We start from the raw sequence: 72,089 nt of genomic DNA, 5'->3' as shown, positions 1-72,089 counted from the left end.
TATGGATTGTCTTGTCAATGATAACACCTCTGCGTCACCGTGTTCTATGGATTATCTTGTCAATGTTAACACCTCCGCGTCACCGTGTTCTATGGATTGTCTTGTCAATGTTAACACCTCTGCGTCCCCGTGTTCTATGGATTGTCGTGTCAATGTTAACACCTCCGCGTCCCCGTGTTCTATGGATTGTCGTGTCAATGTTAACACCTCCGCGTCCCCTTGTTCTATGGATTGTCGTGTCAATGTTAACACCTCTGCGTCACCGTGTTCTATGGATTATCTTGTCAATGTTAACACCTCTGCGTCACCGTGTTCTATGGATTGTCGTGTCAATGTTAACACCTCCGCGTCACCGTGTTCTATGGATTGTCGTGTCAATGTTAACACCTCTGCATCACCGTGTTCTATGGATTATCTTGTCAATGTTGACACCTCCGCGTCACCGTGTTCTGTGGATTATTTTGTCAATGTTGACACCTCCGCGTCACCGTGTTCTATGGATTGTCTTGTCAATGTTGACACCTCCGCGTCACCGTGTTCTGTGGATTAGTTTGTCAATGTTGACACCTCCGCGTCACCGTGTTCTATGGATTGTCGTGTCAATGATAACACCTCCTCGTCCCCGTGTTCTATGGATTGTCTTGTCAATGTTAACACCTCCGCGTCACCGTGTTCTATGGGTTGTCGTGTCAATGTTAACACCTCTGCATCACCGTGTTCTATGGATTGTCGTGTCAATGTTAACACCTCCCCGTCACCGTGTTCTATGGATTGTCTTGTCAATGTTAACACCTCCGCGTCACCGTGTTCTATGGATTATCTTGTCAATGTTAACACTTCCCTGTCATGTTCTGTAGATTATCTTCCCAATGCTAACATTTGGATGTCTTCGAGTTCAGGATAAAGGTCTACAGTCTACAAGATTCTCTTGTTTAATTTAATGTATAGACTTCCGTGTCCCTGAGTTTTGAGGATTCCCTTGTCAATTCTAAGAATTCCTTGTTTAGAACATTGCCTTCTCCATCTTGCCTTGTCGGTGTTAAGAAGTCCGTGTTCTATACATCACCTCCTCGATGTTATGAATTCCGTGATCAACAGATTGCCTTCTCGATGTTAAGAATTCCGTGTTCAGAAGATGGCCTTCTTGATGTTAAGAATTTCGTGTTCAGAAGATTGTCTTCTAGATACTAAGAATTCCGTGATAAAAAGACTGTCTTGTCGGTGTTAAGAATTCCGTGTTCCTCAAGGTTTCCTTGTTGATATGAAAACTTCCATGTTCAAAAGATTGCCCACAGTCCACTATAGTTACCAATCCTCATGTCGTTACCAGGGTAGCCCCAAATTGCCTGAAAATGAAGACAAAGATTACAACACACGTCTTAAAAATAAAAAAATAGCGGCTCATGCGTAACATAAATTTTGGGGACTGTTTCCCAGTTTAACAATACAAAGATGTAGTGTGAACCTTTTCAAGTCAATTATCTAAAGGAAATCCCAGGGATGTTGGTAACTTTGTTTAACGGCAAATATACTTTTTGCGGTTTTTGCGATGCGAACTATGGAAGTTGGAGAAATCTAGCTGCATTGAGCCTGCCAGTTTGCAAAATCATGTGACCAAGATGATTTTATCGAATCAGAATAATCTGAGTGCCTTGTCCATTTACATAATTTACTCCTGATACGACACAGAAACTTTTTAGAGAACCTTAGTACGCTCTGACAGATATGCAGTGCTGATAGCATACCTTCTTTAAATTTGTTATGACCATAATTATTAAGGAAAATTATGTTACGGGCAACGACATGGCAACAAATTTAGATTACTCTCAGATTCGCGTTGTTCACAGACAACTGCAGACAGTGCAGTAGAGGCAACGTAAGCAACGTAAAAAGAAACGACCGTAACCGAGAAGAACATGACGAGGGTAATAAATAAATATTTGACAAAAAACAACAAGCATTGAATTTCCTGTCTGGAATTGAAGTAAAATCTGGTTACCTGTAAGTGGAGTACATTAAACTTTCAGTGATTTCTGAAGTAACAGCATAAGGTCTTCCCGTGGAGCCAAAATCCCTACATATAGCCCTTTGAGATGCCGTAGTGATCTAATATGAACTGTGGTCACAGCTGAAGGCAGTCTACAGATAACAGACGGATGACAAAAAGGGACAACAAATCCATCTTTGACTGCTGTTTCTCTTATCTTTGTGAGCGTCCAGTGTACAAAAGGTGCTTAAATCAATGTAATCTCCTACCTCATTTAGGAGGAAATACAACGTCAGCAATATTGACTTATATTTACATCCTTGCATTCATACCTGGGCGAATGAAATGCTTGGATATCACCAGCTCATATGATAGCGGTTCTTTTCGACATTGCAGTCAGTAATCTGCATTGTGTTGCGTATCACTTTTGTTCGCCATGTATTGAACCTGACTTTTCTCTGCCTTCGCTTGCACAGATTTGCTCTTGGCTTTCTCTAAGAATAAACAAAGACAAATTGTGCGGGAGGAGTTACAGTACTGTGTAGCGTTGATAATTTACTGATATATTTCCACTCGGAGCACGTGGAGGCAAGAAACACCCAAATAGTGCACGTTAGCCTTCCCTCAATGGCGTTTCAGTGGTGGTAGAACATTAAACAAGTTTGGATACATACATCACTGCATATCAGCATAGTGATCTTTTTTCACACATTTCACAGAGATTTCGTAGTTAATGGAAGATGGATAGAGATCAATCTCCAACTGAAATAGTTTTAATCAAATAAGGCCTATGAATGACCTAGATAGGAAATTTCGTTGATCATATGTCACTGAAGTTATTCCAGGTACCGGTTATGTATTGACTGTTAGAAGTCAGTGAAGTGATGTACAACATATGCTACCCGGTATCCGTTTTTGAGGCGATAAAAGGATGAGCCAAATGAATTTGATGTGGAAATTGGTATGTAAGTGTTGTAAGTCAAAATATAGCATAATACTCTCTATATACTAGCATAGGCTTATACATGTAATGAATGACAGCACTGGTGATAACAAAAACACATACAGCATTACAATACATCCACCCAATACATAACACCGCCCTGTCACCAGTAGATACAATAGATATACACGCACGGAATCATTTCTCGTCGTCACATCACTGAAACAGTGTTAACTACGACGTAGAAGCGCACATACATATGTATAATTTTTTCTCTGCAGACGAAGCGATCAGTCCACACTCAGCTATTTCTTCTGACGCATTACATCGCTGAGCTGTAACTTTTATCAACTTGAGCACAGATGGCTTGTCCTAGGTTTCAATAATCAGAAGAACCCATTCTTCAGCTAATCTACACAAGAACTACTACACAGTCTCAGTCCACCGTAACAATATCAAAGCTTCAACGGAAAGGAAGTTCTTTTAAAAAGTGTCGAACAATGCCTAGAGTGTTTGTTCTCTCATTGTGACGCGAGTTTCCCCGCACTTTATCTCTCCAAGAAGTTGCCAACCAACACCCTGTCATCAGGTCACAATGCACTACTTTGAACAGCACGGTTGTGTTGATCTCTCCCGCGTTGGCGCTATTGCCTGCATTCTGTGCTGCAACCCCAGAAGCTTTTTCCATTGCCTCCTTCCTCAGTTGTATATGCTTTGATCTACTAGATTCTGCCAATTTCTCCTGATCCAGTCCATAATCAGGTCGATCGATAGTCTTGTACGGTTCTTACAGGACAAAATGTGGCAAAGAGCCAGATCCATCGTTCCGAGCAGAGTTATACGCATGTATCATCTTATTAAGATGGGCAGGCCAGTTGGTCTATGTGAAATTCGGGGAAACCATATACCAAAGTGTATTCCGATGGGTACAAATTATGCCCCCCCCCCCCACCCTCCCTTTTGGCCGACTTATACCTGTTCTCATATGAATACCACTTTATGCAGAAACTATTTGGGAATAATCCTCACCAGGGTCAATCTTACTCATGCACTAAACGGTATATTGATTGCCTGTTAACTTTAAACAACCCATAAATAGCACAGGCTGTGAATGATCTTCTCTGGAGTTATAGTTGTACAAAAACCGAAACGGTTTCCTGTCTTGCAGGCTTTACGACAAGAAGGATAGTTTTAATTTTGGCATTGTAAATCATCCTTACTTGGAAAGCAATATACCTCTAGGGTATTGCATATAATGTGTGCATGTCTGGCCTTGTGGCATTTGTTAGATCCTGCGTGTTGTGTGGCGATTTCAATCAACGTCATAAGTTATTACTGCAAGAACTAATGTGTCAAGGCTATTCCATCAAACGTTTTAACTCTAAGTTTTTTAAATTTTTACAATGAGTATAATTTTCTTGTAAGTATATGTGGACAGAGTGTCCAGTATCTCTAGCGCTTTACTTCATGATTGTGTCTAATTCCGTTAATGTAGGGTGAGGGCAAGTATATTCATCGTATTCCCTTCTATTTTCCTATTTTCGTACTTTATATACTACTTTAGTTCTTTGGTGGTTTGTGTCATACGTTGTTTTGGGAGTTGGTCTTGCAATCATTGACCTGGAACGTCCGTTTTGATTAACGCCTGGTATACGAATGTTTCTTCGCATAGATTCCTTAATATTTCTTATGCGTAACATAATCAGCTTCGCAGATGGTTCTGTCTGCTGTTTATAGCACCCACCGTTACACAACCCACTAGTATAATTAAATACGTACAGCACAGAGATGGTCACACGTAACCGCTGAAGTATAGCCTGCTGTCAGTTTACTTCGGCGGTAAAAGTATCATTGTTGGAGGGGAAAACTGTAAACAAATGGCTTGATCAACTTCCAGAGATAAACCTGACACAAGATCAGGCAAAGAAACACTAACACACTTAAATAAATTCAATACATATAATTGAACAATTTCATATAAACAGTACAACCCATATACAAATACAAATCAATGTAAATATTAACATCATATAAGTTCTTACGGAGATTCCGGCCCAAACACTTTGAATCTCAATGACAAGTCTCAGCTAAGATAAATAGGTAAATTCACAGTTCCTCGTGAACTACTGAAGTGAAGAAAAACACTGACATCCGCAAAGTAATCAGTGGTACACTGACATATGGTATATTTAACCTCTCTGTAAGCCCCATTCTTCCCTTGGAAACTGGTTAGGTAAAGTGCCAAACCTTTGCCGGGCGCTGAGAATCCAATTCCAGGGTCTTGACACAAAGTGGCCTTCAGAGCAACGTCACCACCAGTCAACTTTCGGACGAGGAGTCAATAAGTGTGTGTACATATATGGTATTCTTGTGGCATGGTGAGTCCATGGTGCCAAAGTGTTGCCGCCACTATCATGTAAAAAAAAAAAACATAAAATCCCACCCAATCACAACATACTGACACCGGGCCAATTAGGCCTGTTTTCTTGCTCTAACCTGTAAATGCTGAGCGCCAAACGAGGCAGTACCGAGCAAGGTTTTTTAAAGTCTTTGGTATGACCCCGGCGCCTCCGGACTTAGAAACGTACGCTCTATTCATTAGGCCACCGAAACGGTCTCAAGATATATGTCAGTGAATTGTTGTCACTATAGGCCGGGATACTCACGCCTAACCCACTTCACAGCCACAAGGACCGCTTTACCAGAGTGGTAAAAGTGGTTCTGTTCGGTAAGTGTGAGTGTCCTGGAACTATAAGCTAGGACAGCACCATCCTATCTCACTCAAAGGATTTCAATCGCTTTTGGTAATCCGTCCGATAACAAGACCTCAAACATTTAACTTGGAAGCATAATAATATGGATGTAAGGGCAGATATGCAATTATTCCACATAAGACTTGAAAAATGGAGAGGAAAAATCCAATAGCTAATGCTTCATCAGCTTGATCTGAATGTTGACATGACTGAATAACGTGAGCCAAGCAAGCCCATTGTGATCCGCCTGCAGTCATGTGTCCAGGACAAACGTGAGACGTACCGCAGACTCTTCTCAAACTTAGCACAGTACGCTTTTTGCAAAGAATAATTCCAATAACATGGTCCGTAACACAACAGCAGTTTATACCCATGCCCTCTCTCATCCATAGCTCTACATACTCCTACATCTTTGCTAATACTACGTGATAGAACTAAACGACTTTCTATGTGATTTCCTTGGAGTAGTGCCAGAGTTCTCGCGTCTCTTGCGAAAGTACAAGCCAACACAAATATGCACACTAGAATTTCGGCGGCCTTGAGAAGAGGACGTATTTCACCGGTTACGCATGGCGATTCGTCAGCTGTCACACTGTCGTCGCTGCTCTGCTTTTATTCTCTATGCTGCACCTCTTCAGTTATATCACCTTCATTCTGTCATCCCTGACGAGCTTCTACAGTTTTCATTGGAATTCATTGCCTTTTCCTAGCTTGATGCCATGTGGTACAACAGCATACAAAATTCCAGCTTCATCCGTGCAGTGGTTCTAGAGAAGAAAATTGTTCAAGGTATTCGTCACCTAACAATATGGGGGGAAAAGTAAGTCACACTGTGAAACATTGTTTAAGGTTTTATAGCACTTTTCTTTCTGATTACCCACAAGCAGTTTGACTCAGTCTGGACAAGCAGTTTTACAGGAAATGAGTAATAAGCGAGTGCATTTTTTAATTATCCAAACAAGAGCAATCGTTTAAATCGGAGCCTAATTAGGAGCAAGAAAGTTAGGCTTTCAGCTTGCAAGCGTAATAAAGCGACAGTTCTCTTACCAAACACACAATGACGGGTGTACCAGAGGCCTGTAACAGCCCCTAGTCTCCCGGAATTATGAACGTCAAAATGACAAACTCATCGAGAGCTACGCTACTAAATTATCTTAACCTATCCGGAAACGCCATGAAAAGGCCTGCCATTTTGACCGCCAAACATCCTCTTGAACGTGGAGGCCTAATCAAGCTAAAGCATTGCTGCTGCTGATATCCCTTAACGCGCCATTTCCTTTCTACTGTTGCAACTGTCATTTATTCAACATCATTTATAACAGTAAATCCAACTTGATCATGAACTAACGCTGGCAATCTTTCAACACATTCCGGTGTGCGTGTTGCAGTCAGAAAACAGAATGTCAGTTTCATAAAACTGTAGCTCCAATATTATAAACATTGTGGAAAATTCTTCTTTAGAAAGGCTTTGTGGTGTTGGACGTGATGCTGGAAAGGACCTGTTGGTTGACTAAATGACGCATAAAGGTATTTAGCAACAATACACTCCTATTCCAGAAATATGAAAATTGGTTATCATCTTTTGCGTCACAAGCAAAGAAGCTTGGGGTTGCCCCCATATACGCTTTCTTACAAGTTTCAAGATTTAGCGTCACGTTACGGTTGAGTACGCCATGCCTAATCCCAGCCATTGATGGCAATAAACCATAAAGGTACACGTCGTCAACCCAAAAGAAGGGTGTAAAGTACGCAGCGTGGAACATGGCCTTGATTGCATCAGTGGTCATTAGGACAACGAAACCAGCGCAATATGGAGGGTAAACCTTCAGTCCTCGAAACAGATCGAAGTCATCAATCCGCCATCGAGTCTCCTTCCGCATTATGGGACTACCGTCCAGCACATTGCAAAGGATCTGCCGTTCCTGGGGGGAATATTTGGAGCGGTAATAGCCTACGACTTGAAATATATTGATAAACACATCGTCGTCAATTTTCAACACTAGTTCTGCATGAGAGCAATGAAGGGAGATCCAGTGGAAGGCCATGACACCCTTCAGGGTTAAGTTCTTGTAAGTATCGCTAAATGGCGCTTGAACGATGTCGTGATACTGCTCGTCCTCTTCTTTGACTTTGGCAGTTGTTTTTTGGCTAGTGGTCTCACCCAGGAGGAACGCAATGCGAATAGTATACGTTGATGTGAATAGGTTTATGTTTCCGAATGTGGAACGAATACGATTTCGTCTGTGAAAGTGATGCATTGCGGTGTGCACAATTATCAAGACCGTGACATTGCCTTTGCATATTTGGGGATTCTCCAGAATGTAAGGTGTACTTGCTGTCAGAGGATACGAAGATTGTGTCAAACGTTTCCTCTCGAATATCTCTTGAACACGCTCGTTGTATTTTAATTTTCTTGCAAGGTACGTCTTCGATAGCCGCTTTGAGTCAGTGCGCAGCGTGTATTCCGTGGGAACCTCTTCAGTGTAGACAAGGAAAAACAATATAACTATGCACATCAACCATACTGACAGTAGTAATAGTTGCTGGATCAGTTTCAGGCGTTCACCGGGCTCTTTGGCCTCCATGATCACAGTTAACTTATCGCTAACATTCAGGCGAACGCGCTCCGTTAACACGATTGTCTAGTCAATGGTAACACCTCCGCGTCCCCGTGTTCTATGGATTGTCGTGTCAATGTTAACACCTCTGCGTCACCGTGTTCTATGGATTGTCTTGTCAATGTTAACACCTCCGCGTCACCGTGTTCTATGGATTGTCGTGTCAATGTTAACACCTCTGCGTCACCGTGTTCTATGGGTTATCTTGTCAATGATAACACCTCCGCGTCACTGTGTTCTATGGATTGTCGTGTCAATGGTAACACCTCCGCGTCCCCTTGTTCTATGGATTGTCGTGTCAATGTTAACACCTCTGCATCACCGTGTTCTATGGATTATCTTGTCAATGTTGACACCTCCGCGTCACCGTGTTCTATGGATTGTCTTGTCAATGATAACACCTCTGCGTCACCGTGTTCTATGGATTATCTTGTCAATGTTAACACCTCCGCGTCACCGTGTTCTATGGATTGTCTTGTCAATGTTAACACCTCTGCGTCCCCGTGTTCTATGGATTGTCGTGTCAATGTTAACACCTCCGCGTCCCCGTGTTCTATGGATTGTCGTGTCAATGTTAACACCTCCGCGTCCCCTTGTTCTATGGATTGTCGTGTCAATGTTAACACCTCTGCGTCACCGTGTTCTATGGATTATCTTGTCAATGTTAACACCTCTGCGTCACCGTGTTCTATGGATTGTCGTGTCAATGTTAACACCTCCGCGTCACCGTGTTCTATGGATTGTCGTGTCAATGTTAACACCTCTGCATCACCGTGTTCTATGGATTATCTTGTCAATGTTGACACCTCCGCGTCACCGTGTTCTGTGGATTATTTTGTCAATGTTGACACCTCCGCGTCACCGTGTTCTATGGATTGTCTTGTCAATGTTGACACCTCCGCGTCACCGTGTTCTGTGGATTATTTTGTCAATGTTGACACCTCCGCGTCACCGTGTTCTATGGATTGTCGTGTCAATGATAACACCTCCTCGTCCCCGTGTTCTATGGATTGTCTTGTCAATGTTAACACCTCCGCGTCACCGTGTTCTATGGGTTGTCGTGTCAATGTTAACACCTCTGCATCACCGTGTTCTATGGATTGTCGTGTCAATGTTAACACCTCCCCGTCACCGTGTTCTATGGATTGTCTTGTCAATGTTAACACCTCCGCGTCACCGTGTTCTATGGATTATCTTGTCAATGTTAACACTTCCCTGTCATGTTCTGTAGATTATCTTCCCAATGCTAACATTTGGATGTCTTCGAGTTCAGGATAAAGGTCTACAGTCTACAAGATTCTCTTGTTTAATTTAATGTATAGACTTCCGTGTCCCTGAGTTTTGAGGATTCCCTTGTCAATTCTAAGAATTCCTTGTTTAGAACATTGCCTTCTCCATCTTGCCTTGTCGGTGTTAAGAAGTCCGTGTTCTATACATCACCTCCTCGATGTTATGAATTCCGTGATCAACAGATTGCCTTCTCGATGTTAAGAATTCCGTGTTCAGAAGATGGCCTTCTTGATGTTAAGAATTTCGTGTTCAGAAGATTGTCTTCTAGATACTAAGAATTCCGTGATAAAAAGACTGTCTTGTCGGTGTTAAGAATTCCGTGTTCCTCAAGGTTTCCTTGTTGATATGAAAACTTCCATGTTCAAAAGATTGCCCACAGTCCACTATAGTTACCAATCCTCATGTCGTTACCAGGGTAGCCCCAAATTGCCTGAAAATGAAGACAAAGATTACAACACACGTCTTAAAAATAGAAAAATAGCGGCTCATGCGTAACATAAATTTTGGGGACTGTTTCCCAGTTTAACAATACAAAGATGTAGTGTGAACCTTTTCAAGTCAATTATCTAAAGGAAATCCCAGGGATGTTGGTAACTTTGTTTAACGGCAAATATACTTTTTGCGGTTTTTGCGATGCGAACTATGGAAGTTGGAGAAATCTAGCTGCATTGAGCCTGCCAGTTTGCAAAATCATGTGACCAAGATGATTTTATCCAATCAGAATAATCTGAGTGCCTTGTCCATTTACATAATTTACTCCTGATACGACACAGAAACTTTTTAGAGAACCTTAGTACGCTCTGACAGATATGCAGTGCTGATAGCATACCTTCTTTAAATTTGTTATGACCATAATTATTAAGGAAAATTATGTTACGGGCAACGACATGGCAACAAATTTAGATTACTCTCAGATTCGCGTTCACAGACAACTGCAGACAGTGCAGTAGAGGCAACGTAAGCAACGTAAAAAGAAACGACCGTAACCGAGAAGAACATGACGAGGGTAATAAATAAATATTTGACAAAAAACAACAAGCATTGAATTTCCTGTCTGGAATTGAAGTAAAATCTGGTTACCTGTAAGTGGAGTACATTAAACTTTCAGTGATTTCTGAAGTAACAGCATAAGGTCTTCCCGTGGAGCCAAAATCCCTACATATAGCCCTTTGAGATGCCGTAGTGATCTAATATGAACTGTGGTCACAGCTGAAGGCAGTCTACAGATAACAGACGGATGACAAAAAGGGACAACAAATCCATCTTTGACTGCTGTTTCTCTTATCTTTGTGAGCGTCCAGTGTACAAAAGGTGCTTAAATCAATGTAATCTCCTACCTCATTTAGGAGGAAATACAACGTCAGCAATATTGACTTATATTTACATCCTTGCATTCATACCTGGGCGAATGAAATGCTTGGATATCACCAGCTCATATGATAGCGGTTCTTTTCGACATTGCAGTCAGTAATCTGCATTGTGTTGCGTATCACTTTTGTTCGCCATGTATTGAACCTGACTTTTCTCTGCCTTCGCTTGCACAGATTTGCTCTTGGCTTTCTCTAAGAATAAACAAAGACAAATTGTGCGGGAGGAGTTACAGTACTGTGTAGCGTTGATAATTTACTGATATATTTCCACTCGGAGCACGTGGAGGCAAGAAACACCCAAATAGTGCACGTTAGCCTTCCCTCAATGGCGTTTCAGTGGTGGTAGAACATTAAACAAGTTTGGATACATACATCACTGCATATCAGCATAGTGATCTTTTTTCACACATTTCACAGAGATTTCGTAGTTAATGGAAGATGGATAGAGATCAATCTCCAACTGAAATAGTTTTAATCAAATAAGGCCTATGAATGACCTAGATAGGAAATTTCGTTGATCATATGTCACTGAAGTTATTCCAGGTACCGGTTATGTATTGACTGTTAGAAGTCAGTGAAGTGATGTACAACATATGCTACCCGGCATCCGTTTTTGAGGCGATAAGTTCTTTTAAAAAGTGTCGAACAATGCCTAGAGTGTTTGTTCTCTCATTGTGACGCGAGTTTCCCCGCACTTTATCTCTCCAAGAAGTTGCCAACCAACACCCTGTCATCAGGTCACAATGCACTACTTCGAACAGCACGGTTGTGTTGATCTCTGCCGCGTTGGGGCTGTTGCCTGCATTCTGTGCTGCAACCCCAGAAGCTTTTTCCATTGCCTCCTTCCTCAGTTGTATATGCTTTGATCTACTAGATTCTGCCAATTTCTCCTGATCCAGTCCAAAATCAGGTCGATCGATAGTCTTGTACGGTTCTTACAGGACAAAATGTGGCAAAGAGCCAGATCCATTGTTCCGAGCAGAGTTATATGCAGGCATAGTCTTATCGAGATGTGCAGACCAGTTGGTCTATGTGAAATTCGGGGAAACCATATACCAAAGTGTATATTCCGATGGGTACAAATTATGACCCCCCATTTGGCCGACCTATACCTGTTCTCACCACTATATGCAGAAACTATTTAGTGAGTAGTCCTCACCAGGCTCAATCTGTTTCATTCACTAAACGGTATATTGATGATCTGCTAGTTTTAGGCAATCCATATATAGCACAGTGGATGATATTTACCCACACTCCTATAAACTTCCCAAGGATTTCAATGGTTGTGTCTCCGGTTAACTGGTGTGGAATTCGTCCGATAACAAGAACTCAAGTATTTAGCTCGAAAGCATAATAATATAGATGTCAAGGCAGACATGCAATTATTGCACATAAGACTTGAAAAAAAATGGAGAAGAAAAATCCAGCAGGGAATGCTTCATCGGTTGGATTTGAATTTTGACATGACTGATTAACATGAGCCATGCAGGCCCACTGTAATCCGCCTGATGTTATTTTTCGGGGACAAACGTGCAATATACCAAAGGCCCTTCTCAAACTTAGCACAGTGTGCTGTTTGCAAAGAGTAAAGCAAATTGTAACACGGTCCGTGTTACAACAGCAGTTCATACCCATGCCCTCTTTCACCGATAGTTCTACAGACCTCTACAGCTTCGCTAATACTATGTGATACTACACGACGTTCTATGTGATTTCCTTGAGGTAGTGCCAGAGTTCTCCCAACTTTCACCTTCGGCACTTTTCTCTTGTCTCTTAAAAAAGCACACCAAAAACATGCGCACTACAATTTTGCTTGCCCTGAGAAGAGAACGTATATTATCAGTTACGCGTGACGATTTGCCAGCTGTCACAGAGTCATTGCTGCTGTCATTGTCATCATCTGGTTTTACTCTCTATGCTGTACGTCTTCAGTTATATCACCGTCATTCTTTTCAGATTGCCGTCATCAAAGACCACGCCCCTTCTCACTGCAAACATTTGTTTTATTTATTTATTTGATTGGTGTTTTACGCCGACACTCAAGATATTTCACTTATACGACGGCGGCCACCATTATGGTGGGTGGAAATCGGGCACAGCCCGGGGGAAACCCACGACCATCCGCAGGTTGCTGGTAGACCTTCCCACGTACGGCCGGAGAGGAAGCCAGCATGAGCTGGACTTGAACTCACAGCGACCGCATTGGTGAGAGACTGCTGGGTCATTACGCTGCGCTAGCGCGCTAACCAACTGAGCCACGGAGGCCCCTTCACTGCATACAAAAACAATCACATAAAATGATGAGCAGAAGTTGATCTACCCGATGCTCAATTTTAAATTAGCTAAGGTTTGACGTTATGTCACCTCTGACGAACTTGTACAGTTTTTATTGGAAGTCATTGCTCTTTCTCCGCGTGATGCTATCCGCTATAACTGCAAATTCCAACTTGATCTGTGCAGTGGGTCTGGAGAAGAAGATCGTTCAAGGTTTTTGTCACCTAACAATATGGGGGGAAAAGTATGTCACACCAGAAAAACATTTGTTTGAGGCGGCATAACACTTTTTCTGATTACAAGTAAGCAATTTGTTTCAATCTGGACAAACAGTTTGTAGAAAAATCAGTAATAAGCGAGTGCAGAGAACATTTTAATTAGGCTTTTAGCTTGGAAGCGTAATAAAGCGACAGTTCTCTTACCTAATACACAATAACGGGTGCACCAGAGGCCTGCAACAGCCTCCTGGTCTCCTGGTGTTAAAATGTTAGGGGCAAATCGGTCTCCCCAAAATCATAATCAAGGTTAAACATTTGGGCCAGAACAATTATGACGTATTTAAAATGTTTGGCTTTCTTTGACAAGCAAGTCGCCAAAGAAATTATGCCAAAAATTCTAGAAAAAAAAGAACATAAGCAACGGTAAAGTACAAAATCTGATATCAGCATAGATGATTTTTTCAAACATTTTAAGAAATTTCACAATGAATTTATACAATAATTTAACTCAGCTCAGGCGTATCAGTGACCTAGAGAGAGAAATTCACTTAGTGCATGAAATTGCTCTCAGCAAGGTTGATACTTATTTAAATGAAGATGCTCAACGCCTGATGAGCGCGACGTCTCCTGGAACACGTAGGTAATCAGTCAGGTAATTTACAGCATAATGACATATTTACAGCCAAATGAATTTAATGTGCAAATCATTATGCCAGCAGCACCATGTTTATTCGCCTGACAAAATCATTGCAAACAATCCCATATCCGCTAATATAAGCCTATATACTACAGTAAACAATATAGTGTCACTTGTCTTATAGGCCATACAATGCCTCGATAAAACGACACATGTTTTTTGCTTCCTTGATCCAAACCCATATTTCCATAACTTGAGACTCATGTCACTACATTTGTCTTAAAACTAATACAGCACCATTAAGTCCTACTAGTTTACTACTACCGAATGACACGGGCCTGTAAGAGTTACTAATAACTCAGCGTATGACACAATACGCTCTGCTAGCACAGGCTTATTCATGTAACGAACTATAGCACTATTAATTAAAAAAAATGATGTAACGCATCTCTTTGATATAACATCTATACAATACTGGCATTATTCAAGTTATATAACATAAGCATTTTAGTGTTATCAAGTAGGCATGTGTCTGTTGATTCGGTAATCAATAGATAATTCCCTCGTTGACAGGTCCCATTACATTTGCATTATTTCTGTGACGATTTACCACTGAACGTATTTCCTTCTGACATGTGGCCGGCATTCCTAAATTCAAGGCTTTCATCATTTGAATAAGATTTACCACTAAACATATTTTCTTCGGCATTGTTAAATTCAAGTCTTTCATCAGTGATGATTTTTTCCGTTGTTCCCCACAATTAGCACATGCACTCTTGTGTAATTGCAAATCAAGAGTGGCACATTCATTTCTGAATCACTTCCCTAAACTGACCCTTTAAATTCAACATAACCGTCAAAAGGAGTGCCACTTCTGTTGGCGGAATGAATTGAAAAGTTAATAGAAAAATCTGCACGAAGTATGAAGGGCATAGTCTCCACATTGGTGTAACAACAATAACACCACGTGGAACTCCAGAATTTCTAATTCAAAAAATTGGCAGATGGAAATCAGATGTCTCCCGCATATAGCCTACATTCGTATTAATAGTTTTTAACGTATATACGTATCAATCCAAATTTTTCGTCTCCTTACAGTAGCTTATGTTGCAAAACTGGCTCCGTCTCTTACCTCTGTCAGAATCTGTTTAAAAAAAAATTAAAAATCCAAGAATAAATAAAAACTTTAAAATTAAAGTCACGTACAAGCAAAGCCTCGTGGTGTTCATAGCTTGAACATGGTGGATGAAATGATTGGCATAATGCACTACGAACACTTTGTCAGAACAGGTGACATAATGCACTACGAACACTTTGTCAGAACAGGTGACCTAATGCATTACGAACACTTTGTCTGAACAGGTGACATAATTCATTACGAACACTTTGTCTGAACAGGTGACATAATGCACTACGAACACTTTGTCAGAACAGGTGACATAATGCACTGATCATAACGTATTCAATATTATTTAAAACGTTAAAATATTGGGCATAAATTTGTTCTTATTTTCATCTTTCTCATTTTTCATTTGTAAAACGCTTTCAGTGCTGTCAAAAGGAAACAACATACTCTCCAGACAGTACATCTTATCTGAACCTATATTTGTACAGAGAAAAAAACGGTTCCCTTTCTCGCAGATTGTGCGAAAAGATGGACAGGTTCAATTTTGTAGATGTGGACAGAGCGTTCAGAATCTCTGGCGCACTACTTCGTGATTGTGTCTAATTCCGCTTAATGCGGGTTTGGGGAGGTATATTCATCGCGATCAATAGCCGCGTGGAATATATGAACCGTGGCAATCAAAGCGCAACAGAGATACACATTTTATTATCCACAGCTTATATGATAGCATGGTTCACGATTTGAATACTGACCTCACTCACTCGTCTAGAAGATATGTTGCGTCTTTTCAACATCACTGAAAATTGGTTGACAACTGGTATACGAATGTCTATTCCGTTGCATGGAATTCATCACATTTGTTTAAGGCCTTGCTGAAAAAAAATACGTGTTCACTTGGCCTAATATACGCATGGAAGGACTTAGCAGTAATACATCACTCCTGTTTCAGAATATAACTTTTATATGTTTTGTCAAACTTTTCAAGACTTAGCGTCATCTTCCAGTTGAAGCAAGCCTTCCACTTGTCGTGTGCTTCAAGATGCAGGTACAACGCCGTCTTGTACCATACAATAATCAAGATTCCCTCACCTGGGAATGAGAATTGTTTTCAAAATGTGTTCTTAGTTTGAATTTAAATGACAAATATATTGTGTCTAGTAACAAACCCAGCTTGGTTGAACTGAGGACGAGTTTGCCTTTTATATACATATTCATATCGGAAACCATGGAAACGTTATGTGTGTTAAAGCCATACCCGTATGAGCGCAAGATGTATTCTGTAACCTACAGGATTAGGTTCGCTTATCAGCAAATGGCAATTGGTCACATTTTATACAACATCACTTTATTGTCAACCAATCAGGTAATTAAGTAACGGTCGTTGTATCTTTTAAGGCAGATCTTTTAACTTTGTCTTAAGTCAAAATGTGTCTTTCATAATTCGTGAGGCAAAAGTTAGCCAGCCTTCCGTCTGATCTGTAGGTATATGTTTGGCATATTTGTTTATTTAATAATTTGTGATAGGTTATTCACAATTTTGATATGAATGGCTTAAAAATCTGTTTGGAATGCGAACTTTTACGTCTATAATTGTGCTGTTCTTGTACACTCAGCGCTCAGCAAACAGATTGTTTGATAAGTATATATATGTAAATTTTGTGGAAAACATGTTATGGCCGGTTCTCACGAAGGTCAGGCTTTGCATAGCGCTTAGTACAGACCTGATGCGCTAGGTATAGAAATCTGAACTCTCCATTTACTGCTTTCGCTTGAGAGCTACCAAAGATTGTGTGTCCAAGCATGGGTTCCAATTCCAGGTCGAGCAGTTCAACCCCCGCCGACAACAATCGAACCAGATGATGTGATTGCTGAGGATTTTTTGATGAAGCATTAAATCAATGTTCTAAGCAAAGTGTACATTTAACAACAGGTAAGTCGAGTAAATCAAATTAGGCTTTCTGGACATAAATATGTGAATCTATGTAAGTCAGTGTACTTACTTAAATGTTTCATTTGTTTATAGGTTGTTTAGGGATATTTCACTATCGTATTAAATAAACTCAACTGCTAGTAACTGCCCTTTAGCCTTCTGTTCGTGTTCTACTTTATTATATACCTTCGTGCATGGCAATCCCGTGTTCATCGTGCCCAAAAAGCGGTACGTTCACGATGAAGAGTATACCAGCTAGGTTCATTAAACCTTTTTACAATACCTGATACTGGACAACGACTTCTGTTGGTCAGTGCAGGCTTTTGGTAATTAAAGTGTGTATCTTTAAAACAATATAACCTTGTGTTTGAAAATTCATTGGTTTTCCGAATATCTAGTGTATTGATTTGTACTGTGTTTTAATGACACTAAATGCGTGTCCTTTAACTTAATGTATACATGTGTTCAGACTAATTGAAAAATGTGTTTCCAGAAATGTTGCCAGAATAGAATGTCTGTTACCCTAAATAATAGTCCGTTGTTTTCAGTTTGCCGCTTCAACGTGCAATCTGACAGGAATCAGTGAAATCTTGCGAGAAAACGGCGTGTCTTGATGTGGGTAATTAAGCATTCAAATTTCAAATGTCTATGACAGTGACAAACCATGTGCCGCTGAGCGACAAAATCACCCGACGAGAAAGTGAGGCTCATTTGCATACACTCCTTCGCTGCAACCACAAATCTCGCGCATGCCACGTGTTCAAATCTTTCAGGTCGTAATTCTCATACTCCTTCCAGCGCATATGCCGCTGTCTGTCTGGGACAATGTCCTCTAGTTTTCACACAATAAAACCTTCCAGTAGTCAAAATCTTTACGCCTGGACACCAATCCCTTGTTTTCACAGGCCTAGATATGGCCTCAGACCCCCTATTAATTTATAAGCGACAATTTTAACGTTTAGTGCTGTAGCTCAGTCCCAAACATTCCGTGGCCAGTAAGTTTTGGTACATACCTGGCTCAGCCTGTGAGAAAGAAGCATTTAAAAATCTTGACATAGGTTGACCCTCGAAAAGTAGACCTTTCTATGCCGGAAACTTGAAGGGGTGCCTAGCAACGCCAAGGGAACGTCACTCGCATCATCACCAACTGTCTCTTTGTGTCCTCTTGCCCAAAATTTCAAAATTAATTTTCATTAAGAAAACTTCATTAAGACTGATACCTACCCAAAGCCTAGGCAATTTCCATCATTTTGATACCAAACATGCACCTGTACACCAAAAACGGCAGGCTGGCAGTGAAAAAAAAAAGACTTTACACCCTAAAATATGCAGAAGTACATTCGTCCACCCAGAAAAACGGAAGAGCTAATAGGGAGTCCTGATTCCATACGGTCCGAAAAAAGGAAATTTGTCATTCATGTTGGCCATATTGAATTTTGGTGTTTTAGACGAGACCTCGGAGGCTCCTTAGCTGATTATCCAGTAGGCTCCAAATGGAGCCTCGTGACAAGCAGGTTTCTTTCATCGGCGGAGTGACCGTAATTTCACTAGACTAGCTATTACATCTAGGATAGAACATGCTCTAAAGATTTTGAATTAGGCCTATGGCAACTGCTTTTGTATCACCTTACTTACTGGTTAATAAACGATATCAATCAACCAATAAATCATTTGTAGGCATAGATTATGGCTAAGACCACTTCCTTTGAAAGACTTCAGTCATTACTTTTAAGCCGCTTTCCTCCAAAGTACCACGTTATCAATATTTTGATGAAAACCTTAAGATAGATAATATAGCTATACACATGATTTAGATCTGTCCGCAGGAAAGCACGGGATGTTCTGATGACAAATTCTGGTTTGTTTGGCTGTGGCGTTTCATTTTTCCTTCATAACATTAAAGCTTATAATGTATTGGACACGCCTAATTCTACATGCCCGTAAAATCCAACACTTAACCCCTTGTGATAGTGGTGTGAAGAATGACCACTGGTTTAAGGGTGAAAAAAGGGGTAACTGTGAAAGAAAAATCCAAAAATAATAATGGATCTTTGTAATGATGTAATATTTATTATTTTTTGTTTCTTTCTTACCTTTCCCCCCAACATCCGATGAATAAAGACAGCTGTGTGAACTTCAGAACCCAGCACAAATGAAAACAGCCGTGAATACTATACACTTTTAATTAAATAATGCTAAGTAATTTACATACAAAAGATTACCAGGATCAGTAATTTCACCTGTTATCAAGCAACATACCAGCATTTATGACATGCTGCGAGACACACACACACACAGTGCCTCAGTCTTAAATGGTGAGGACAACAGAACCACTTAACTGGTAATGGATAGGCTTCATCTGCCTTTTCCCGTTACTTCTTTGTTTATAATGATTATAATGATTTGAGTTCTCGATGTCCGTGGACAGTGAAAACAGGAAATGTTCCAGGGGAGGTGTAGGAAGGTAGGGACCCCCAAACCTCGCACAAACCATCGGAGTAAAGCTATAGCGGAAAAGGCAGATCTCCATACAGATCATCGTTGACTGTAGTCTAAAATAAGTGAGGTGCCTTGAAGGATGAAAGCCGGCGATTTTGCTCCAGATGGCTGTTTCCTAAGATCGGTTTTCAAGAACACCTTCACACAAATCAGAGAAGTGGGTAGATTTTGAGGAGGACCTGCAAAAGGTACTTTAGTTAATAAGAATGTCCATTAATTAGTTTTTCAATTCACGTTCAATATCAACATGCTCCTGTGCCGAGGTACACCTAAAATGTGAACAGATACAGAGGCGCAATAAATCTTAATTAACACACTGGTAGCAAGTTTTCCCCTTTCTAAGCCTTGAATTTGATGGGGCACTAGTAAACCAAAGAATATACATATATTATTAAGCGCAATCCATTGATAACTCGTCAATAACCAAACTTAACCCACTCTTCCAAGTACATCAGCTAGCAACTCTCACTGTTCAGGAAAATAATCAGTGATTTAAAATTTCTTCATATATTTTACTACAGATCACCTGACCAGGTAAAAGAGAAGGTAACAAAACTACTATCTTAGCTGTAAAAGGTGGAAGCCTAAGGGTAACACACTGTAGAGATTCACTGATTAGGACTAAATGATCAGTGTCAAAGATATGGCAATTTGAAGTATATCAGGTCCACACAAAGACAGACTTGCAGATATAATGACAATGTGCACTCGCTAGTAATCCTGTCTGTCTATTCTCATGCTATGTACATATTCAATGTTATCTCCAGGCCACAAACCACGTCAGCAGACACTATGCACATTGACCTAGAGATACACAGGCAGTACATCATTTATTTTTGTTTGGATTTCTTTGGTTGAACTTCACAGTCCAGTTTGGGGCTAATAAATCTGAACTAACCTTGGAATTTTACCACAGCTGAGCACCGAATGATGTTTCATATTAAATTAATGGTAACACACAGGATATTACAATAGCTTTGTAAGCTAAAACTGTAACTATCTGCAATATGACAACAACAACAGATATCCAACGTAACACCTTTTTGTCACTTCTCTTGTACACAGATGATGGCCTGTCGTACAATGTGGAAATAACAATGCCTAGCATCAGACACTAAGATACACTTACATCAAAATCTCAGTGAAGTATTTGAGGTATACGTACAGACAATCATGGTCTATTACTCAACTGCACTGAAAATGACACTGCTCTGCAAATCATGGTGGAAAATACATATTCTGCATAAGAAAATTTGCGAAAATCCTGCTCAAGAAAATGTTTTGTGTTGAAAAACAAGATGGCAGATACAAAGCTTGATGAGGTGTACAAGACTCCTGCAGACAGACTTCGTGATGGCTAGGGAGATACCAGGTCAAACCTTCACACAGTACCAGCCAGGCAAATCACAAGGTTAGGGGGATACCAGGTCAACCCTTCACACAGTACCAACCAGGCAAATCACAAGGTGTACACTCAACTTGTAACTGTTCCTAGAAGTTGTAACTGAAGTCATCAATGGAGTCTATATAAAAATTACAGAACATTTTGACCACAGTCTTTTAACCCATATTTGGGGATAACATCATAAATGTTTAAAAAGTAGAAAGTTGGAAGTCTTCAGAAGAGCGTGTTCCCTAAACCAGTAATTAAGTGATCTTGTCATACATCAGATTTCCACCAGCAACAAAGTCAAGCTCTGGTTTATGCCCAGTTGGCCACCAATAATTGCACAGAAACTGTCTGCTGGTGTGAAAGCATTGGGAAAAACAGCCCACAATATTTACAATCACCTCTTGGGTTGAGTTCATTTCACGTATGGCAACAGGAGGATAAATATATGCCGGCAGACAGCACATATCTGCCAGTTATGAACACTATATACACTGTGATTTAACCCTCCGTCAGTTTGTGCCCAGAAGTGAAGAAGACTGATGACAAACTGGACACCACCAATGTCACATTATAAGAAAGACATGATATCAGAAAGGTTCATTGTGGCCAAACTCCTCCCCACTAGCAACAGTGATTGTAGAACATCCTCACGAGCAATGTGCCATCAGTCAGCTGTGATTGTAGAACAGCCCCATAAGCAATGTGCCATCAGTCAGCTGTGATTGTAGAACATCCTCACGAGCAATGTGCCATATGCCAGCAGTGATTGGAGAACCTCACAAGCAATTTGCCATCAGTCAGCTGTGATTGTAGAGCAACCCCATGAGCAATGTGCCATCTGCCAGCAGTGACTGTAGAACAACCCCACGAGCAATGTGACATCTACCAGCTGTGATTGTTGAACAACCCCACAAGCAATGTGCCATCTGCTAGCTGTGATGAGACAGCTGACGCTTACAGGATGAGTGTGGGGTGGCCTGGGCAGGAGACACACCACTACCTCACTGCTACCCATCTTCTTTGGGAGGTGTGAACCAACCTGCAACAAACAAACTCACTTTTACATACATCAGTTATGCTCAGCATTTGACAGTTAGTCACTAATTCTGACATATATAAGTTTTTGTGGGCTGAAAATTGCAGTAAACTGTCACACAAAAAAATAACATAACATAACAGAAATGTATGTACATTTTTTTTCCAATATTAAACTATGGGACTAAGAAATGAAATCTTAAAAAAAGAGCCATGATTATAGCAAAGGCAAATTCGGATATTCCAGACCACATTACAATACTCCTCCTATTATCTTACAAAATTTATAATAAAACCCTGAATTTGTTCACAAAGGTGTCTAAACTAGTAAAAAATCTAATATGTCTGCAGAGTGAGAAGCAAAAACATTTCCATTTTACCAAGAATACACTCTTAACCCTATCACAGAATTCTGACATTTGGAAGATGACTAGTCTACAATTATTAGAGGATTCTTTATGGAGATAAACATACTCTATGACTTACCATTTTTCTCATGGATTTGAACCAGAGACTTAAATGATTGTTGAGCTCGAGCAAGGCTGTACTGGCTCTGTAAAATAGGTGGTACAGGAAATCAGAGTTATTATGTCTGTAGTTTACAGGAAGGATTGGCAGCAGCATGAACTATCATCCAAAATATTTAATACATGATCAGTAATCAAAATTTTTTTTTCGATTAATTGAAAATCAATGCCTTAGGGTAAGTGAAATAAGTTGGGTAATCTCCTGTAGAACATCACCTTGGCTCACTTCTTTACATCTTATTGATTGGTGTTCAAAGATATTCAGTATTTCAGTTACACAATAGCAGTCATTTACATGTGCTCTACATGTGTGCAAAACCTGAGCTCAATACATGCAGTCACTTTTTAAGACATCACAACTAACATTTTGGTTATCATTGCTTTCTCTGTTCCTGGATGCCTACACCGGTCACATAAGCTATACCAATACCTTGTACAAATAACCATAAACAATGTTTTATCAACACATATTAAAATTCATGAGCATTACCGAATGTGCATTGTAAACTAAAAAACATGGCCTTCTCAATATTCACCAGCGTAAGCTTAGCAGAAAACTTGAGTTCAAAACTGTCCTACACTGGTTTGTAGATGTTTCACCGAGAAAGCACTGTCTCACTTACACTGACTTTTGATGCCCCAAACTGTATTCTAGCCTTGCCTTTAACAAGTGTAGCAGATATTTGCAAAATCACAGATTCAATGCTGTAGGCGCTGCTCCAACCCTGAAAACACACCACGTATGATAATGTCATCAGCGTTTGTGAGGAAATGAAGGAGTCTAATAAACAAAGCGAACAGTTTTACTTACAGTAATCCCAAGATATACATGCACTGATAAAAGATGAGCACTACAGTCAGGTAATATTATTCATTTATTTATTCGATTGGTATTTTACGCCACTCAAGATGCTGGCAGACCTTCCCATGTATACATCATTCCAATACATTTCAACAAGTGACTATCATTTACTGTGGTAATAAAAAATAAGTACATCAAAATAAGACATTCAAACCCATTTAAACATCCTTCAACACTACATTTTAGTGGGAAAAAATCGAGCGCAACCGACAAAATGATGATCCCTGGTATTATATCTGTGTCAGTCTGACCTGTTTTGTGAGCAGTTCCATACAAATAGCACCACCTCCCAGAACGTAGCCCCCAGATATCACAGGGCTGATCACCCGCACAAACGGCGGATCAAAAGGAAAAGATTCCTGAAATGTAACAATGAGCTTTGGATCCTAAATCAGAACATAGGGAAATAAAGTTATTAATAGTAACAAATAATTGTGATAATGAAGGCACTGAGGTCTTCAAACATGTACCTCTTTTTCTGGAAGCTCATATCTACATTTAACATTTAGCTAACCCCCTCCCCCAGATGTACTCATCTCACAAAGCCATGACTGAAGTGGCAAGGTAGACAACTCAGAACCAGTTGAACTTTGATTCTCTCCCTTGTACAGCTAATAACTACTCCAAGGGGCATTTATTTACATTTTATCTCCACTATTGATTATTTCACTCGTACATCATTGGTTAACCTTTCAGCTTAAGTTCAGGTAATTGGAGCCTAACTTACGTGTGGAGAAAACAAAGCTACGGGCATTGCACATTGCTGGAGACAAGACAAACCTCCAGGTTTGAAGTTTTAGCTGGATACAGGTGAAACAAATGAAGCCTAGCTCTGGGAAAACACCACATACTAGCCACTAACTGGCATAGTTTGTGATGTAAAGCCCTAGCATATACACCATGGCATGGACTCAGTTTTACAAGCCCTCAGCTTCAAAACTGTTTGAAGTGCAATTTTGTCCACCACTCACAAAGCAAAGGCTTTTTGGAAGGGTACACTATAATCATCTTCTGAAAAATGCCCTCCTGTTCAAGTACATGGAGGATAAAAACAGTAATAATTTGAAACACTTTCAATGAATCTTGTTATATGATAGATTTGTTAATTTCTACAATGATACATTTCCTAGAGCATGGACGGCCTTACCTTATAGGTAAAGTTAAGAATAATTCCATCTTTGCCTTCTTTTTCTTTCAGGGTTTGTAGATCTGAATAGAGAGCACTATCACTGTCCACACTGTAAAACATAAAGCACTCATATCTTAGTATCACCATTATCAAGAGTTTTCAAGTGTGACATTTACTGCACAACAATAAGCTGGGCAGCTGTTCCCAGTGCGCATGACTGAGATTTCATCACCCTGGGACAAACAAATCCATAGGCACATGTTAAGGCATTTTTGCATGGGTTAGAGAACAGTTTTAAGTTGAAAATTTAGAAAATACATTTTAAGAAATTGGATCGGAGTTGAATTCTGGGCTGTCGACAAAGACTGTAGTGTTGTACCATATGCATAAATGATCATGTGTTTCTTTTTTTTTATCTCCATGACATGTTATTCTCCTATGTAATGAGGTACCAATCGAAACAGCTATTTGGTTTATGGAACTTTCCCGTTAAACATCTGTGTGTTTCAGGTCTAATGTAGCTTTGAATACTTGTAACAGGCCTGTATTAAAGTACACATACTACTGTCACTCTCTCACTGAAGATATCAGACAAGATGCCCACACCAGGATACAGACTCAAGTTCAAGAGGACATAAAACTTGACAGAAGACCTATTAAAGCATGCAGAACTCAAGGAGCATGTCCATGTTTCTGGTTTCTTATATTTATTTATTTGATTGGTGTTTTACACCGTACTCAATATTTCACTTATACGACGGCGGCCACCATTATGGTGGGTGGAAACCGGGCACAGCCCGGGGGAAACCCACAACCATCCGCAGGTTGCTGAAGACCTTCCCACTTACGACCAGAGAGGAAGCCAGCATGAGATGGACTTGAACTCACAGCGACCACATTGGTGAGAGACTCCTGGGTCATTACGCTGTGCTAGCCCCCTAACCAACTGAGCCACAGAGGCCCCCCTGGTTTCTTATAATAAAGGTTCAGTATGGAGGCCATTAAAATAAATATCTTCATAACAATCTTTCTTTTCAAATTCTTTATAAATCTCATAAATCATGTAAATACACGTATACAAATGTCTTTATAACACTCTTTGTTTTCAAGATAACATTAAGCTGTTTTCTTTCACTTCAATTACGGAGGTAAAGGTAGAAATGTTTGGAAAAAAATAAAAATAAATTTTACTTGCCACCTACCACCTACAATTTTTTTTTTGTTTTTTCTCGACTTCCAAAGTCGGGTTACAACAGAAAGCAGGCTAATGAATTAAGGAGAAAGTAACATGTATCAGTCAGCCCTTCAACTCTGACGGAATTGTGTAAAGTAGGTTTCATTATCATCCAAGTGCACTGGAATCTTTATCTGGTTTTGAAGCACTACTATGAGCAGCAAGAATCATTCTTGACTTCTTTGGTCGCTGCCACCACAGCCTGCTGACAGGTTCTGGGTCAAATGTAAACCGGGAAGTTCAGAAAGACGAATTGTTTTACTCCGCTTGATGTTTTACAAACCACTCCATGTTGTTTCCTCTAATTTATGCTGATTACAAGGACACCTAGCAATCTGAAAGTATATGACACTTTAATATGCTGCACAGCTGCATGTGCGAGCAAGGGAGGTAACTTCACAGCCATTTACTAATGTTGCCTGTTTTTTAGTGACTGTAGTCAATGTAACTGTTATTAAAAACTACTACTTTCAAAAACATTTTATGAGAATTCGTCAGAACAAAAACCTCTGTAGCCAGCAGCCAAGGACATATTTTCGGCTGTTTTTGTGTTCTTTTTTTTACCCACTGCTTTGAACATTTACCTGTCGCCCACAGACACTCAGGTGATATTTCAAACTCTTTGAATAGTAGTGTGAAAAGCATATTCATTTATTAAGTACCTGAAGTTACTGCTACATCCTAAGGCCCAGTTGTTGGAAGGTGTAATAGCTCATACTGGTATTACGGCATATTTTATATTTAAATTTTTAGCCCAAACTCAGCAGCTAATGCAGTTATTCAAAGTTAAAGTTTAACAGCGTCAGTTTTAGTTTATACTTACTATAATGTTACAAAATTTTTTTTTTTGCTTATTACAAAATTGAACACTTGGCTTAAGCTTAAATCTAGTATTAAGTCTTAAACCAATTTTGAACAACCAGGCCCTGGTATATCAAATATTGCCAAGCCAGGAAGAAGGAAAATTGAATATCAACAGGGATAAGCTACAATGTACATGTATGTAACTGATATCATCAATAACATATACTTACATTTTAAGCTTCACATTCCACTCGTATAAGCACTCATTCACCAATTCCAATGTGTAAATACCTACATCAGAGGGAACGGAAATGATACAAGACTTTACAGAAATGATTTGTCTGACACAAATGTTATCAAGTTTACCTACTATTACTTGTCTGCTTGAAAAATATGCTATACCACAGACATGGCCAAGGAATAAAGTGTCATTCTCTATACTAATAAGTAGGTCCAGATCACATGTCTCGTGTACCAAGACGAGACTTCCTGATTTCCACTACGTGCAGTCACAGATTTGAAAGAAAAAATGAGTCCTGAAAGACGTCTTGTGATTGACCTCTAGAGGCTGAGGGAAACATGTTAACCTGAACAGACACAAATGAAACTGTAGACTTTCAAACAGTTTTGAATGCCGATTAAGATGAAGTTCTGACCTTTTTTATAACTGTCTGACCTGTAGAGTTCTCGGAGTTCCTTCATTAGACGATCAGTGGCTAAGACCGAGCCCGAAACAGAGCCCTGAAGAAACCAAAACAAGTATACGAAACATTCAAACAATATTTCATTTCTTTATTTGATGGGTGTTTTAGGCCGTTCTCAAGAATATTTCACTTTATAATATACAACGGCGGCCAGCATTATGGAGTGAGAAACCCATGGATCCGCTGGTTGCTGACAGACCATCAACTTACGGCGGGAGAGGAAGCCAGCGTGAGCTAGAATAGAATTCACAGTGGTTCCTGGGCCATTGTGCCGTGCTGACGAACTAACCCCCTTGACCACAGAGGCCCACAAACAAAGAGCATATATTAAGTATATTTGTTCATAACTGTTAGTCTTCTACACTTAAAAAGTGTTTTCTAGCTTTGAGAATGTAATATACAGCACAGGAAAGGCAGTTTTAAATGCCACTTAACCTATTAAGGACATTAATACCACAACTGAAAATATTTCTGATCAATTCTGTGCAACTAATTACATCTCTGTTGCTGATTACTGAAATGTCATCAAAAACTTTGACTGAATGTATGTGATCTGATAGGTCAGGCAATTGTAGCTGGAATAACATTAAAGGGTTGGGAAACACCAAGTAACTATAATAAATATTATAAAAAACTGACAAAATCTTATTTCATGTCTTTCCCCATAGAGCACCTAATTTTTCCCGTCTCATGAGAGTGTTCCAAAGACAGTGCAGAATCTCTAGACAGCATGGACATATTCCTTGGATGTACTAACCTTTAAGTAGTCTTTGCGTTGGTTTTGTTTCAAGCGTTCCAACACCAAGAGATTTTCTGTGTCAATGCCATCTACTTCTTCGGTAGATTTCTGCTCACTGATTAAAAATGAACATCATAGGGGAAATATTAAAACATCATGCATCTGATGCCAGTTTTTCATACCATACTCAAAATCTGATGCCAAACTTTCATACCATACTCAAAATCTGATGCCAAACTTTCATACCATACTCAAAATCTGATATAAAGTGACACAAGGTTTGCAACTCTATGAGGATACTGAGAGTTCATGAAAACTGTCTTTTGTATTTCACACTAAATTTCCTTTGCCTTAATATTTGTCTTTACGATCATGAAAGCATTTTCCAGTTAAGAACACTTGATAACAAGCAAAAGTAAACAAAACACATGTGTCTTTGTAAACAGCTCCCTCAGTCCAAGCAGAAAGACACAAATCTTCAACAGTCACATTTCTGTAGAATGTAACATGTAGAACCTGTTGATGTAAGATTTTCCTTTATGCCTTCCATAATTTTTAAAAACACAGTGTAAAATGTGATCCATGCAATGGCTGATGGGAATATTCTTGTGTTTATAGGATTCATGGTTGTCAGTAATTCTGCACACATGGCAGACAGACATGGTTACCTGACAGGTTCCTCTTCCATCTCATAATGACACAAGTCTTCTTCCTCTTCCTCTTCATCAGACAGCTCACGATGGCAGGACGCATGAGGCTGAAAACACCAGGACATCCATGTACTATTAGTCCTTCTGTGCATAGACTTCACTCCCTCTACCCTAGCTTATAGATCTCAGTACAAGGATTATCAGTTACTCGGTACATGGATTATTCATTACTCAGTACTCAGTGCATGGATTATTAGTTAGTCTGTACATGGATTCTTAGTTACTCAGTGCATGGATTATTCGTTACTCAGTACTCAGTGCATGGATTATTAGTCACGCAGTGCTCAGAGCATGGATTATTAGTTAATCTGTACATGGATTCTTAGTTACTCAGTGCATGGATTATCAGACACTCCATACATGGATTATTAGTCACTCCGTACATGGATTATCAGTCTCTTAGTACATGGATTATCAGTCCCTTAGTACATGGATTATCAGTCCCTCAGTACATGGATTATCAGTCCCTTAGTACATGGATTATCAGTCCCTTAGTACATGGATTATCAGTCCCTTGGTACATGGATTATCAGTCCCTTAGTACATGGATTATCAGTCCTTTAGTACATGGATTATCAGTCCTTTAGTACATGGATTATCAGTCCCTTAGTACATGGATTATCAGTCCCTTGGTACATGGATTATCAGTCCCTTAGTACATGGATTATCAGTCCTTTAGTACATGGATTATCAGTCCCTTAGTACATGGATTATCAGTCCTTTAGTACATGGATTATCAGTCCCTTGGTACATGGATTATCAGTCCTTTAGTACATGGATTATTTGTTACTCAGTACATGGATTATCAGTCCCTCAGCATATGGATCAGTAGTTACTCAGTACAAGGATTATTATTCACTCAGTACATGTGTTCTAGGGCCATAAATCCACAGATTCCTGGGTCATCAGTATATCAAAAATCATTTGTCTTTTGGGAGTATTTATGTGAATTATTAGTCTCTCGGTACACGGATTATTAGTTACTCAGTACATGGATTTATTTATTTGATTGGAGTTTTACGCCGTACTTAAGATTGAGTGCATGGATCAATAGTCAGTCAATGCATGACCTATCTGTCCCTCAGCTATATGTGTTACAGGGCCACAAGTCCATGGATTACTGGGTCATCAGTATATCAATCATTTGTCTTTTGGGAGTATTTGCGTGGATTAGTGGTGTTTTAGTGCTAATACACTAGGATAATTTCCTCCTCAGCAAATGGATTATCAGTTCTCCTGTGTACAGATTACTGGTTCACAGATTAATTACTGTGTGGATTAACAGGACCATGGGTAATACATACCTTGTCCCCTGAGGCACTTTCTATGGCTGAAATATCTTCAGGAACTGCCACATTGTGGTGTTTGCACAACTCAGTCACCAATAACTTGATCTGCTGAACAATCTGTCAAAGAATACATAAAATCATATACAACATAAAATCCTGTTATTTCACATGCCATAAAGTTTCACACAGAATGAATTGAAGTAAGAAACAACAGGAGTGGATACCCCCAATTACGCCTTATGTGTCAATGTTACAACAAAATGACTGAAAGTATTGTTTTTAAAACAGTTAGTGCTGAGCCACAAAGAGAACAGGTGTGTTCATGAGTTTCTATTTTGACTCTGAGATCTCCTATTTGCTTTAAAACTGGCTTATTCTGTACACAATAGCCATCAGCTTCACTTGTCAACACACAAACTGATAGACAGGCGCATATAGGTTGATGAACAGTAAAGCTAGTGAAATGTAAGGTTGCATGTAAGCCACAGTGATCCCAGTTAACTCCTGAACATTTCTGTTTGCACCACAACCAAACCAGGCATTCATGAAATGTTCTAGAATTCTGCTTCAAGAAACTTTCAGTTAAGACCTATGCCATCTAATCACTTCAATTAGACACTTCAAGGCAATGATACGTACACTGAATTTATCAGGAGTGGTTTCATTTAACACCTCAATGGCCTCTGACACTAACGAATCGTCTGATTCTGCAAACCAGATAGGGGCCGTCTGGGGATAGGTTTCCTGAAAAGATGATTTAAAAAAAGTTAGGCTACTGTCATAATAATATACCAAAAAATAGGCTTAGTTTGTAATATATTTGCCCACAAAAAGGCAGAACAAATGAACTTGACTTTTTCTTTCCCGCAAGTTTGATGTAGCTTTCGGCCCTATAGAACTGCTTCATTCACTATTTGCTGGAACACAATGCCAAAGTCTTAAAGTACATGTACAATGCATCACAGTGTCATTTAGAGTACATGGACAGCAGAGCAACCAGTACGTAAAAGCTTATCCACTAGTGCTGACAAAAAGCCGTGCACTTACCAAGATTGCTGTTCTTTTTTTAAATTACACATCTGACCCAACTTGGACTTGAGCTGTGGTCTGTTGCTTTTGATATGGGTGACTGAGCCATATGGGTATATATGCAGCCAGACAAACATTTTATTATGTTAAACTCAAATTAGAGCAGTAGCACAGCTTATAAAGTTAATAATGATCACGCAAGATGAGTGCTTTTTCAATTTAATGATGTATTGGCATGCATTATTGAGGGTTTATACAGGTATGAACTTTCACTGCACCTGATTCACCTGACTCAAAGTGATCTGATCATCGAGTGGCTGAGAGTGGTGCGTAAGGAAAACTGCTTGGCTGTCTGCATTCTAGGAATAGGAGAGGCTATGACAGTAAAGGTTTTAAGAGTCTTGTTTTTTCAAGTGCTCTTGTTGACGGTGTGCCAAATCACCAAAAAACATACTTAACCATCTGTGTTATCTCTTCTCCCACCTCATTAGATACAGTACTGTAGCTCTCCTATTTTATTTCCTTATGTATTGGGAGCTAAAGACTGAAAGCTAACAAACTTGGGCGGGTAATTTACGTGTTCCACACAGATCCTTGGTTGAACATTACAGAATGAAAGTAAGGGCCTACCATTCAACAAATATGTTTATTTTCAATAAAGCTATGTCATGCGCCTCCTTTCAATGTATATATAGTTATTTACCATAGCTTCTAAGTAAAATACTAATATTTATGCTCCAAGTGAGGTACCTCCTCTCCAACTGAAACCTGCCACATTGGCATGTAGCCTCTTTTTGGACTTACTGGATCCGCCCAATATCTGCAGTTTTCACTCTGTAGCTTTCCTCCATCAGCATGTAGCATGGGAACTACAGTACTGTCTGTACCATGTACACTCTATTACAACACCATGTTCAATACAACAGCATAGTCTACAGAAACAAATCTGCGCTGACTGTGTACTTTTGACAATGAAGATCTCCAAGGGCATTTGTTACACAGCACAGATATGCAGTGATTACTTTCACTGAAAGTAGTAAATGTAATCATAAGAGATTTGAACACGTTCTAGTTTCTTGGTAGGTTATCATACTATCACTAACAGTTGATGTTTCTTAAGATCCGAGTCAAAGGCTGGCACATCAGCATGACACATCACAAACTGTGGATATGTCACCTAAAATCTGAAGAATTCACAATAACTAAATAAATGTTGGTATTTGCAAAACGGAAGTAAAGATTGTGCAATAAATTATCAGTTATTTGTAATGTTTGTATGTACAGAGATCTGTATTTATCTTAGTACTGACACGTGACATGAACAGGCTGTTTTCTCATCATCCAAACATAAACAATCAAACATTTACAATACCACAACCCCATTTTCTTGTTCTGCCACAGCTCCGATGAGTTATAAAGCAACATTACCATCTGATCGGATATCATCAGAGTCGCAAATAAATACTTACGGTGATATTTGCATGAATGTCATATTTGTCTCCATTTTTGCCTAAGAAGCGACACGAGATTTCGTCAACAGAGGCGTTGAGAATCTGAAAACGATCGTGTTGCTTGGTGAAAGTTGTTTCCAAAAACTTAATATCTTGCTTTAGCGACGCAAAACACGCCATCATCGACTCCTTTCCCTCATAACAGATTCAACGCCTGTGTTATCTACCTCCACAAAGAGTCATTTGTGGGTATAATTCCAAATAATTGTCTACTACAAATGATAACCCTCAACTTTGCTCGACCCAATATGGCGCTAAAGGTCACGACACATGCGTATATGATAATGGTAGCTTTTGTGGCAGACGTGCCCTAGGTCTGAAATACTTCCGCATTTTATTCACTCAGCATCGCCAAGTCGTCGTGGCCGAGTGGTTAAGGCGATGGACTAGAAATCCATTGGGATCTTCCCGCGTAGGTTCGAATCCTACCGGCGACGCGTATTTTTTTTCTCTGTTTTCCTAGATAGCAAGAAATAAGAACAGCAACAGACACAAACCTACATATAATCACCTGGATGTCTGCGTTACCCCATGGCTTTGAGAAAGCCTACAGCTGGACTAGTGATAAAACAAGAACAATAATTTTTGCTACTCTCTGCTTGATTTCCTTTGCCCTTGTGGCAGCCTGCTGTCCTATTTCTGAAGGCAAATCTCCAGCTTTTTCTTTTGTATTTGTTCAGTTGAGGTACAAAGTAAGTAGGGAGCAGGTTGTCAATCTGAGGTAAGGAGTGTGACTCCAACCACTGTGACGCGGCACACAAGGCGGCGTAATCCCGGCCTTGGACACAAAATTTGGTAATGAACACTGTAGTTTCCTCCACTCATAAAAACCTACTGCCGTAGTGTTAGTGCAAAATTCTCTAGCAGACCTATAACATCAAACAAAAATAAATAGTAGTAACAGAAAAACTTTATATCACTACAAATCATTTGTAAGATTCACACTAACCAAATTGTTAGTCAGAGTGAGTTGTCCAGTTTAAAATTGGTTCCCTTTAGTTGGCCAATTAAATAGACAAATAAACCAATTAATAAAATGGACTGCTTCAGTGGCCTATAAATGGTTAGAGTGTCCGCCTCGAAGTCAAGAGACCTGGGATCAAACCGAGGTGGGGTCATTTGAAAGACAAAAAAAAAAAAAAGGTACTTGTTGCTGCCTAACTTGATGCTCAGCACTGAGTGGTTAGTGCAAGGCCGGGTGTCAGTATTATGTGACTGGGTGTGGTGTGGGGCCATGTCTGGTGTCTTCAACATGATGGAAGTAGTGGCAGCACTTTTGCAGCATGGACTCGCCCTGCCACAAGAAGACACAGTATATGTGCAAAAACCTAATGACTCGTCGTCATATGACTATTAAGTACAACGTTAAAACACAAGCATTCATTCATTCAGTTTATAATAATAAACAGGTCCACATCATCAGCAACATGTAGCCTACATATTTAAAGCAATTAACAACAAGAAATACTTCTTTTATGTCATAATAAATACATGTTTTATTTAATAATACACTGTGCACATTTTCCTAATTCCTATACATGTTGATGAATAATTAGGCATACGGCTCTATGTCTGATTGGTCCCCAGCCTAACATATCTGCATTCATATCATGTTTAATATATCTGTACTGACATGTACAGAGTACAAATGTCAGACAAATTTGATCAATACAAATGGATCATGGCTACACAAAATTAAAACTAAACCATGATTTACAATACATGAATGTGCCCATGTTTAACTCTAAAGAAGAAATCATACACTGTATTTATGTTTCACTTGTACTTGATGAGGATGTCTGTCAATTTATCAATGCTGATATTAGCACCGCAGATGACAATTACCACATTTTTAAACATTGAAAACATATGGAGGTTGTTTAGATAAGCTGCTACAGCCACACCCGCAGCCCCCTCAATTACCTGTGAACATAGAGAGAAATACACCTGAGAACAAACCAGTACACCCCCCATCTTATCAGTGTATAAGGGAACAAACACCTACACACACACACATGTAGGTCTATCAGTGTGTAAGGGAATAAATTGGTACGTGCACATGTAGGCCTATCAGTGTATAAGGGAACAAACAAGTACAAAAGCACATATGCCTATCAATATTTTAGGCTTATCTGTGTGTAAGGAATAGTGTGTAAGCTACATACACATGTAGGCCTATTAATGTGTGAGGGAATAAACAGCTACACACACATGTAGGCCTATCAATGTGAAAGGGAACAAACAGCTACACACACATGTAAGCCTATCAGTGTGTAAGGGAACAAACACCTACACACATGTAGACCTATCAGTGTGTAAGGGAACAAACAGCTACACACACATGTAGGCCTATTAGTGTGTAAAGGAATGAACAGCTACACACACATGTAGACCTATCAATGTGTAAGGGAATAAACACCTATACACACATGTCGGCCTATCGATGTGTAAGGGAACAACCACCTACACACATGTAGGTCTATCAGTGTGTAAAGAAACAAACAGGTACAAGTTCGTATAGGCCTATCAGTGTGTGAGGGAACAAATAGGTACAAGTTCGTATAGACCTATCAATGTGTGATGGAACAAATTGGTACAAGTTCGTAAAGGCCTATCAGTGTGTGAGGGAACAAATAGGTACAAGTTCATATAGGCCTATCAATGTGCAAGGGAACAAATAGGTACAAGTTCGTATAGGCCTATCAATGTGCAAGGGAACAAATAGGTACAAGTTCGCATAGGCCTATCAATGTGTGGGGGAACAAACAGGTACGAGTTCGTATGGGCCTATCAGTGTGTAAGGGAACAAATAGATACAAGTTCGTATAGGCCTATCAGTGTGTGAGGGAACAAATAAGTACAAGTTCGTATAGGCCTATCAATGTGTGGGAGAACAAATAGATACAAGTTCATATAGGCCTATTAGTGTGTAAGGCCACATGAGGGAAATGAGTGCACTTATACATATACATGCTGTCAGTTCACACAAAAGCTATGCCACCAAAACAGAACAACTCATATTACAAATGCACCCAATGTGAACAATTCACAACAATCTTGTAAAATTTCCCCTTGCAGCAAATGAATAGCCTTTTATTTCAGATACAAAGTGCATACATATGGAAACATAATCTATGTTTTTTGATTGATTTATTACGGTGGGAGGAAACCGGGCACAGCCCGGGGGAAACCCATGACCATCCACAGGTTGCTGACAGAACTTCCATGTGTTTTGAGCTTGATATGAAAAGTGTTGCTCATTGAGAAGATGGGAAACTCACAGTAAATCCAGTTTCTAAGCATTTACCAGGACAGCTGCCATGGATGACAAATATAGCATTTAAAGATATTAACATCTTGGGCCAAAATAATAAAAAAAAACTTTAATCACCTTATGGTGTTTCTGAATGACAAAGTAAATAGCCCTGGCAATGGATTCTTCATTCACAAGTATCCACTGATCCACATGCTCCTTACAGATGTCAAAGGTCACCTGAAGCCCATAAGTGATATCAGAAGTCCATTACCTAGAAATATCCCTATAGCTAGTCTCCACGGCACAGTATACAAGTGACATCATCTGTAGAAGTTCACACCACCTGGTGGAGAAATATATCAACCTCTTGGGCGGAAATTGTGAACTGAATTATGGAAAATCTAATTGTAAACAGACGCTACAAGAACTGGCTACACCTTGAAACCGAAACTCCGTATTTAAAAACTTCGATTTCGATAATCATTGTTGGCAAGTGGTTATAAACCCACTGGCTATTTTTATATTTCCAAGCACCTGTAAAACAAGTCTATTTCAACACAACTGCATTTGGATCCCACCATGGATCAGCTGTTTCTCAAATATTAGCTGCGCAATAGAGATAAAAAATATCCATGGCTGCGCAGATCCATCAGATACGCAGAAAGAAGTGTTGTGTAATTTAGTGCCATACTTCTAGGTAATGGACTTCTTGTGACATGTAGCACTGGTGTAAACCAAAGAGCTCAAAATGGTCAGAAAGAGAAATGAATTAATAATGATTCACATTATAGCAAGAGTAGAAAACAAACATCTTATTTTTACACATGAAATGTGTGTTTTACACGTGAAATTGAATATACATGTAAGTTAAAAAAAAGGATTATATTTGTGAAACAAAAAATGTTTACTAGTCTTGCTAGATAGAGCTGATTGCCTTCACTTTGCTGATATTACTGCTGTTTACAGATGAAGGACGTAAACCACTCCCTCTTGGCAAGTTACTGGCAAACATTTCCACGTGCCATCTGCGTCATGTTGGTGGAAGAAGAGCAGTATCTACTGATTCGCACAAAAGTGCGCCATAAGAACAATGCAAGCACAGGAATCTAATGTTCCTTCATGGATACACTGGTTTATCAAGAATTGAGAGAAAAAAAAATGATATCTACTGACGAAAAACTACCAGAATAATGAGATATATGCTTAACGTCACATGTGAAAAGAAGAGCAATAGAAAATTTCCTCAACAATTCTTTTTATATCCACTTTATTTTTTCACATAGTACCGTATTCTCCTCAATGCCACCAGCTGTCCCATCTGATAAAGTGTCACCAGACTCCTCAAAAATCACTCGGCCAGACTTTACACTCTCATACATCACTTTGGACAGCTCTGGTTGACAGCCAAATATCTGAATTCAGAACTGGAATATTGGTATCTTTATGGACATCCACTAATCTATTTTATGAATTTGATGTATGAAAATAAAAACAAATTCATTCTCACTACAAAACATACATATACACATATATGCCTACTTAAGTTTGCTATGTTTATTTTTTATTTATATTATTTGCATACATTAACAGTGTTCAAAATAAGAAGAAGGCCTTCTGAAAGTATATACATGTACATGTATGTAAACCACTGCAGCTTATAAACACCCAAGGTGAAGCCATTGCAAATTTGATTTATTTAGTGATTGCAGTCATTTTCCTGGGTAGAGAAAACCTGAATAACCATGGTAACCCACTGACCTTTTGCACGTTATTGGCTAACTTTCTTACACGTGATGTAAAGATATTGCTTGTGCCACACTGCTTGTGTGGTAGTGGTACATTTTTCGCTGACTGTTAGAATGTGCGAACAGATACACAAGTTTCACAGACAGTTATTTGCCATCAAGGTGCAACAAGCACTGATGCCAGAGGAATGCACAAATCTCCCGACAAAGCTGGTGTTGAACCTGCATCTGACAAGTCCTGGTGACCTGAAAGCAAGCACCTTTAACCACCAGGCCACTGCCACTTCCATTGACTAATTTCAATACTATGATGGCAGTCAGTTATATCAGTGAAGGAAACGGAAATGCCGTCAGTAATTTAAACCACCAGCTTTTGGCAAGTAACTGACACATTTTTCATAATGTGATACACAGACTTCACATTCCCCACTCCCCCTCTGACAAGTAAAACTAATGTGTATGCCATATTGGTGGGAGGCAAGTAATCTTCAACAGACCATATTTAACACAAACTAAGCAGTTCGTCTCTTGCCGCCATGGCCCATGAACTGTGAAGGTAGAGAAATTACAGAATTACATGTTCAATGCTAGGATTAAAAGGTGATTTGTCATCAGGGATGTGATGTCACAGCTGACACCAGAGGTCATAGACTGGACAGCAGCTGATCTGTCATCAGTGATGTCATGTCACAGCTGACAACAGAGATCATAGACTGGACAGGAGCTGATTTGTCATCAATGATGTCATGTCACAGCTGACAACAGAGATCATAGACTGGACAGGAGCTGATTTGTCATCAATGATGTCATGTCACAGCTGACAACAGAGATCATAGACTGGACAGGAGCTGATTTGTCATCAATGATGTCATGTCACAGCTTACAAAAGAGGTCATAGACTGGACAGGAGCTGATTTGTCATCAGTGATGTCTTGTCACAAGAGGTCACAGACTGGACATAACAGATTGGACACAAGCTGATTCGTCTGTTGCAATTGTATGGGTCTGGTGATCATCTGGAGTGATTCTTCACCACTGACAGACGGGACAGAAATGCAGAGTCTTGTCCTTTAGCCTGTTGCGGGAGGATTTCACATATTGCTATGGTGGAGGTTTGTGTTCTCGAAGTGCCATATAGTTTTACAACAGTTGTTTGCACAGACCTATCTTATTTAAATTGGTTTCCGTCTAATACCTACCTGTATCCTAGGGTTTATATGCTTAAGATAAGCTGCTATTCCACCAATTAAACCTCCTCCCCCCACTGCTACCAGGACGGCATCCACCTCCTTCAGATCTTCATAGATCTCAACACTGTAACATACACCAGTCTGAATCTTCATACACCCCCACACTGTAACACACACCAGAATGAATCTTCACACATCTCCACACCATAATACACACAAGTCTGAATCTTCCAACACCTCCACACTGTAACACACACTAGTTTGAATCTTCACACATCTCCACACCATAATACACACCAGTCTGAATTGTCTTACGTCTCCACGCTGTAAACCACACCAGTTTGAATCTTCACACATCTCCACACCATAATACACACCAGTCTGAATCTTCCTACACCTCCACACTGTAACACACACTAGTTTGAATCTTCACATATCTCCACACCATAATACACACCAGTCTGAATTGTCTTACGTCTCCACGCTGTAAACCACACCAGTTTGAATCTTCACACATCTCCACACCATAATACACACCAGTCTGAATCTTCATACACAACCACACTGTAACACACACTAGTTTGAACTTCCACATATCTCCACACTGTAACATACACCAGTCCGAATCTTCATACATCTCCACACTGTAACATATACTGGTGTGAATCTTCACATATCTCCTCACCGTAACATACAGCAGCTGAATCTTCACATACCTCCACACTGTAACATACACCAGTCTGAATCTTCATACATCTCCACACTGTAACATGCACCAGTCTGAATCTTCATACATCTCCACACTGTAACATACACCAGTCTGAATCTTCATACATCTCCACACTGTAACATGCACCAGTCTGAATCTTCATACATCTCCACACTGTAACATACACCAGTCTGAATCTTCATACATCTCCTCACTGTAACATACACCAGTGTAAATCTTCATACATCTCCACACTGTAACATGCACCAGTTTGAATCTTCATACACCTCCACATTGTAACATACACCAGTTTGAATCTTCATATATCTCCACACTGTAACATACACCAGTTTCAATCTTCATACATCTCCACACTGTAACATACACCAATGTGAATCTTCATACATCTCCACACTGTAACATACACCAGTTGAATCTTCATACATCTCCACACTGTAACCTACACCAGTTGAATCCTTATACATCTCCTCACTGTGACATACACTAGTCTGACTCTTCACACATCTCCACATGGTAACATTCACCAATATGAATCTTCACCTATCCCCACACTGTAACATACACCCGTTTGAATCTTCGTACACACTCACACTGTAACATACATACACAATTCTGAATCTGCATACACTTCCACACTATAACATACACCATTTTGAATCTGCATACACATCCACACTGTAACATACGCCAGTTTGAATATGAGTATACCTCCACACTGTAACATACACCCATTTGAATCTTCAAACACCTTCAGACTATGACATACACCGGTTTCAATCTTCATATATCTCCACACAGCTACATACATAAGTTCGAATCTTCACATATCTCCACACTGTAACATACACCAGTTTGAATCTTCACATATCTCCACACTGTAACACTGTAACACACTGTTTCAGTCTTTATACATCTACACACTGTAACACCAGTTTGAATTTTAATACACATCCACACTGTAACATACGTACACAATTCTGAATCTTCATACACCTCCACACTGTAACATACACCAGTGTAAATCTTCATACATCTCCACACTGTAACATACACCTGTTTGAATTTTCATTCACCTCCACACCGTTACATACACCAGTTTCAATCTTCACATATCTCCACACTGTAATATACACCTGTCTGAATTTCATACATATTTACAATGTAACATAAGCCACACAGAATCTTCATACACTTACACACTGTAATATACACCAGTTTGAATCTTCATACATCTCCACACTGTAACACACACCAGCCTGAATCTGCAGACACTTCCACACTGTAACATACACCAGTTTCAATCTTCACATATCTCCACACTGTAATATACACCTGTTTGAATTTCATACATATTTACAATGTAACATACACCACACTGAATCTTCATACACCTCCACACTGTAATATACACCAGTCTGACTCTTCACATATCCCCACACTGTAACACACACCAGTCTGAATCTTCGTACACACTCACACTGTACATAGGTACACAATTTTGAATAAACATACACTCCCACACTGTAACATATACCAGTTTGAATCTTCATACACCTCCAAACTGTAATATTCAACAGTGTGAATCTTCAAACACCTCCACACTGTAACACACACCAGTTTCAATCTTCAAACACCTCCACACTGTAACACACACCAGTTTTAATCTTCAAACACCTCCACACTGTAACATACACCAGTTTGAATCTTCAACCTTCTCCACACTGTGACATACAAACGTATCAATTTTTACATATCTCCACACAGCTACATACATGAGTTTCAATCTTCACATATCTCAACACTGTAACATACACCAGTTTGAATCTTCACATATCTCCACATTATAACATACACCAGTGTGAATCTTCATACACCTCCACACTGTAACATACACCAGTTTCAATCTTCACATATCTCCACAGTGTAACATACATCTGTTTGAATTTCACATATCTCCACGCTGTAACACATCAGTCTGAATCTTCATACATCTTCATACTGTAACATGCATCAGTTTGAATCTGTGTACACCCCACAATGTAACATACACCAATGTGAATCTTCATACATCTCCACACTGTAACATACACCAGTTTGAATCTTCATACATCTCCACACTGCATCATACACCAGTTTGAATCTTCATACATCTCCACACTGTAACATATACTGGTGTGAATCTTCACACATCTCCACACTGTAACATACAGCAGTTTCAATCTTCATACATCTCCACACTGTAACATATACTGGTGTGAATCTTCACACATCTCCACACTGTAACATACAGCAGTTTCAATCTTCATACATCTCCACACTGTAACATATACTGGTGTGAATCTTCACACATCTCCTCACCATAACATACAGCAGTTTGAATCTTCATACATCTCCACACTGTAACATACACCAGTCTGAATCTTCACACATCTCCACACTGTAACATACACCAGTTTCAATCTTCATACATCTCCACACTGTAACATATACTGGTGTGAATCTTCACACATCTCCTCACCGTAACATACAGCAGTTTGAATCTTCACACATCTCCACACTGTAACATGCACCAGTCTGAATCTTCATACATCTCCACACTGTAACATACACCAGTTTGAATCTTCATACATCTCCACACTGTAACATACACCAATGTGAATCTTCATACATCTCCACACTGTAACATACACCAGTTGAATCTTCATACATCTCCACACTGCATCATACACCAGTTTGAATCTTCATACATCTCCACACTGCATCATACACCAGTTTGAATCTTCATACATCTCCACACTGTAACATACACCAGTTGAATCTTCATACATCTCCACACTGCATCATACACACCAGTTTGAATCTTCATACATCTCCACATTGTAACATACACCAGTTTCAATCTTCATACATCTCCACACTGTAACATACACCAGTTTGAATCTTCATACATCTCCACACTGTAACATACACCAGTCTGAATCTTCATACATCTCCACACTGTAACATACACCCGTTTGAATCTTCATACATCTCCACACTGTAATATGCACCAGTCTGAACCTTCATACATCTCCACACTGTAACATACACCAGTTTGAATCTTCATATATCTCCACACTGTAACATACACCAGTTTCAATCTTCATACATCTCCACACTGTAACATACACCAGTTTCAATCTTCATACATCTCCACACTGTAACATACACCAGTTTGAATCTTCATACATCTCCACACTGTAACATACACCAGTCTGAATCTTCATACATCTCCACACTGTAACATACACCAGTTTCAATCTTCATACATCTCCACACTGTAACATATACTGGTGTGAATCTTCATACATCTCCTCACCGTAACATACAGCAGTTTGAATCTTCACACATCTCCACACTGTCACATGCACCAGTCTGAATCTTCATACATCTCCACACTGTAACATACACCAGTCTGAATCTTCATACATCCCCACACTCTAACATACACCAGCTGAATCTTCATACACCTCCACACTGTAACATGCACAAGTTTTAACCTGTGTACACCCCCTCACTGTTACATACACGATTTTTGAATCCTCACATACCTCCACACTGTAACATACACCAGTGTGAATCTTCATACACCTCCACACTGTAACATGCTCAATTTGAATCTTCATACACCTCCACACTGTAACATGCTCAGTTTGAATCTTCATACACCTCCACACTGTAACATGCTCAGTTTGAATCTTCATACACCTCCACACTGTAACATGCTCAGTTTGAATCTTCATACACCTCCACACTGTAACATGCTCAGTTTGAATCTTCATACATCTCCACACTGTAACATGCTCAGTTTGAATCTTCATACACCTCCACACTGTAACATGCTCAGTTTGAATCTTCATACACCTCCACACTGTAACATGCTCAGTTTGAATCTTCATACATCTCCACACTGTAACATGCTCAGTTTGAATCTTCATACATCTCCACACTGTAACATGCTCAGTTTGAATCTTCATACATCTCCACACTGTAACATGCTCAGTTTGAATCTTCATACACCTCCACACTGTAACATGCTCAGTTTGAATCTTCATACACCTCAACACTGTAACATGCTCAGTTTGAATCTTCATACACCTCCACACTGTAACATGCTCAGTTTGAATCTTCATACATCTCCACACTGTAACATGCTCAGTTTGAATCTTCATACATCTCCACACTGTAACATGCTCAGTTTGAATCTTCATACATCTCCACACTGTAACATGCTCAGTTTGAATCTTCATACATCTCCACACTGTAACATGCTCAGTTTGAATCTTCATACATCTCCACACTGTGACATACACCAATCTGAATATGCATACATTTCCACACTGTAACATACGTAAGTTTGAATAATTTATTTTACCAATGTGTCACCTATCAATTTGGAAATCTTCATTCACTCTGCATTTTTTAATATGGCATCCATGTGCTGTATACTAGGTATTTATAATGAATTTACAGTCCTGGTCATATCTATGCTAACTTTACCCAATTGTTCCCTGTCCTGCAGCCACGTCTATATCATTGTATGGTGAAATAAAGGGCACCCCCAACTCCTGCAATAATAATCATTCCAAAATACAATGTATGGGGAATACTTACAGTGAAGTCTGTGCTTGGTTTGTTGCCAATCTTCAAAGTATCACTAAAAATGTCATTTATTTATTTATATACTTGATTGGTGTTTTATTTATTTATTGATATTATTTCATTGGTGCTATATGCCTTACATGAGAATATTTTATACCAGGGTCACCAGCACTATGGTGGGACAAAACCAGGCTGAGCATGGAGGTAACCTACAGCCATCCTCAGGCTGCTATCAGACCTTCTCATGTTTGACCAGAGAGAAAGACAGCATGAGCTGAAAATCACTTTTAAGGATGAAAAAAAATATGATATGAAAGGCTATAAAGTAAAATGACCCTTTTATATTCTCTACAAAGTCTACAAAACACAGTTTTTAAAATGACTGTTACCAACATGGATACTATGATGTAATAACTGCTACAACATGGGACTACAGAAAAGCACAACACATTAAACAATAATGTTAATATAATACAGTCACTCGCCTATTACAATAGGCAAATGACCAAATACAACAGGTAAATGACCAACTACAACAGGTAAAGGGCCAATTACAACAGGTAAATGACCAATTAAAACTGGTAACTGACCCATTACAACAGGTAAATGACCAAATACAACAGGTAATTGACCAAATACAACCGGTAAAGGGCCAATTACAACAGGTAAATGACCAAATACAACAGGCAAAGGGCCAATTACAACAGGTGAATGACCAATTACAAAAGGTAAATGGCCAATTACAACAGGTGAATGACCAATTACAACAGGTACATGACCAATTACAACAGGCAAAGAGCCCAAAAGGTAAAGGGCAAACTTCAAGACGTAATGACTTAAGGTCACAGACTAACAACCTAACAACATGCTTGCCTTTGCTGCTTGCCTGGCCTTGGTTTCTGCCTCAACACAGTCCTTCCCGTGGAACACCAGATCAGCGTCATACGCCTCTAAAGTCTCTTTCTTAGCACTGGTCATGGTTTCTGGGGTGTAGATCTGAACTGGAATGCCCAGGGTCTTCATGGCTACTGTCTGATTAGAGAAACAAAACAGAGGGGTCAGTCATGTTTACACTAGACCAGACATACATGTACATGTAACAAAAACACCTGCCAACTAACACAGAAACCATGAGTCCATATCATGGCCTTACAAGTCACTGGTTTTAAAGATAACATGACGGCTCTGTTCACTTGTATGGATTGGATGAATTCAATAGATTCACCGGATGAATTATGTAGCAAAATACTGTACAAGTGACAAGGTTTCATTCCAAACAGAAGAGGCGCTAGCTTTATCATTAGATTAATATACATCTGTATTTCCATTTCGCATTTGTAAAGACAAATTTCTAGGGCACAAAGGACTGCCAACTGTTTAAGGTTAATTCTGAACTACTACCACTAACACAGGCTAAGGCATGGTTTCCTGTGGATGCGGACAGGGCTCCCTTCTCCCTCACTTCACACTGCTCCTGTAGCAGACACAGCTTGTTAAATGCCCCACGAACTTTGAATGAGCCCGTCAATTGTTCTGATTCTGAAAAAGAATATATTTATTATCTTCAGAACTTCACTCACAAGAAGTTATTTACCAGTTTCATTACTATCTAAAAATCAACTGTGTCCAAATTTGAACATCCACAATCACTGATACACATATCACTTTAGATGTGTCATACAAATGGCAAACTTTGAGCACCACTAGTACACAAAGTAATGTACGAGCATTTTGGCCACAACAGTGTGTGCTACTCTTATATAGTAATTTTTTGCACACCACATATCTCCAAACTGTGCTTTTCATTCAAAGCTGCTGACATCCGAGCACTTATCATCTTACTTGCGTCTACACACTTTACTCGTGTAGACATGAGCTGAAAACATTGCCTGGGTAATATGGAACTGAGTCCAAAACTCTGCTTCATGGCCTGATGAGTACAGAACTCTGCCTCATGGCCTGATGAGTACAGAGCTCTGCTTCATGGCCTGATGAGTACAGAACTCTGCCTCATGGCCTGATGAGTAGGCCTACAGAACTCTGCTTCATGGCCTGATGAGTACAGAACTCTGCCTCATGGCCTGATGAGTACAGAACTCTGCTTCATGGCCTGATGAGTACAGAACTCTGCTTCATGGCCTGATGAGTACAGAACTCTGCTTCATGGCCTGATGAGTACAGAACTCTGCTTCATGGCCTGATGAGTACAGAACTCTGCCTCATGGCCTGATGAGTACAGAACTCTGCTTAATGGCCCAATGAGTACAGAACTCTGCCTCATGGCCTGATGAGTACAGAACTCTGCTTCATGGCCCAATGAGTACAGAACTCTGCTTCATGGCCTGATGATTACAGAACTCTGCTTCATGGCCTGATGATTACAGAACTCTGCTTCATGGCCTGATGAGTACAGAACTCTGCATCATGGCCTGATGGGTACAGAAATCTGCTTCATGGCCTGTTGATTATAAAAATTTGCTTCATGGCCTGATTAGTCCAAAGATATGCTTTACTGCCAATGACAATTTACATGCGCTGTGCTCTGCTATCTCCGATATTATAGATGTAGATGTGGTTCTCAGGGTATAACAACTAAAAGTGTAGAGAAATGCATATTACTGCATTTCTCTACACTTTTAGTTGTTCATTCTTTCACCTTGTTGACTGTCTGTTGGCCACCGCCTCTTACGAGTTATATGACACATCTCATAAATCATACATAGAAACAAACAAGATTAAAATGGTTTAAAAGAATGATATGCACATGAACGTGTTGAAATATACATCCTAGAAAATATGGCAGTATTGTAGTACATATCCTTCTATGGATGACATACTGGTCAAGGTTACCTTCTCAAGTTTGTGTTGAGATATTTTCCTTAAACAAACACCATCCTGTGACAACACAACAACAATATGGATGTGAAATATGTCTAATATTTACCAGTGATCTGAAGGAAATACAGGCATACTGGTACTGAAAATAGCTTATTATTTCATATTAAAAATGTTTTATTTTGAGATTTCCTACCTAGCTTTAAATACACCTGTGGTCCATTTGAAATTAAATTTGTCAAAAACGGAGACCTCTCTAAGGGTGTTTTCCTGACATAGCCTTGGATTCTCCCCCTTGCCTGAAGCACTTTATTTGCTATTTCTGAATCCATTCTGCGTAAACTGATGAGAAGATGTCAAATTAAGTCATGTGGGTTGTCTCATTCTGCAATAAAGACATAGAAATGAGCAAAAATGGAACCTGACATCAGACAATTGTGAAAATCACACGACATGTAAAATTCTTGATGGATCACACTGTGCATGACTTTCACAAGACCTGGACAAATCATAGTACTAAAGTATTTATTTATTTGATAACCCTCTATTAATACATATACATCTATATGCAAAAATCAGTATTTATTTATTTACTTATCTGATTGATGTTTTACGCCGTACTCAAGAATATTTCACATACATGATGTCAACCAGCATTATGGTGGGAGGGAACCAGGCAGAGCCCAGGGAAAACCCACGTTTATCCGCGGGTTGCTGCAGAATATCCAACGTATCTCCGGAGTGGAAGTCAGAAGAGAACAGGACTTGAACTCACATTGTCTGCATTGGTGGCAGGCTCCTGTGTCCTTGCACCGCACTGGTGTATTAACCTCTCAGCGACAGAGCCCCCCCACAGATCAGCATTAGATCTACAGGTCAATGTAAAATGCAAATTGCCTTGCAAAAACCGGTACAACCAGTACTGGATTTTTTGTAATTCAACGATTAAATGTTGAGGCAGGTATTTATCAGAAATTGTTGAAACTAGACTTCAACATTTAGTTTCATATTAATCCAATATATAGATAGTGATGTGTCTGTCTGGGTATTAAATTATGGTGTGTTTCCGCTGTTCACCCTTATCATCTGGGACGAGCATATATCGCCTGTTGTCATTATCATATACTCAGTAACGCGAGCTGCTATGCTGTCCAGGCTGCTCTCCCTTGTTCTGACCACTGACCAGATCAGGCGCACTCACACACCACCACCCCTACCCCCCACTCCTTCCCGCCTACAAGGTTCCCCGTAACTCTGAGTTTTCGTTTGCTGACAAAACCCGGAAACATCTTAGAGTACAAAATAACATCATTAAGCATCTGTTTGGCTGAAAATGTATGACTAAATTACAGACAGAATCTCCCACTTTTTTGCCGCTTCGTTCCACCTTTAAGCGCGCTGATGACACAAATCATGAAGTCCCTATCGTAACCAGCTGATGAGCGCTCTTCTTCGTTTGGGGGCAGAAAAAGAACGCTGAGGGCGGGGACAGAGGTTTGTTGGCGTTTTTCACTGACATGACATTTAATAATACAGTACAAACAATTCTGCTGACTTTGCCGTGCATGCTTACTGATTTTGGGATTTCACGGCATGGGATAAAAATGCCATGATCAGACACCCATATCCGCTCTCATCAGGCAACTGTCACACAGAAACAGTAACAGTTTCGCATGAACAGATTGAAGTTCTGCCTCTGAGAGGAAGTGTACGTATATTGTGAATGTTATGGTTTTAAGTTATCTGGGTCAGCTGATATCCCTCGTGACTTTGACTGTGTACATGTGTGCGCCAGTTTGAAATACACATCATGTTCACGAATATGCATATGTCACGAACTACTGGAAAGAAGTTATTCTTCACGGAGCTCGGCTAATATTCGCGTTTACGGAAGAAGATAAGCCTAGGAGCCACGTGGTGGTTAATTAAGGTGCCGTCTCGGCCAGTCACGAGTGTCACCATGCTGATGGTTGAGGATGATGCAAGTCAGCAAGAAACAGCACAGAGACACCCAACCTTTTACAGTCTCAGACAGTCATTGGCAGTCAATCACATCCTACTGAACTGTCGAGCTGTCGACACTACATATACGGAAGTCTTAACTCAGAAGCACTTCAAAGAACAGCGCCCTATTTCCAGTTAAAAAGAGTCTCGGGTATGCATGTCTAGAAGTTATATATCATTATTATTAAATAAAAACTTTGACAAATGTAAAACATGTTAACATTATGTGTTTGTCATAATAAAATCCTAGCCTTTCCTAAAACATAAGGAAATACATTGTGTATATATGCTTTGTCAGTCTTTGAGATTTATTAATTTACATGTACCCCTATATTATCAAGATAAATTCAGTTTTATTTGATAATTAACAGCTCTTGTTTTGAAGAGCTATTTTATAACTTTTTTATTCTCAAACGTCTTAAGTTTTCTTAGGGACTTAGATGAAGTAGGCATTACAACTGGAGACTCTGATTTGCTTTGTGCAGAGTTTTCACTGTTGTTCAACCAGTGATTCCTTGCAGTGTATTAAGCATAGAATGATTGCAGCCTGATTCAAGGGCTCTGTCTATAGGTCCTCTGGAAATGCAACAATCCCTTGACCAACGAGGGGCTCTGTCTATAGGTCCTCTGGAAATGCAACAGTCCCTTGACCAGTGAGGCAGCAGGTTCAAAACCAACGTCCTCTGGCTGGCTGCATACAGAATTATCCTGTACATGTACTTGGCAACCAGCCATGGTTTCCTTTTGACTCCCCCACTTTTAAACCTGAACGACATCACATACGTGTAACTAATCTAGAAATATTATTGAGTATGGCATTATGACTTACTGTAGTACTGTATTTATTTAGCTGTATGCACTCATCTTTCTAGTTAGGAAGATCAGGTAAAAAAACGAATCAGTAAAAAGAGTTTAACCTTATACATCACATGCATATCAAGTCACACGGTGTGAAGTGTTTGAGGAGACAGCACATGGCTGTCAGTGATCACATGACAACATTTAGTTACGGGAACAGGTTAAGAGGACAAATATTTGTGCCAATCATAAGATTGATCAAAGCTAACTGTCATAACCTTGAAACTGTAGAGGTGAGGAAAAGCCGTGAGATTTATCTGTGTGCCAAAATGAGGCCACAGTAATCTGATCCCGTGTGTAGATCTCCTGTGGAGGTGTGAGTATGACTGAGAGGCAGTGGTATATATAGGCAGAGCTCTGGAAGGAATTGAGTATATGTGGTTGTTTTTGAAAGTTTTGTCATGCTTTTATAGCGACCCTCTTGTTACATATCCAGGTTTGTACTCTCATGTTGTGCAATATTTTAGATTCTGTTGTGTACTGTATATCATTGACATGTAAGTTTCCTTCATTTTTGCTAAATAGCAGGCATATTACAGCTTGCAACCCTTAAAGGGCAATAAGACTATCATGGTGAATGACAGAAGTGTCTGTTTCAAGTGTAGTGATATAGCTCACAAAGATGTAATCAAGACTGGCATTACATTTGTTGTGCCAGTGTAGGAAGGATTCAGTTAAGGTCTATAAGAGTTACAGCTTATGTTGCAGTTGGATATAGGACAACATTGTTGATATTTGAACCAATGACCATAGGCATTCTAGAATGTGCCTTCATCACAACACACAACCAGCAGGGTTATACCCAACATCACACTGAATTATGGTCAAAGTAAACATAGATTATAATCTGTAACATTAGTCTTCACACATTTGTTTAGAATTCTTCAGGCCAGGTATTTTATGGATTTATAGCTTGCTTGTCTATATTTCAATATATTTTATTTTCCATTTCAGATTCTATTTGAACGGAATGAAAATAAGCGAAGAAATGCTGTTCTGACAGACATGGATTTGTGGATATTAACTAGCTCATGAAAGGGATAATGCTGCGTGTTAAAATCCTGCCAACATTTGGATAAGACATTGTGAGAGTTTGATCAGAGGCACTAAAGACATACTGTGAGAGTTTGATCAGAGGCACTAAAGACATACTGTGAGAGTTTGATCAGAGGCACTAAAGACATTCTGTGAGAGTTTGATCAGAGGCACTAAAGACATACTGTGAGAGTTTGATCAGAGGCACTAAAGACATTCTGTGAGAGTTTGATCAGAGGCACTTAAGTGGTAACTGAACCAGCTTACATGACAAGTGACTGATTGCACAACCGGTGCAAACAGAGAGTTTGTCTACTATATTATCCATGTAACAAGTATTCTAGTGGAACTGTCTTGGAGGAATTTGTGTTGGAGGAATATTGTCTGGCAGCAATGGAGTCTCAAAGCAGTATACCTCTACGACTTCCAAAGTCTCAACTCTTCAGCTACAGTGTAGGCCATGCCTTAAACGATTTGACAGCCTCCATGTGGTTCAGTTATTTGCTGATTTACTTCCACAAAGTGATATCATTTGACAATAGCCTGGCAGGTGCTCTGATGCTGTTGGGGCAGATTGTGGACGCGATCTGCACACCTTTTGTGGGCTATGAATCTGACAGAACAAAAGGGCTGTGGAAAATTGGCAAGAGGAAAACATGGCATTTGATAGGTGAGTGTCTCTAAGAGTTTTTGCTAAACATGAATTTTCTTTACATTTAGTGTGAGGTTGTCATTAATATGTGAGATGTACAGTAATGGGAGACTCGTGGATGGGCTATACAATAGGGCTCAAATCACACTGGAACACAGCATTTTCTTCTGTAACGCTGCAGTACTTGTGTACTAGCGAGGTGTTTACACCAATAATTGTTGCATAATAAAGAAAAGAACGACAGAGTTCATGGCTTTGGGCCTGCTGGCAGGCCTTTTGGAGTTCCCCATTACATATATGGATGTAAATGTATATAAATGTATGTATATATCCTCCCCTAGGGTCCTCACAGAGACCTATGGGACAAAGAGTGTGATGTCAACAACAGTTTTGTTGGGGTAGAGGATTAAAGAATTTAAAGCTTTCACAGCTCAAAGGGTAAGGGAGAAACAGATCTTATGTCAGACTGGATAATCTGATGTTCATTAGCAGTGACTGAGGTAATGCCTATGATGTCCATTGGTACCATCTATGTCCATGTTGGTACTCTGTTACAGGCAGCATGTGCGTGTTGGGCAGTTTCACATTTGTGTTTTCATACTCTGTTACAGGCAGCATATGTGTGTTGGGCACCTTCACATTTGTGATTTCATTCTCTGTTTCCGGGAGCATATATGCTTGTTGGGCAGTTTCACGTTTGTGTTTTCATTCTCTATTACAGGCAGCATATGCGTATTGGGCAGTTTCACATTTGTGTTTTCATGCTCTGTTACAGGCAGCATATGCTTTTTGGGCAGTTTCACATTTGTGATTTCATTCTCTGTTTCCGGGAGCATATATGCTTGTTGGGCATTTTCACGTTTGTGCATATGCGTGTTGGGCAGTTTCACATTTGTGTTTTCATTCTCTATTACAGACAGCATATGCGTGTTGGGCGGTTTCACGTTTGTGTTTTCATTCTCTATTACAGGCAGCATATGCTTGTTGGGCAGTTTCACATTTGTGTTTTCATTCTCTATTACAGGCAGCATATGCGTGTTGGGCAGTTTCACATTTGTGTTTTCATTCTCTATTATAGGCAGCATATGTGTGTTGGGCAGTTTCACATTTGTGTTTTCATTCTCTATTACAGACAGCGTTTGCGTGTTGGGCAGTTTCACATTTGTGTTTTCATTCTCTATTACAGGCAGCATATGCGTGTTGGGCAGTTTCACATTTGTGTTTTCATTCTCTATTACAGGCAGCATATGCGTGTTGGGCAGTTTTACATTTGTGTTTAACCAGTGCATCACATGTTCTCACGCTCCGGACTGGTCCAGATTCATCTATTATGCCCCGTTCGTGGTAATCTTCCAGTTTGGTTGGGCCTCCGTACAGATCTCACATCTTTCTCTCATACCTGAACTCACAGAGAATGAACACGAGCGAGTAGAACTCAATGGTTTCAGGTGAGAAGCAGTCATAATCAGTATTCTTGCAAATAGGTCAACCAGGTGTCACACAAATGTTGTCATAAGTTTTCAGTCTTCCTGTGATGTCAAGATGTCACAGTAGGGGAGTTTGGAGTTTTGTTGCTAAAGGTAAAAGAAACCCCACTGTGTCATGTGACTTGACAAAACTGTTTGGCAAATTTGATGACATTTACTTTGATGTACTAACCACCCGTCTCACCCTCGTTCTGGAGGCATCCATAACCATCTTTCCTTCAGGAAATTCAGTTCACAAATTTTCTTCATTGATGTTTACTCTAAATAACTTCGTTGTGAAATCATCAATATTGTTCCCCCCATTGGATAATATCACGTCCTGTGAGGTGATGTTGCACAAGGAAATGTAGCAAGCTAAACAAGCTGCATCACATTTATCTTTGGTCGCTTCTTAGGTTGTCTCCCCTTTGTGTTGTACTACGTCACATCTGTCATCTGCTTTGAGAGTCGCTGTTCTGACAGTCCCTACTTCCCTACCCCAACCCATTCATGTATGGAAGTGTAAATAAAATCTTGAGTGATGGGTTATCCGGTATAATAAAACAATTATTGGGTGTTTCAGAGTGGAACATCATGATTTGTCGGCTCTCGACAGCTGATGTACAACGAACGCTCACTGTACATCAAATGTCTCCCGCCGACAAATCTTGATGTTCCACTTTAAAACATGCAATAATTGTTTAATATATAATGCCCATGTTGCAGTAAATATAAATTAAAATAGTTGCACAACATTCTCACAGGTCACATTATACAATAAGGTTTGTTTACCTTTTAATATCGATAGAGAAGATTGTCTTGATAAGGGTTAGTGAGTCATTAGACATGTTACTTCCTCCTCACTGGAGCTTGTTACATGTATTATACCATTCTACACTTCAGTGTATAGTGTACCAGTTGTCTTTAATATATGAACCGCTTTGATGGCCAAATGATTAGAGCCTCCGCCCCGCAATGGGGAGACCTGTGATCAAACCCGTTCAGGTTGTACCAAAGACTTCAAAAATGATACTTGTTACTGCCTTGCTTGGCTCAGTCACATGACTGAAAAATTGTAAATGAAAAGGAAATGAAAAAATTGAAAAGTATGATGTAAAACCCTAAACATACAATAACATAATCACACGTATGAAGCATGAGACATCTCTCCTGTAGAGGAAGTCATTTGCAACAACACCTGTATTTATGTTTTGTCCTAGGTACGCCTGCACTGTGTTGTGTAACCTGTTAGTCTATGGCATCTTCTGGCTGATATTTAATGTACAACATGTAGCAGGTGACACAAACATGCTCTCCGTGAAAGATGCCCCAAGATTCCAGGTTGGTGTATTACGTTAGAAAGCTTATGTTGCTTTCATCGGGGCAATTGGCACACGCCTCTATCAGAGTCGTACACCAGAGGTATTGTGTTTGCTCTGTGTGTTTTCATCCATAACCATAAATGTGACTGCTATCATGGAAGTGAAAAAACTGTTGAATGAAAACATCAGACAGGTAAGTTAAGTTTGACAGTCTTTTACTGCATGGTAGATTGTATCTCGTGCCTGTGTAGGAAGGAATCCTGCATATGAATTTATGAAACAACACTCAAAGAAACACTGGGTATATTGCCCAGTTGTTCATGGGACCTTGTTGACAACTAGCAGTCAACAATGCTATTAAGGCCCCATTGTACAGACGAACATCATTTATTTTTGTCTTCCATCAACATAGTGGGCATATCTATACATCTGTAAGTTATCTGTGGAATAGTTTGTTGGTAATTTACCTGAGGTGAGTGGTTTGCCCCGAGCACTCCAGTTTCCACCTCCCATCAAACTGACCACCATCATCTAAGTGAAAAACTCTTGAGTCTGGCAGTAAACAATAATCAAATATATAAACAAATAAATCAAAGAAGCAGGATGATAAGTAGCATATGGATAAATTTGACTTTAAAAAAAAGGGGAACCAAAAGCATTTCTAGGAGCACAGTACTGGGATGCCGCTGTGTAAGTGAAATATTCTTGAGTACGGCATAAAACAACAATCAAATAAATAAATAATTCATGTGATTGCACAACAATGTCCTTGCCTTAGTGCTGTAGACTAGCCATGCACTAATCCATTGTTAAAGTACATATACAGTGTTCAGTGCATTTACTTAAGATTTAAGGCCTTCTTTTTCCTCTCCGGCTGTACATGGGAAGGTCTGGCAGCAACCTGCGGATGGTCTTGGGCTTCCCTCAGGCTCTGCCCCAGTTACCTCCCACCATAATGCTAACTGCTGTCGTATAAGTGAAATGTTCTTGAGTACAGCGTAAAACACCAATCAAATAAGTAAATAAATAAATAAATAAATAATGCCATGCTGCAGTAAAACATTCAGATGTACATATTTTATAACTTACTTTCTCTTGCAGCTGTTAGCAGGTTTTTAATAACTTACTTTCTCTTGCAGCTGTTAGTGTTTATAATCCTGGGGATAGGGCTGGTGTTTGTCATCGTCTTCCACTTGGGGACGAAGGAGAGAGTGCGGGAAAACACAAGTATTAACGCTGTGGGAGGCGAGTCCTTGGCTGCCACAATAGAGCGGTCCACAGAGAATCGAAACAAGATGGCATGGAAATGCTGGCTTAAGGAACACCAGTTCTATCAGGTGTGTGGACAGATATGTACAGCATGGTTTTTAACCCGGGGACTGGCTAGTTTATCAGCTGCATGTGCGTAGGACGAGTGTATGACCTTAATCAACAGATGCCATTACTGCTGGACAAGCTAGGACAACTTTTGGTCGTCCAGGACATTGAAGGGCTGGCTCCAGGATACTTCTGCCAAAAGCGGTACTTTGTGAATCTGGTCAATCAACAATTCTCATGACAAATAACAAAAATAGATACAACTTTAAATGACCAATAAAAATACATCCAGTCTATGAAATTAAACTCGTCATCAAGTGGAAGGCTTCAAGAAGTACACGTGTACATTATGACCGAAAATATCTTGAGAATCAGTATTGTCTAAGACACAATAATTCTCTACATTTCCATTCTCAGCTGTCATTTGTCAGCTTGTCCAGTTTTTGAAATAAAAACTGATGTCCGTTCACTCAATTGAGGTTAATGTATTTTGCCTCAAATTTAGCTTCTTTTAAGTGACACATTTTGTTTTATTCTGATTTATTAACCCACCGAGGGTCCATTTAAATAAAAAGTTTTTTGTGAAGTTTGACGAATTTCTTATCAGAAGAATTAAGTGTTGGCATCATGTTAAGACCTTTATATGCCTTTATATATGGTGACTACTACATCTCACCGAATTTAGGTGAGATGTAGTGGTTTATAACCACAGACAAACAAGGCAGCTTCTGCAGCAACAAAAACAAGCAACTCTTTATACAGTATGTTAGGCACACTGTGTGTAATTATATACGTATACTTATTTTCACATGCCTCAAATACATCCTTGAAGGCAAGCGTATCTGTATAAAACTTGCTGTAACACGGCTCGGGCTAGCGCTGTTAATTAAAGTCTTGGTTTCCAGTCAGCCAGTTGGCCCCTCGACCATAAAACTGCAGACTCAAACTCAGCTCTTACTTGTTTATTAGGCACTGTGCATAATGTGGTTATCTCTGAGCCCATAAACCTGATCACAATTGTTAAAGTTGTAACATTATTGAGTATTGCATTAAATTCAAGTTATGAAATAAATGTGTATATAATGCATGTGCATAATGTGTTCTCTCCATCTGTCAGGTGGCTGCTATCTATATGTGTACTCGTCTAGTCGTCAACATTTCACAGGTCTACCTGCCTATGTATCTGACAGAATCACTCAAAGAAAATAAGGTAAGCTTTACTGACATTTGTTTCACTGTATTCAATTTGATTTTTAATACAGTGCTTTGGCATGTGTTTCTTTAACATTTATGGTTTGTTTTACTGATGTGAACCTTTTTCCGAGGTTTTCTATAACTCATTTGTGTAATTTACGTCTTAGCTGTGGACTCGTAAATCTGTAGACAGTTGTGCCTGTATGTTTTACATAAATATTTATGCAAAAGTTGAGATTTAAACATTCAGTGATCACTCATTGTAGTGTCGATGATCTACTAACTGTTTCATGTGACAGCTGAAAAGATCACGATGTTATTAAACTTGCGCTGTTCTAAGGCATTGTCATTTAGGTGGACAGTTCTAATGTGCTGTTTGTCATTTAGGTGGACAGTTCTAATGTGCTGTTTGTCCTTTAGTGGGACAGGTCTAATGTGCTTTTTGTCATTTAGTGGGACAGGTCTAATGTGCTGTTTGTCATTTAGTAAGACAGTTCTAATGTGCTGTTTGTCATTTAGGTGGACAGTTCTAATGTGCTTTTTGTCATTTAGGTGGACAGTTCTAATGTGCTGTTTGTCATTTAGGTGGACAGTTCTAATGTGCTGTTTGTCATTTAGGTGGACAGGTCTAATGTGCTGCTTGTCATTTAGGCAGACAGTTCTAGTGTATTGTTTATCATTTAGTGGGACAGGTCTAATGTGCTGTTTGTCCTTTAGTTGGACAGTTTTAATGTGCTGTTTGTCATTTAGTGGGGCAGTTCTAATGTGCTGTTTGTTATTTAGTCACAGTTCTAATGTGTTCTTTGTTATTTAGTGAGACAGTTCAAATATACTGTTTGTGTGATTTAGTGAGACAGTTCCTAATTCTTTTGTGTGATTAAATTGGACTGTTGCAAATGATTGTTGGTTAGTTAATGATTAAGTTGCATTAAACATTTGGTTGCCTGACATATCCTTTGATGGGACAGTCTATCCTTATGATAAGGCAAAGATGAGTCACATGGCTAACAGGAGTTGACATGACTTCTATTCCAGCTCATGTTGTTTTTGCGTCAGACTTTGGCTTGTAGTGGTTTTTCTGTGGACAGGTTTATCAACACCTTAGCCCTTCTTTCTGCTCCAGTGAAGCCAGGAACTGTTTTGTAAGTCTGGGCATGCTTGTATGATACAAATGAATGCACTGCTTTGTTTCCAGGAGTTTATTGCAATCATCCCCCTGGTGGTGTACGTCAGTGGATTCTTTACCTCATTGTTAATGAGATTTGTGAACAAGATTCTTGGAAGAAAAGTGAGTAGGCCTGTCCTGAATATCTGGTAAAAACCAACTCAGTTTTGTCGTGATTGTTTTCTGTTAAGTTTTGTGCTGTCACTCACTTATTTAATCAGGTAACGCAAACAGGTATTAATTTATGCAAAGGATTTTCATTAATTTACGCTGCAATGTCTTTTATATGTTGAATACTCAACGTCACTAAACTCTTTTTTACGTGTCTAGTGCAAGTTCCCTTCTTCATTGATTTCATTGACTGTCGTAACTGACCTTGCCCTTGGTGTTGTAGGTGACATGTGCCTTTGTGCTGGAGCTGATCTTTGCCTTTGTGTTGGAGCTGATCTTTGCCCTTTGTGTTGTAGCTGACCTTTGCCCTTGTTGTAATTGACCTTTGCTCTTGGTGTTGTAGATAACCTTTGACCATGGTGTTGCAGCTGATTTTTGTCTTTGCTGATGTAGCTGACTTTTGCCCTTTCTGTTGTAGCTGACCTTTGCCCTGGGTGCCGTGCTGATCGTAGCTTCCTCTGTGGCACTATATTGTATCCAACCCAGTGCTTCCAAGTATGTCTATGGGGCAGCAGTTCTCATTGGCATAGGGGGCTCCACCATGTCCGTGACTGCCCTGGCCATGACCGCTGATCTCATCAAAAATAACATTGTGAGTATTGGTTCGTGAGAGGCACAAAAATAAAAGTAAGCATATTTGTTACATATACAGTACATTGTGTGAAATATGATGTTGTCACTTTTAGCTTGTGTCAGGTATCCAGGGGGATCAAGGGAAAATAGACACATTACATGTTGTCTCAAACGTGACAGTTTGAGCGCTGGCTCGTGGAGACTTTTAGGGGAAATCTGTACCATATACAATATGACGTTTCTCACAGGTGCTACTTCCTGTCTCATTGCTCATCATAGAAAGGAGAAGCCATTCATGGTTTACAAAATGTCAGTACATTGTGACAGGGTGAGGCATCATGTTTTGTGTCTTCAAAACAACATTTCAGTAAGGCATCACACTAAATATGATGTCTTTGAGAATGGGATGCCACAGGGATATCTACATTGTGAAATATCATTGAAAATGACATGGCCACAAACAAACATTTGTGATGAGATCTAACCCAATTTGCTTAAAATTTTGTCAGTGGCCATACACATTGCCAGGTTGTGTGCACACTGTTGTGACTCACTTTGTTGTTGTTGTTGTTGTTCAGGAAAGTGGGGCATTTGTATATGGCGCTATGAGTTTTGTGGACAAGCTGACGAATGGTGCTGCCGTAATGCTGGTGCAGGAGTTCCACCCATGTTTGTATGTACCATCTCTGTTTTACAAGCCTTACCTGACTCACATGTCTCAGCTACCTTACTTTTCTGTTGTAATTGGAAAAAGCACAGGAAGGAATGGAAGCCAAATTTTTGAAAGCTAAGACAGGAGTGGAAATAACAGGAATACAAGAAGATTTTGTACGTATTTTTATAAACTGACAACTTGCTAGGCTGAATTATGCTGTGATTCTGATTAAATGCCCTTTTTTCAAGTGGAATAAAGACTTCACATTACATTCACCTGGTTGATTAGATTAGATCATTTCAGCGTTTGTTTACCTTTTTGTGATAAGTTTTTGACATTTTGAGGTAAAATATTTTGTTGGAAAACCAGTACTTAAGCGATGGCTGAGCTCAAGTTGGGGATGGGCTTGTGGTTGAAAGTGGACAAATGGTACCTACATGTAACTTGTTTTTCATCCAGCCTGTGAAATATGCATGTTTGGAATGCATCTGAATTGTTTGCTATTTGCTGCTCTTTTCATTTTCACCTCTCTGAAGGTTTATTTTACATTATTTGACATTCTGAAGATAGCGAAATTTCAAAGATGTGATGCATTTCTGTCAGCCAAAGTGCTTCCTCGCTATAGGTCTCTAAACTCTTTTGTCTTTAAATTTGTGGTGTATACAAATATATACAGCTGTTGCACATTTATTTTTCTTGTTTTGTTAAATTTATTGATGTGTGAAAATGTCAGTGTTGATATTAGGTTAAACTGTTTATCACTCATAGACGAACCACCTAGTTAAAACTCCCATTGGCCCTTTGCCAAAATCTCAAGACTGAAAAATGATTGACATCATGTGGAAAGATTTACAGCAAAAAATAACTTCCTAATTTGTAAAACTACAGACATTTTTGATTATAGTCATTGAGGTGTGGCATGTTTTCCCTCAGACTTAAGGGTGTTATTTATTGGATCCTTACATATTGTATACCTGCAGTCATGGTATACAGTAGCCACCTATGTTAACATATCTCTTGTTACTTTGGTTGGGTGGTAGGAAACCTATAGATAAGAGCACATCCAGTTGGTAAGTCACGTTCTTGGTCTTTACCTGCTTTAGTTGGTGTAACTGTGTTGGGTAGCTGGGTGCATGGTCATAAAGTCATACCATGATTACATGGGGATCTAACAAAGGTTCTCTCTGTAGCACACGTCATTCTAACCATTTCATGGGGTTCTAACAATGGTTCCCTCTGTACCACAAATGTCATTCTAACCTTTACATGGGGGTCTAACAATTGTTCTCTCTGTGTCTCACGTGTCATTCTAAATCATTACATGGGGGTCTAACAAAGGTTCTCTGTGTGCCACACACGTCATTCTAACCATTTCATGGGGTTCTAACAATGGTTCCCTCTGTACCACAAATGTCATTCTAACCATTACATGGGGGTCTAACAAAGGTTCTCTCTGTGCCACACATGTCATTCTAACCATAAGATGGAGTTTAACAGTGGTTCTCTCTGTGCCACACGTGTCATTCTAACCATTACATGGGGGTCTAACAAAGGTTCCCTCTGTACCACAAATGTCATTCGAACCATTACATGGGGGTCTAACAATGGTTCCCTCTGTACCACAAATGTCATTCTAACCTTTACATGGGGGTCTAACAGTTGTTCTCTCCATGTCACACATGTCATTCTAAATCATTACATGGGGTACTAACAAAGGTTCCCTCTGTACCACAAATGTCATTCGAACCATTACATGGAGTTTAACAGTGGTTCTCTCTGTGCCACACATGTCATTCTAACCATTACATGGAGTTTAACAATGGTTCTCTCTGTGCCACACGTGTCATTCTAACCATTACCTGGGGGTCTAACAAAGGTTCTCTCTGTGCCACATGTCATTCTAACCATGACATGGAGTTTAACAGTGGTTCTCCCTGTGCCACACATGTCATTCTAAATCATTGCATGGGGGTCTAACAAAGGTTCTCTCTGTGCCCCACAGGTCATTCTAACCATTATATGAGGGTCTAACAAATGTTCTCTCTGTACCACATGTCATTCTAACCATTACCTGGGGGTCTAACAAAGGTTCTCTCTGTGCCCCACATGTCATTCTAAACAATACATGGACCCTTGTCTTGTTACAACACATTCATGCTTTAATTCTCTCCACCATCTTGTAACACATGTCTCTTAAATACACTATACCCATGATTTTTGGCACAAACTTGATCAGCACAAATCCAGTAGAGTTTTGGGTATTATTTTACAATAGCACAACTAATTACAGTTTAAGAAGTATCAGCCAGGCCTGTGCACATGCTGCCATTCCAAAGCGGTGATAAAACTTTGTAAAAGTTAGAACACAGGTCATTTTATATATAATCTAGAATCATTTTAACTCTATGAATACATGTAGTACATGAATAAGTCTAAGATTTTCTGACAGGCTATAATTTTAGCTATTTTTAGTAAATAGAGAAAATTTTATTTGATTAGAGAACATGGATTTTTACAAAAAATCTGGTATAGTCTCTTCAGTAATGTTGTCTGCTACAACTCATCAAAAGTCTCTTCTCAAATCTGAGGTACTCTTTTGATACATTATTTTGTAAGGTGGTATGGATTACCTTCATTTGTCATTTGAGACTCAGTCCTCGGACTTTAAATGTATTTCAAGCATTTCATTTCATTCTTCATATTATATATATTATAATTAATCAAGTTTTTTTTAACTACCTGCATGTATATTTTAGATTTGTTTCCTTTCATGTGCATGTAGTCCCTTAGTTTGTGAACAGTGTGTGCACTGCATGCATGAAATTCTATATAACATGTGGCTAGTTGGAATCTGGTGATGGCCTATGAACTGTTGGTGTGTGTGGACAGTAGTGGTGCTGTATTGGTGGTGTGGAATGAAAATGAGCATAAATGATACTGGGATACTGGAGCTATAGCTGAATAGCTGTATTCATGTCTTGCTGTCTTCTCCAACATTACAAGGCAGAATTCTATACTGGTGTGTATGTTTAAAATGTTCATGGATGTAAACCAATGCATCGGCAAAAAATATGGCAAAGTAAACAATAGATATAAATGTTAATTCTGTTAGTCTTGAAGATTTCATTATTTTTGAGTTCAGTGAAATTAAAGCACCCTTATTGTGTTTGTTTATATACATATATATAAATATATATATATATATATATATATATATATATATATATATATCCAGAAATCTTTAAGGAATAACGAGTACTGGTCATTAAAATTTTGACTGAAAACCTGCATTGATCATAGTCCTTGTAGATGAATAAATGATTGACTAAATTTGTCATATGCTGTTTACAGTGGCTGCTGCGCAGCATGTGTCTGGTATTATCGGGATGTTGTGACCTTTCTTCCTGGAGGGGCAGCCATGTTGGCACTGGTGGTTCTAGCGACGTTGATCCCCCAGCAAATTGGGACTAGGAGGAAGAATGGTGAGCCCGGGAATATGGTGACATTTGTGGAAAATACCAACTTAGACTAAAGACAACTTTGTTTTTCCCTCTGTTAAGTTTGTTTTCCCATCTGTTAACTTTGTTTTCCCCTCTGATAATTTTGTCCAAACGATTTTGTTGCAGACTTGTACATCCATCTAAAGGAAATATATTGAGAACTACTATAATTTTTTGAACTCCTGTTCAGTAGGAATTATCTAAAAATGAACAAGTCAAACTTTTTTTTTTTTGATCTTGTACATACTGTTTAAGATCAGAATTCATGTTGAGCTTGCTGTCTATCATATCTCCAACATTACTGAACCTAATTGAGAGGAATAATATTTATATATTCAGTTGTAGGTAAAAATCAAATTAATCAAAACAGAACATTCAGACATGCTATAATCAGACTGAAAGACAAAAACACTGATATTTTGCATGTAAATAATATAAATATGTTTGATTTTTTGCTATACTATATGTATTGATTTATTTCAGTTATGAAAAGGATGAAGACTGTATTTAACCAGGAAAATGAAGTATCAGTGCCTGGTACAGAAAAACACACTGAAGGGGAAAATTCAGAGAGTGATCCACTGTTGTCAACAGCAGAGAGAGGTGTGGCGTTTTATGGAACTTAGTGCTAGTAGACATGAATTAGTATGTGATATGTGATAATACTATGGGCCAGATGTCTCCCCTGCATGTCTTCCTGGTACCAGCAGTCTCGCAGGGCTGTTTTGTTTTTCCATAAGTGATGTTGCAATGATGATATAATGGCTTCTGTACACTTTCTGTACACAATGATGTCAAACTCCAATTATTATGATTCATTGAAAACGATAAGGGTGCTAAACTTAGGGCAGAGTTAAATAAGTGTAGAATAACTTAGGGCAGAGTTAAACAGGTGGGCATCTTATGTGATGCAACAGGCACAACTAGACCCTGTACTCATAAGGGGAAGTAACTCTTACCCTTTATACATGTACTGATGGCTTACATTATTTTGGAGTTTTTCAGCTCTGTGATATTTGGTTGAAGTTGCTGGCAAGTTTATCTCACACACATTGTATATTAGCAGGTGATGGAAAAATAAAATTTCTAATCATTTTCTGTAATAATTTCCTTTGTCAAAGCATTGACAAAATAGTACTCACATCTCATCTTATCATAAGTCTGCTTTTGTGGACTTTGTGACAACACCTGTGGGCATGTTTGTGCATTCTTAAATTCCTTGAAGACTATCTGTTTACCACTAAATATGGCATGCAAGTCTGTACTTCACACATGGGAAAGACTGTCACCAATATGGCATGCATGTCTGTACTTCACACATGGGAAAGGCTGTCACCAATATGGCATGCTTGTCTGCGCTTCACACATGGGAAAGGCTGTCACCAATATGGCATGCAGGTCTGTACTTCACACATGGGAAAGACTGCCACCAATATGGCATGCAGGTCTGTACTTCACACATGGGAAAGTCTGCCACCAATATGGCATGCTTGTCTGCACTTCACACATGGGAAAGACTGCCACCAATATGACATGCACGTCTGTACTTCACACATGTGAAAGTCTGTCACCAATATGGCATGCAGGTCTGTACTTCACACATGGGAAAGTCTGTCATCAATATGACATGCACGTCTGTACTTCACACATGTGAAAGACTGCCACCAATATGGCATGCAGGTCTGTACTTCACACATGGGAAAGGCTGTCACCAATATGGCATGCAGGCCTGTACTTCACACATGTGAAAGTCTGTCACCAATATGGCATGCAGGTCTGCACTTCACACATGGGAAAGACTGCCACCAATATGGCATGCTTGTCTGCGCTTCACACATGGGAAAGACTGCCACCAATATGGCATGCAGGTCTGCACTTCACACATGGGAAAGGCTGTCACCAATATGGCATGCAGGTCTGCACTTCACACATGTGAAAGTCTGTCACCAATATGGCATGCAGGGCTGCACTTCACACATGTGAAAGTCTGTCACCAATATGGCATGCAGGTCTGCACTTCACACATGGGAAAGGCTGTCACCAATATGGCATGCAGGTCTGCACTTCACACATGTGAAAGTCTGTCACCAATATGGCATGCAGGTCTGCACTTCACACATGGGAAAGGCTGTCACCAATATGGCATGCAGGTCTGTACTTCACACATGGGAAAGACTGCCACCAATATGGCATGCAGGTCTGCACTTCACACATGTGAAAGTCTGTCACCAATATGGCATGCAGGTCTGCACTTCACACATGGGAAAGTCTGCCACCAGTATGGCATGCAGGTCTGCACTTCACACATGTGAAAGTCTGTCACCAATATGGCATGCAGGTCTGCACTTCACACATGGGAAAGGCTGTCACCAATATGGCATGCAGGTCTGTACTTCACACATGGGAAAGACTGCCACCAATATGGCATGCAGGTCTGTACTTCACACATGGGAAAGGCTGTCACCAATATGGCATGCTTGTCTGCGCTTCACACATGTGAAAGTCTGTCACCAATATGGCATACAGGTCTGCACTTCACACATGGGAAAGGCTGTCACCAATATGGCATGCAGGTCTGTACTTCACACATGGGAAAGACTGCCACCAATATGGCATGCAGGTCTGTACTTCACACATGGGAAAGTCTGTCACCAATATGGCATGCAGGTCTGTACTTCACACATGGGAAAGTCTGTCACCAATATGGCATGCAGGTCTGTACTTCACACATGGGAAAGTCTGTCACCAATATGGCATGCTTGTCTGCACTTCACACATGGGAAAGGCTGTCACCAATATGGCATGCTTGTCTGGGCTTCACACATGGGAAAGGCTGTCACCAATATGGCATGCATGTCTGTACTTCACACATGGGAAAGACTGCCACCAATATGGCATGCAGGTCTGTACTTCACACATGTGAAAGTCTGTCACCAATATGGCATGCAGGTCTGTACTTCACACATGGGAAAGGCTGTCACCAATATGGCATGCATGTCTGTACTTCACACATGGGAAAGACTGCCACCAATATGGCATGCAGGTCTGTACTTCACACATGTGAAAGTCTGTCACCAATATGGCATGCAGGTCTGTACTTCACACATGGGAAAGACTGCCACCAATATGGCAAGCAGGTCTGTACTTCACACATGGGAAAGTCTGCCACCAATATGGCATGCAGGTCTGTACTTCACACATGTGAAAGTCTGTCACCAATATGGCATGCAGGTCTGTACTTCACACATGTGAAAGTCTGTCACCAATATGGCATGCAGGTCTGTAATTCACACATGGGAAAGGCTGTCACCAATATGGCATGCAGGCCTGTACTTCACACATGGGAAAGTCTCTCACCAATATGGCATGCAGGTCTGTTCTTCACACATGGGAAAGGCTGTCACCAATATGGCATGCAGGTCTGTACTTCACACATGGGAAAGACTGCCACCAATATGGCATGCAGGTCTGTACTTCACACATGTGAAAGTCTGCCACCAATATGGCATGCAGGTCTACTTCACACATGGGAAAGGCTGTCACCAATATGGCATGCAGGTCTGCACTTCACACATGTGAAAGGCTGTCACCAATATGACATACACATCTGTACTTCACACATGGGAAAGACTGCCACCAATATGACATACAGGTCTGCACTTCACACATGGGAAAGGCTGCCACCAATATGACATACACGTCTGCACTTCACACATGGGAAAGGCTGCGACCAATATGGCATGCATGTCTGCACTTCACACATGGGAAAGGCTGCCACCAGTATGGCATGCCAGTCTGTACTTCACACATGAGAAAGTTTGTCATTAATCTGCCAATGATTGAAGGTTACTCAATCAAGCCTGGTTTTGTTCACCCATAAAACTTACTTGACCACCCTTGTATAAGATAAAATGTATATGTATGTAAGTGCAGAAGGAAAGAAGTTACTTCTTGGACCAGCTGACGTACAAGATTTCTGGCACTTGATGGCTGTTATATAAAATAAATCATGTTGCTGCATCTTGGAGAGGAATTCATGTGCACTTCTACATGTTGGCTTTCAGACTTATATCAGAGTGCTACTTAAATTTACAAGTCTCTGCATGTTACATCAACCAATCAGGTTGTGAATCATTTAGATTAAACAAAACCAAGTCTAACCCAGTAGTGTATTTGTACATATATTACAGAATTTTAGTGCTGTTACCATATACAATACTTGTTATGTTTTATGATTTGTTAAGTGTTTATGAATTCCTATGAACTCTTTTTGAGACATTCTCGTCATATCCATTATCACACGTTGTTGTTGAACAGACGGACCAGCTGGACTTAGTCCAGTTAAGTTACATTTGATGATAGATTTTGATATTGATATAAGGGACAAGCTGTATTGTTTTACACATTTAGACTGTTAGAAAGAAACAGTTGCTAACAGTGTCTTTCTGAAGTATGACTGAGTTAACAGATTCTTGAGGTGAACCGTGGACGTTATCATGTATGTTCCACTTCCACTTGAGATATTGACTCCAGGCATCTGAGATTGACCTTTGTAGACAGGTTTACCTTGAAGTATATGTACTTAGAAAGTAAACATGAAATGGACTGTACCGTTTGTGTATGTATATATACATGTGTTTTTATTGTGTATAAATGTATTTTTTGTGTATAGATACGTGTATTTTTAACAGTAAATGTATGAAATTTTAATAGTCAGTGATGCTCAGAAAATGTAAATTTAAATATATTTATATCACAGTCAATAACCCATAAGATTTTTACATAAATATATATATATATATGTGTGTGTGTCTCTTCATTCATGAATTATATAGTAAATAGTTTATCTGGATTTTATGTCTTTTATCCTCCAAATATCATCCTGTTGGAACTGGTATTTTATAGGATTAACAGAAAATAAAGAAAGATGATATATTTTAAAGCTGAGATACAGTTTTATTGTGATTGCAAACAGATTTAACAAAAGATGACTGATGTGAGTAGTTTAGGAAGCAGTTTCATGTACATGTAAAGCAGTGTAAATACAAAGCAAAGAAAAACTTATCCAGCAATGTACACATGTAGCTGTCAGAGTACACTGGTCAGGCGTACAGTTTGTTGGAAGCAAGTTAAAAATATAAAACAGGGAGGACATATTGATTCTCATGTCTGTCTGTCAGCAGCCTGTAGGTCTGTTTTGTGAATGGATCTTGTGCTTTAGTTTCTGCATGTATCGAGCATGCATTGAGCATGTATTGAGCGTGTATTGAGCATGAATTGAGCGTGTATTGACCATGTATTGAGCATGTATTGAGCGCGTATTGAGTGTGTATTGAGCATGTATTGAGTGTGTATTGAGCGTGTATTGAGCATGTATTGAGCGTGTATTGAGTGTGTATTGAGTGTGTATTGAGAGTGTATTGAGCATGTATTGAGTGTGTATTGAGCGTGTACTTTACGTTTTGATCTGAAGTTTTGTATTCATGTGTCTCCTGCAGGTGAGCTCTTTGGTATACTGAAGCCTTGCTACCATGCAAATCTCTGTTCTTAAAACTGCACATCCTCAGGTCTACATATTGATGTACATGTGAAATTTGCTTTTAAGTGGTTTAATTCATTTTAAAGATCTTAGCCTTGAGAGACAGACTCTGATTTTGATAGGTATTCAAGGTTTGTGAAATCATTTTGACCTAATTAAAACATTTGTGAATGCCACACTCTGCAGATACCTGTTGTTACAGGACCTGTGAATGGGGATTTTGATCCAAATGCAAACTTGTACATTTAATATTAATTATGATCCATAGAAAAAGGGCCATCATTTGTTCTGGATTGTATCAGATGTGATGGACATCTTCCATGTAGATACTACTGTACATTCTGTGGTACACAGAACATTGGGCCAGACATCTCAATTAAATGTTCAAAGGATATGCCATGTACTTATTGCTCCAATATTCATAATATTATTGAAATGGTTCTATTGTATGTGTGTAGATGAAAACTTGTACGTGGAATTTGCCTATAAGTTGTGGATGGGCCAATTGTCTGAGTGTTTTGGCCTCTCATGCATGCACCAGGCTTATTCTTCACTGTACATGTGTGCATGATTGAGGGATATCATGGGAATATAGGTGACTGTTCGAAGGAAGTTGTCAAGATTGATGGAAACATTTAAACCATTATGTAACAGCAAAGGTTTGTGTCAGGCTTCAGAATACTCCACTGATGTAAGTGGAAACCCAGAAATATTCATCGCTCACTACAATATTTTTCATTTTTGTAAACCATGATTGCTTTATCATGGGATAAAAAAGTGTGAAATAATTTCAAAATCTGAAATCAGGCAGAATGTAAATTTACAATACTGTTATTCACACCATAGAAATTTTTTGTGGTGCTTATACATTTCATCATTCATATTTATGTTTGGGAATGCACTAGTCTTGTTCCAGTTGTACAGTTGACTCTCCTTCCCAAGACAACGGATAATTGTCTTTCTGTTGTATAGTTGTATAGTAGATTTCCTTAAAGCCTTCCACATTTCAGCTATTTTTATTTATCTTTTAAAAGTAAATTACTTTAATTTATTATCATCGGTATTGGTATGAGGCATCCAACATCACTAAGTACAGTATGAACAGTATGAAAGTGTAATTGTTCCAGTTTCATTAACTACATTGCATTAGGACAGTTTTTTTTTACAAGATGGTAAATTTAAAATGAAACTAAATGTACTGTAGCAATGAAAATATAGTACCTGCCTGAAGGATGCTTTATTTTTGCTCAAAAAAAGCTTGATAATAAATGTTATTGCATATACTGTATTAACTGATTGTGTCCATGATATTTTTGTCGTGAACATGCATCCTCTCTTTAAATATCTCCTGCTTTTGGTATAAAATGCTGGCTGGTAAGACATACATGCCCTCAATTTGACTGGATGTGCCACCACAGCCAAATAAGCAACGAAGTGCTTTATGTTATTAAATAGTTCCCCAACAATACTGATATTTGATGACAGGCCATGTGCTCAACGAAGTTGAGTGTAAGCCATGGTCATGATATAAAGGGAAAGATTTCAGTTGGAAATACAGGAATGTTTATTGCTGCTTGGGCCCCGGCTGACCGAGTACTCAAAGAGTCCCCCCCCCCCCTACAACAAAAAACCTGTACATTTAAGCCCTGTACCTAAGCAGTTACCAGTACATCACCAAATCTAGCTCTGAAGGGCTAATTACCTTTACTATCACAGCCTTGCAGAACCTTACGGATCATCTGTTGTCCTACTTGTCAGCTGAAAAGGTGTGGTGTTTCCTCCAACCCTCTCTGGTTGTCTGGTGATGCAGCTAGTGAGAAACAAATTATTGTGGTCACACTGCTTTATAAAGTGTTCATGAAAGTAGAACAATGCAGCCCATGTCACTAGACTTGTACAACATTTGGCAGGTTTTATGGGTGGATGAAACCACAGTAAACAACCACCTTTGTGAGATACATGTACCTGACAAACCTACTTAAGGTCGAACCTACGAGGGCTGGATTTAAGCCTGCTAACCCTTTGGCGGGAGACTGACAGGCCACACAAAAGGTCCAAATTGCAGTACAATACATTGTTTTCCGCTATGACGCTGCAGTGCTTTGTGGTGATGCATACACCTTAAAGTGTGATGTGCTACAGGAAAGAACCCTAGAGTACCTAGCTTTGGACCACTTTGTTGTGGGGATGAGTTTTGTGAGTTTCCTTCTCCCCAGGGGGGCTGACCAGCGGACACATGAAAAACATTTCCGCCATCAGTTAACAATGTTACCTGTCCAGCAGTTACGCAAGTATAACAACAGTAGAACAGAAATGTGGTAAAACCAGAGATTTATCCTTTATTTTTGGGATAAATTTTATCTACATTTTATGTATATGAAACAGGAGTGGGATTAATACACAACTTTACAATGCCAAAAGACAGGAGAGCTGACAGACATACTGTACCAAATCAGCCAATGATACTTTTGTAATCAAGGTCAGAGTTTCATCCAATATCACACATGCAAGAAAAGCACTAGAGTTTTAAAAACAGAATAGAACAAAGAAAAATAATATAACTGTAACAGTTTCAGATTAAATAATTACATTTTCCAAAGAGCACATTCCTTCATTTATATATATGTGATAACCCATATTACCTTGTGCAATACCACTTTGCTGACAGAGGAGATCATACAGAAAATAGACGGTATACAAACTAACTCCATCCCTGTAAGTGTCTCTCTAGCATTTTCATGCTATGAACTGAGACAGGACAACAGCATAACATTCACACATACATGTATCATGTGCAAACAATAATTCACATGGAATGACTTCAGTTGTTTCTTTCACCCTGTTAATAATGTTTGGATGACTTGTCAGCAGATGTGAATGCCTTTTAATTTCTGGAGTACAAGCAATCAATTCATTCCATTCTCCAATTATAGCACAGAGCCAACAATATAAATGATGACCCTTGACAAAATTTACATGTAGTTACACTTTATGTCAACGTGAACGCTAAACATGCATGCTCACAAAGAGAGCATATGATCTGCCGGACAAATTACCAAATTAGCTTGAATACCATAGACACGACATGCCAAATTAAAACAAAAGACCCATAAATGTAGGAACTCGTGAAGCCACGTTTATCAGTTAAAGGTTTCTATGGTTCTATGAAACATTCACATTTTTGTAACATATAACCTTCAATACCACCAATTCTAAATCTGTTTTGACTCTTATTACAAAACAAATTACCTTCTACTAGTCAAATAAGTCTATGTAACTGACAGAACCACATAATTCAAAACAATAGAGGAATTCTGAAAAAAAAACAAAAAACAACTAGAAATCAGGACTGTATTAAAGATGTCGCCAATGTATAAACAATATGCGTATGGAACTTGATCCTACATGTAACCTGTAGTGGAAGACGACGGGGCTGATATAGAGAAAGGACTGTGCTTAGTTACAAAATTAAATAGCAGATTATCATTATAAGAACTAGTGACAAAACAATTATTGCATCCTATGAGTTTTCACATAAAAACATACCAGCCCATGAAAATATCTTGTTTCTGAAATATTTGGTGAAGTTATTTAAGAACAGGGAACATAAAGCGGCATAAACTCTACAAG

The 72,089-nt window shown here is 39.4% G+C and overlaps 4 protein-coding genes and 1 non-coding gene across 16 annotated transcripts in view; 2 read left to right on the top strand and 3 right to left on the bottom strand.

Annotated features, from left to right (window-relative positions):
- Positions 1–19,311: 19,311 nt before the first annotated feature.
- LOC135472808 (ubiquitin-conjugating enzyme E2 Q1-like) lies at positions 19,312–32,845 on the bottom strand. The gene is made up of 12 exons (XM_064752490.1): positions 32,570–32,845; positions 30,711–30,815; positions 30,087–30,188; positions 28,741–28,829; positions 28,091–28,187; positions 27,286–27,370; positions 26,860–26,920; positions 24,610–24,700; positions 23,714–23,821; positions 23,224–23,325; positions 22,560–22,626; positions 19,312–22,077 (listed from the first exon to the last, which is right to left on the bottom strand). The coding sequence occupies exons 1-12, from the start codon at positions 32,732–32,734 to the stop codon at positions 22,046–22,048; spliced, it is 1,104 nt and encodes a 367-aa protein (XP_064608560.1). The 5' UTR covers positions 32,735–32,845; the 3' UTR covers positions 19,312–22,045.
- A 121-nt stretch (positions 32,846–32,966) lies between these two features.
- Positions 32,967–33,048, top strand: Trnas-aga (transfer RNA serine (anticodon AGA)). The gene has a single exon. It is a non-coding gene; the product is annotated as a tRNA-Ser (tRNA).
- A 1,046-nt stretch (positions 33,049–34,094) lies between these two features.
- On the bottom strand, positions 34,095–49,878 carry LOC135472520 (L-threonine ammonia-lyase-like). Of its 9 annotated transcripts, none has more exons than XM_064752056.1 (10): positions 48,375–48,404; positions 47,784–47,877; positions 47,205–47,393; positions 45,582–45,712; positions 45,047–45,205; positions 44,072–44,139; positions 38,812–38,926; positions 37,154–37,279; positions 36,003–36,104; positions 34,095–34,534 (listed from the first exon to the last, which is right to left on the bottom strand). In XM_064752056.1, exons 3-10 carry the CDS (start codon positions 47,338–47,340, stop codon positions 34,388–34,390), a joined length of 984 nt encoding a protein of 327 aa, XP_064608126.1. In that variant the 5' UTR covers positions 47,341–47,393; positions 47,784–47,877; positions 48,375–48,404; the 3' UTR covers positions 34,095–34,387. The 9 variants fall into 9 exon arrangements, with proteins under 9 accessions (XP_064608126.1, XP_064608124.1, XP_064608131.1 ...); XM_064752054.1 differs by having other exon boundaries at positions 47,205–47,350; positions 48,375–48,393; XM_064752061.1 differs by lacking the exons at positions 47,784–47,877; positions 48,375–48,404 and adding an exon at positions 49,842–49,878.
- Positions 49,027–64,842, top strand: LOC135472519 (major facilitator superfamily domain-containing protein 12-like). Of its 4 annotated transcripts, none has more exons than XM_064752052.1 (12): positions 49,027–49,163; positions 50,825–51,575; positions 52,798–53,005; positions 54,244–54,364; positions 55,485–55,682; positions 56,828–56,872; positions 58,052–58,144; positions 58,611–58,784; positions 59,344–59,438; positions 60,461–60,490; positions 62,772–62,902; positions 63,404–64,842. In XM_064752052.1, the coding sequence occupies exons 2-12, from the start codon at positions 51,299–51,301 to the stop codon at positions 63,544–63,546; spliced, it is 1,515 nt and encodes a 504-aa protein (XP_064608122.1). In that variant the 5' UTR covers positions 49,027–49,163; positions 50,825–51,298; the 3' UTR covers positions 63,547–64,842. The 4 variants fall into 4 exon arrangements, with proteins under 4 accessions (XP_064608122.1, XP_064608119.1, XP_064608121.1 ...); XM_064752049.1 differs by having other exon boundaries at positions 56,780–56,872; positions 63,404–64,841; XM_064752050.1 differs by lacking the exon at positions 49,027–49,163 and adding an exon at positions 50,236–50,306 and having other exon boundaries at positions 56,780–56,872; positions 63,404–64,841.
- Positions 64,843–70,773: 5,931 nt separating this feature from the next.
- The window catches only part of LOC135472322 (E3 ubiquitin-protein ligase arih1-like), a 13,971-nt gene continuing 12,655 nt past the window's right edge, over positions 70,774–72,089 (bottom strand). Inside the window, exon 14 of the mRNA XM_064751782.1 lies at positions 70,774–72,089. This exon is cut by the window's right edge and continues 446 nt beyond it. The gene's annotated coding sequence lies outside the window, so the exon portion shown is untranslated.

Source organism: Liolophura sinensis, chromosome 8, assembly GCF_032854445.1.
Source record: "Liolophura sinensis isolate JHLJ2023 chromosome 8, CUHK_Ljap_v2, whole genome shotgun sequence".
Lineage (NCBI taxonomy): Eukaryota > Metazoa > Mollusca > Polyplacophora > Chitonida > Chitonidae > Liolophura > Liolophura sinensis.
This window is presented reverse-complemented; position numbering and strand designations above follow the sequence as displayed.

Coding starts and splice junctions, on each gene's coding strand:
- LOC135472808 (XM_064752490.1), bottom strand. CDS start 32,734: ATGATGGCGTGTTTTGCGTCGCTAAAGCAAGATATTAAGTTTTTGGAA. Junction 30,816..32,569: donor ACATTCATGCAAATATCACC/GTAAGTATTTAT, acceptor TCATCTTTTCAG/GAAACCTATCCCCAGACGGC. Junction 22,078..22,559: donor TCAAATCCATGAGAAAAATG/GTAAGTCATAGA, acceptor TGTTTGTTGCAG/GTTGGTTCACACCTCCCAAA.
- LOC135472520 (XM_064752054.1), bottom strand. Junction 37,280..38,811: donor ATATAAACCCTAGGATACAG/GTAGGTATTAGA, acceptor TTCTGAATTCAG/ATATTTGGCTGTCAACCAGA. Junction 34,535..36,002: donor TCATTCAGAAACACCATAAG/GTGATTAAAGTT, acceptor CTATGTTCACAG/GTAATTGAGGGGGCTGCGGG.
- LOC135472519 (XM_064752049.1), top strand. CDS start 51,299: ATGGAGTCTCAAAGCAGTATACCTCTACGACTTCCAAAGTCTCAACTC. Junction 51,576..52,797: donor GAAAACATGGCATTTGATAG/GTGAGTGTCTCT, acceptor TCTCTATTACAG/GCAGCATATGCGTGTTGGGC. Junction 53,006..54,243: donor GTAGAACTCAATGGTTTCAG/GTGAGAAGCAGT, acceptor GTTTTGTCCTAG/GTACGCCTGCACTGTGTTGT.